The following is a 72,089-nucleotide window of genomic DNA, read 5'->3' as shown; positions in this document are numbered from 1 at the left end:
AATAATAGGTTTGAAAAATATGTATTATTGGGGTTATATCGACTATGGTAATTTAAATATTATAGTAATAGTTATTAAATATTTTATTTTATTTTAGAATATATACAAATTGAGTCCTTTTATACATTTTATAGTGTAACGTAAGATTAACAAGTGCATAATTAACAAAAAAAAAAAAAAAATATGAAGTTATTAAGAAAAAAGTTATAAATACATAAATTAAGAATATTATATAACAACAAAGCAACATATTAATCAAGTTTTAAACTTCAAAGTATGTAATTTACATTTATTTTATATCTTTGTAAAAATATTCTTAAGAATTTTTATCTTTAGTATAAATTATACATTAATAACTCTGAAACTGCTATACTTCAAATTTGATTTAAATAATAATAACATGAAAAATCATTTGTTTAAAAATGTCTAGTAATATAAAAAAATTTGGTTCAACTTAAAAAAAAAAATGAAATTTGCATCACCAATAGCATACTTTTTAAACAACATAAAAATCTGAATATTTTGAAAATATGATTTTTAAATATACTTAAAAATTAAAGGAATCAGGATCTAAATAAATTCATTATTAAAGAATGTGTGATTAAAGGTAGTAAGCATGCTTGATGAATCACCGTGTATTGTATAATGCTATAATATTAAATGCAGTTTGTTTATTAAATCATTTAATGATTTCTGAAATGCTGTTTAAAGGAAATACTTACATTTATATAGGTTATATTGAATTATAAAAACTGGACTGTAATATTGTAATATGAAAAACCACACACTCCATCAATTCATATTATATACCAATAACCAGTCTAAAGTCTATTTTCTATACTTTATATAGTTCAAGTCGTTGAAAATGAGTTATAGTATATATTATTTTTAGTTATATTTATACCACTTAAATAAATATCATAATTTATCGGAGAGTCTTTAAATAACAAACCTAAATAACTATAAATTCATAACTGTAACGGGATAATAAAATTTTCTTCTAGAAATAAAATGGTATGCCTAGGTATTAGTTGTATTTATATTCTAAAACAATATGGGCATATATACATACTTACCTCACGTATACGTGTACTTATATAATATAAGCAGGACTTTAAAAAAATCATATTCCCATTTAAATGTCAAAGCAACGTATACATTAAAATTTTAATTATACACCTTACGTCTTACTATCCAAAACAATTGATCTTATACACATATATTAACAAATAATTTTATAATTAGATGATTGAAATAAAATGTGTAGTCCTTATTTTTAAAATAATTAGCATAGCATACTAAATTGCATCATTTGTATATACCTATATAATAGCCGCTGTATATATGCACCTATACCAAATATGAATTTAAAATGTTTGTAGTTTGTATTTAGATGTGTATATTTAGGATATTTAGGTACATGAGTATTTGGATAAAAATCTAAACAAGTTGTAGTATTATATTTTACCATTAATCGGAGAAGTAAATCGTAAAAAAATAGGAGCTTATACATTTGTATAAGAATTTATTGGGATTTTATGGAAAATTGTATAAAATGATAACTAATCATTTATTTATGTATATTTCTATATCATAAATTCTTATTATTCTGATGGTTAGGAAAGTTGAAATTAATGAAAAATCTGTTGTTAACCTTAATCTAATCCTTTAAATATCTATAATAATAACTATAATATAGTAGAAGACGAAACGTGTAATACTTCGTCGACCTATATCATGTTAATTTATCGAATTCACCAACTTTACGCCTGTATAACTGTAATAAGTAATAACGTATTTATCAATATAAACATACGATGGTTGAGTTAATGCAAAACAAAATCTTTAATATAATCGTTGTCAGTATGTAGGTAAAGTACAGTCAACTGAAAATATCTATTACAATAGCATGTACTTATGTCTATACATATTACATTGAAGGTACTATACGGTGGCGTATGCGTTTCTGGGATGATATAGCGATATAGCAGAGTTGAGTGTGTAAAAAGTATTTTTTGAAAGATTTTGAAATAATAACATTGCTCCCGATAATTCTATCAAGGCATCAACCTCAATATCACCACATATAAAATACTTCATATTTATTACAATATGTTATATAATATAATGTAGCGGTAGTTCCTCTAAAATCGGCCAGAACAATTAAATACGCGGGTGACTGGAAGGGTTTCCGTACAGGAAAGACTGAGCAATTGATTTTTCCACTTTTTGGTGTAATATACATAATATATTGCATGTCTACTGGAGAGGGTTCACCGTTACCGTTGTCCACGACCTAGGGCACGTGACCATTGTTATGTTGTGCAAAAAATCAAAAGATATACGTTTTTATAATATAATTATTATTGTTGTTGTTTTTATTATTAACGCATATACCTACCTATTTTAGCATTATTATACGTTGTGACTCATTAGTGCAAGCAAGCGCCCATATGAACAAAATGGTAAAGGTTTAATTATATTAAATTGCGTTTGTCCTGTGGATTGTGGAGGAATTATACTGAAATAGACACAGGAGCCAACGTACTTAATGAACATCACTACAAAAAAAAAAAAAAATTAAATTTAAATTTTAAAATTGTGTATTATTCTACAAATGGTTAGAGAAAAAAAAATGTTTAATTAATAATATTATCTAGTAAACAATCTAATTAACTAAATTACAAAATTTTAATTCGTTTTTGATACATAATCGTATAGTTTAATTAATTTTCAATAAAATATAACATGTGTGGTTATGGATTACGCAAAAACTATATCGTTTAATTTTAGGAGGACGCTCAGACGCCCATTAATGTATCTACATCTCCTAGTACAGACAGTGTATTTCTTACTATTAATTGTACTGTATTTATAATTTTATATTTCTAAATTCAGTTTTGGCTTTTTATTGCAATACAATTTAATCTTGAAATAGTAGCATATATATTAAGAACAATGTCAAAATTTGTGAAACTTCTTTTTACAAAAAACAAATTTCTTTGAATTATTTCCAAATATTAGATTAAATATAATACCTTTCACAACATCAGTTGATAAAAATTTCAGTGTATAAATATAACCTAACTATACAAATTTGAATTACTTGTAAATTTTAAAACATTAATTCATTACTGACCTGTAATCAACGCTATATACCTATTATTTTTATTGTTCAACAAATAATTGTGAAAAAATGATTTAATTTGCATTCCTCGATGTCTGAATGTTATGATATAATATAATATATCATACATATACTTTATAGGTGACTAATTGTATCAATAATCGGTATATTACATATAAATGCAGACCCATACTATATTATAGTTTATTTTAACAGATGAAAGTTATTGAAACAAATGTTTAATGGTAAGATTAAATTCGATTTCCCGCAGAGTTCTAAAGAATTTTATCAATTATGTGTAGCGATGTATTTCAACTTCATAATATGAAGTATAATTATTTGCTATTATTAATAATAGCTTATTATTAATTTTTGAATTTTATTTTCAAAAACGAAAGAAATAATAATGGGACAGGCACGTGCACTGCAGGATTTCGTAAAGGTGTGGCGTACTGGCGTAGCAGAGGGAGAGGTTCAGGCAGAAAAGGTTATTAACAGTAACATTCCATACTATTCTAAAATATATAAATACATAATATTATATTATTGTGCAGGTGTATACATATGTAGGTAACTATATATATTTTTTTATATACCTATACACAAAAATTTGTATGGTAAAATAATTTATACTCATAAAAAATGAACAATGGTGCCAATGGTGGCGAGAGGGTTTGTACTCCCAAAACTCCATCGCTTCCGGACCCTTAGGGACTAGATACCGCTGGATTCAAACAGTTTATAATTATTGTATTTTTTTATCAAATATATTGTGTACAGAAGTTAAAACTGCAGTAGATCTTACAAAATCCTAATTGGTACACAATTAATTTTGATGCATATCACTTATATATTTATTATAAATTATTATTACTTTTAATATATGTAAAAATGATTGTTCGTTTGTTATAGTGCTTGCTAATGTAATTTTTCACATATTATATTATTGGAGACTCTGAAAGTGTTTACAGTTTTGTTTTTCGACTTAAATTAGTTAAATTTTGTTTTGCGTCACAAAAATCGAATATATTTTTTTTATATATTTACGGTTATCATTGGTTTTTGTTTATTATTATTTTAATAACGAAATTTACAACTATACAATTAAGAACAATAAGTGTATTAGTAATAAAGGTGATGTATACATAATATGAAGTATAGCACGATGTAGGAATGGGCTCCCAATAAAGTTATATCTATACTTCAGTTATTGAAGAGGAATAATTTTAATAGAGTAAATCTCTTCATACTTTCGTTTGAGTCTGTGTGTGGGGTTGTCTGGGATGTGGTGGGAAGTAAACTGACTTATTTTGAATTTTGAGTGAATATGAAAGCTAAATTTTATGAGGAATTTATGGTAAGCAGTTTATGTGACTATTAGTTTACATATTTAATAGATAAGGTTTTATTACTAACATACCTGACAAATTTTGTTACAGTACATATAGGTAGATGGATTGGAACGATTGCATTTTTATTTATGTTACTTGGAGCAGCATTACCCAAAATTTGTATACAATAGTACCATAAAGGGTTATCATTGGTTACAGAAATATTAGATATTTTTAATTTATATGTATTTATAAAATGAATGTTTGTAATTTGTAGCGTATATACTTAAAAACTACTATTGACTGCTTTCGACAAAAATTTCAGAAACTGTTTTTAGAGATATAAGAAAAGTTTTGAGAGTAGGTATGTAGTTTGAACCCTGTTAAAAATACGCATACCAAGTGTTATATCCAATTCGCCATTCGCGATTGTCAATCTCAGTCGAATTATAGTTTATCAAAAAAGCGGAGTATTTCATAGACACTTATTTATTAGTGAACCTCGTTCGTTAAAACTGAGATACATATTTATATCGTTATATTTTATACTGTTCGTTATTTACCGGGCAAAGTTGTGCTATACGAATATTAGATAATATATATTTATATAAGTTATGATAACACATGTCACATGGTACCTAGATACTGAAAAAATGAGAAAAAATATAAAAATAAGTTCAACTGATTTAATCACATCAGAACAATAATATTGTTATTTTTGATCATTTAGAAAATATACGTTTAGGTACGGTATATACCTAATAAAAATAATATACACCAAAAGCTCATTTCAATGAGCGTCGATGCCCCGTGGGTCATGACCTGCACACACACACGTCATATAGTTCCATGTCAACTCGTGCAACATCATATTTTGTCATGCTGCGGATGCGTGTTGATGGAAATGCACTATTTCATGAATCGACTCCAGTAGGTATACACTGCCATACGTGTCCATGTACCCGTAACATCTACGATTTTATTGCAATAAACGTACCGCAAAACGGGTTCGATCATAACTTACAATATACCGTCAGATAGCAGCACCAGTAGACCGCAACAATATAGTGTTATACCGTTTTCCTGCGGTTTGGAAACCTTGAAAAATACACCGTTCACAATGATTTTATACAACGACTTCGAATGTATTAGGTACATTATTATTATATACGCTTATACTATATGCACATACATACCTACATTATTGCGGTTGGTCCGTGTCACCGCCAAATCGTTTCTTTCTCTCTCACTCTCTCTCTCTCTCGTTGGCAAATATATTTTTTTGCATTATATACCAATTAACAGGTATAAAAAAATTATTATATTTCACGTTATTATTACTAACCTACACACTACACTATACATTACCGTTCATTTTAACATCACAATATTCATCCATTAAATCGCGATAATGACAATTGATATATTATCATATCATACCTATATATCTATATTTAAAGATACATACCTATACCCATATTATATTGATCGTCTCGTGATGTGTGTATAATATTTGCAACGATTTCGAAAATATTATTTCGGCGTTTTGTCGTACATATCGATACGTTACCTATAGATCATTGCCAGTGTTTAAATGTATAATAATAATTTGTGCGCAAGCCGCATTTATTTTAAACGCACGCGTGCAAAACAAGAATCGCACTATATACGTTATACTTATATAATAATATGTGCCGTAAATATTTTTTTTTCGGAACACTCGTCGCGTATATAATATTACTATTATATATTTTCGGGGAATTTTTTTTTTTTCCGTTCATTATTGTACTTTTTTTCGCGAACGGCTGGCGCAAGGTTCACGACTCCAGGGGCACGATTTAGGAGTCCGGCGGGCCCGGGGGCTCTGTATAGGTGAACTTATATAGTTTTGCTATGGCGCGGGTCGCCGTCTTTCGAGACGAGTCGCATACCGACCGATAATTTCCGTCCACACGTAATACATATCATATTATTATACACACGTTGCGGCCGTGTACGATGGATTTTATAGTTTATGGCATCGTTTTTGCAACGCCGTGCGGCGGCAGTCCGACGTGTGCGGTGTGTCTGTGTCAGCAGCGGCGACGGTGACGACCAGAACATATATATATACACCTAATAATATCTACTGTAATGCCTCTCCTACACCTACCCATCATGAAATATTTAATATCTAACAATAATTCACCCCTCGGCGCAGCAGCGGGTCCCGTATTTCAGCGTTTTTCACGTTTCTATAGGTATATAGGTAGGTAATTTCTGGTAGGTATACCTCTATGTGTACCTCTATATTATACACGCCAACCTATCCGACGGCTTGCGACCGCGTAAATTTTTCTCCGATTCTACAGTTCGCCAAATATAATTAATACAAAATACCTGTGCAACAATATTGTTTTTTTACATTTTAAATTTTAATACATATATATTATAACATTATATTCGTAATACTCATATTATGATGTGTAGGTATAGTTATTCGTTTTCATCAAAATACATTTTATACGAAAATAATCAAATAATATTTAATATAATATACGTGTATTATATTATGTATCTGCCCGATCCGTTATTGTATTGTTAATTTTTTTTTTATCGTTGATTTTTTTTTTAAACTCGCACACACGCGATAATAACGTGCGAAACGAGGCAGCACTGCTGTCCCATCATATACGTATTATAAAATATAATATATTTAGGTATATATATTATTGTGCGCGCGCGCACACACACACGTGTGTGTACAGTGTACATGCGCGCGCGCGCGCGAGTGTGTGTGTATGTGTGTGCAGCCGTCGCCAAGATAGCGGTGGCGCGGCCAACGTTGGGGCCCTGTGTAGGTTGGTGAATGCGCATCGTGACGTCACCGGCCACGCGCGACTAACAAAATGGACGTCTTTCGCGAAATCCGCACCGCCGCCGACGAAATACATTTTTTTCACGTCCTTTTCGCCGCGATCTCCTCCTGTAGGCAAATTTTTGTTTGTTTTTTTTTTTTCTTCACTCGTCCATTCCACTCATTCACCTATAGTCTGTATATAACGTTATAATATTCTGCATCAGCAATATCATTATTATTATATCAATTAAAATGTCGTCGTCGAACAGTTCGCCGTTTGTTTTTGTGGTATATACAATGTACACCGGGAGGACAATGATATGGTTGTTTATGTTTTAGAAAGATACACGGAAAAGTGTTTGCACCGTCGAAATAACAATGACGTACATAATAAACGCGAATCACGCATGTATTGTTGTCGCCCCGTGCGAAATATTTATGTGCAAACGCGAAGAGAGGTTGCAGGTGACTGATATGGGTATATATACATAAGTACCTTGTGGCTATATGTGTGCGAATTAAATAACTACGAGAACCTTTCGTGTCTCTCAACACCTATCGGTTAACGTATACAAAAAAATGCAACGACGAGAATTTCAAAAAAATAAATAAATATTAAAAAACTCAACCCCCGAGTATAGCGTGTGCAGTATTCGCTGCACCCACGGTGGTGGCTCTCGCAGCAGCACTATAATAGTTCGACTGCGCTACTGCAGTAGAAATATTGCAGTCACCGTTTGACGAGTCCGACATTTATCGTTATCATTTATATACGATAACTATATTATATAGGTACGTCGTATTTTGTGCACACACTATATACGGTATACGTATTGCAGACTATATATTATATATTATATATATAAATTTGAATAAATTCTCAGGTTGAGTATTTGCGAAAAGTTGGGATTACCGCCGTTTATGCATATAACATTTGCCTATACTTATATTATATATGTTGGCATTACACACCTATATGAATTATGTTTTGTTTGATGCCTATATATAACAACAGTAGGTACAGGCTTATTAAATTATATACTACAAATTGTGTAGATGGATGCGACAGGTATAGATAGGAATATAATATACCTAATAGATATTTTAAATTTCATGTAATATAATAAAATGTAATGTTTTGCATATGCAGGACAATGCATGAATATAAATAATATATACACATGGTTGTTGTAATATATGGTATTTCAATATAAGATGAACAATTCAAAAACGTAATTTGCAGTCGAAAAGTGGGCGTGACCGAGTGATATGCGTACGCGTTAAACGTACGGACGCCAGTTTATAAAGTATAGATATATAATGTAACGACGTTAAAATGCAGTCGATGGTAAATGTATATTAAATATTATACATAATATAAAATTACGCGATTGACAACTTTATTGCAAATTGTATATATAGGTGCCTCATCTATACACGTTAAACCTTTAATATATATATATATATATGGATGGGTATATATATTGTCATTATATCACACATGATTTATCAACATAATAAAGTACTGAAACAACGAATATAATTATTATCTTGTAAATTAAATTTTGTTCTGTTTATTGTATTTTTTGTTTTAGCTATGTGTATTCTATAAAATCAATAACATTGCACACTGTCGCACAGGTAAAATATATTACTTATAATTTTTATTAGGTACAATATTAAATGATAATGATAATATAGTGTATTTTAAATAAATACAATATTTGCAAATTTCAGAAAAAAAAAGATATTCGTTGGAAATATATAAATAAATAATTGCTACGTGCTCGTACACTTTTAATTTATTAACAAACTTACAAATACCCAGAATTTTTCATAAAATTAAATACATATTATAAATATTATTACATTATATTTATGACACTTCGTGATGGTGCATTGTTTTTAATAATATAAAACTAAACAACCCCTTGAAAGTGTTAAATAAATTAAGTTTTGTGTATTGTTGTACGATTATAGACAATATATATCGGTATAAATATATACAGTAGAACCTCGATTATCCGGGGTAATGATGGGGAGAGGGTCACACGGATAAATGAAAATCACGGTTAATCGAGACTTTTTATAATAATGAAATTTTAAAAATTTTGATTCAATTGTAATTAGAAATATACATAAGAGGACGTATACATACAATAATGTTATACATACGTCCTACATCCATAATATTGTATACCTACAACAAGTTATTAGGGCTTAAAATATGAAGTTATCGTCAAAAATGTCATTAATACGATTGTCGATATCGAGTATTATGTTTAAAAATGTTCGGAAGAATGGGCACGGTTAATCGCAAACACGGATAATCGAGTCATGGATAATCGAGGTTCTACTGTATACGATTTTTCGTGTGTTATTGCTTTTGTATGCATTTATACAATGTATACAGCTATTTTAAATTTCCCATTACTTGTTCGAAGTTTTTAAATATTGTATTATTAGATTCTGAAAACATCTATTATAAAATAAATAAAGAATGTATATATAAATGAGTAGGTAGGTAAATCCACCATCGCCCATGTATATAATATATATATTATTAGTATTAGATATACCTACGTACTGTAGTACATTAAATATACCAAATGTTGGTGTATATATATATATATGCCAGTTGGATAAGGTCGTGTTACTATTTAAATTTGTATTTATTTATTATTATTATGTATTTGGTAATACATATCGAAACGTCATTATAGTTATTTGTATAATCAGTAAAAAAAATAAATACCTGCAAAATTGATGAAAATCATAAATAATGAAAAAAAAGCTTATGATTGATAATTCTGATAAGTAATCTGTGCATCCAATAGAATGCGATAAAAATCTACAAAAAGTCTATCAAATCGTCGATTAATAACTGGACAATCATAAAGTTTATAGTCGTTTATTTGTTTATTAGTTATGAGTGCATTTTTTTATCGATAATGAAAATGTTTATGATGAATATATTGCAGTGTTTTAGAATTACTATTTATTATTTTATATTTCTCACAAAATACAATAATAGTATAACACCTATTTCTTCTCACTAGGAGGGTATATATCTGCAGACCTTCCTCAATAACCAATCCCTATCCAATGTCTAATGCGTATGCTACTTTGGGATGAATATAGCGATCGACAACTTACTTATATATGACCTCACTTAAAAATTAGAGTACGCTCACTCAATGACTGGCTCCGCCTTTTATCATTCGATCTTAACTTCACAAGTTATATAAAACTACCTTTCAAACTTCACAATGCTGTATAAACTATATATCTTACTTAAGGCCCATTTGATCTTACAACAGTTACAACTGAATCAAAGATTTTAATCCAAAGTCCTTCGCTTTATTTCAAAAGCCTCATTCTATAAATACTTACGTTTCAATTATTAAAATGTACTCTATAGGTATACATTAGAATTTAAAAATTATAAACTATTCTAAATAATCTTAAAAGGTGGTTAAAAATACAGTGTTGAAGTGACTTGCAGTTTATATGTTATATTATAATATAGTATTATAAATTTTATACGTTTAGTATAACTTATATAAGTTATATCTCATGACGAAGTACACCTCTAGTGGATAGGTACCTCTTTATTATATTATTTTGTTTCTATCAATTTAAAGCTACCTTATTAAAAACAACTTCTTAGTTCTTTATAGATGACCTTATAAAAAAATATTAAATTAAAAAAGAAACAAAAAATATATCAAATAAAAATGTTAAGAAAAATATTGTTTGATAAATATTTTAATTTCATCCATTGACATAAATAACATTCATATACGAAATGGCATCGCGTGTATCTATAATGCACGTGTATAATATTATGTATAATTGTGATTGAATATTATATATATATTTTAGTAGAATTTTTATTATTTGTTTTTTATTATTTTATTACATTAATATTTAAGAATTTTGACAAGGTATGCATAATTTATTAATGAAATATATTTATGGGTTTTTTTTTTTTTATTAGAGTACCTACTCATATAAATATATATATTTATTTATTTATATTTTGTATAACATTATTGTTTAATGATATTTTCATTAAATTCTCAGCAAATATCACAGGATTTTGATTAAATTTTAAATGCTATACCTATGTTATTGTTTTTAAATGGTGGGATCTGAAATAATGAAATATCAATATGCCATGAAACGCGTGAATTCTTCTCCGAAGATAATATGTATATTCTAACCTATTCCCTTGTACAGATGCACGATTGTATGAGTTCCCTCCAATAATTTTGGAGGGAACTCGAGGGTATATAATAGTTATGGCGTATATACATTTACTCGAGTTCCCTCCAATAATTTTTGGAGGGAATTCGTCCAAGTAGCGGGAAAAACAGTATTACCTTCGGAGAATAATTCACGTTCCGTATTGGTAGTCATTGATAAACCCATACAGACTGGACTGTATAAAAAAATTGGGACGTATACAGTATTTTGTTAGATCGTTTACAATCGAATTTATAATAACTTCAACTACGGTTATTGTAAAATTATAATTTCGCGTGGAGCATAAATCTCGAAAACGCATATAACAATTTACCGGTTTAGCATACATAACACACATGACGTGATTACCTTTACGTATGTGTGCTGTATTATATTATGTAGCACGTAAGCGATACCTACGTATTTGGAAGTATAAATAAATCAAAAAAAAAATCGAAAAAAATCAAACTCGTGAGAACCAAACTGCAATACAAACAGCGGCGGCGGCGGTCGTCGTTGTATATATATATAAGTGATCGTGCCCATATTGTACTTGACCAAAAACCCGTATTGGGCTTATAATATAAACGTCACGGGGTCGCCTTGGCCGATTCCGTGTATTTCGCGAGGGGGCAACGGCTGCGTTATTTTTAATATGCTGTCGTGGCGGATCGCGAAATGAAAAACTCGCGCGCCCGTTCAATCGAAATTGTGTATACAATAAATAATAATAATAATAATAATAATAATATAGTATAATATAACGATAATTAAACGGCGCCGCCTCCGCGTCGCTTACATTATTATTATTATTATTATTATTGTTAAAGGAATGTCCCTGGAGCCACCACCGCCAGTCGCCGCCGCCGCCACCTGCTGGACAAAAGCTATATATGTACGCGCGCGGATTCCCGTGTGAATCGGGGGCGCCGCCGATGCTCGCGTCGGGATGGGCGGGCGAGTGAAACGGCGGCACTCCGGAGAGTGAGATGGCTGCTGCGATGCAGTCTCCGCCGCTTAAATATATTGTAGCGCCGCGTTCTCACACACACACACACACACACACACACACAAACACAGATACTCGCACGAATACAGATACTCACACACACATACCGACACACAAATAATATGTATATACAGATACTCACACACACAACCCTCATCGTGCGCGGTGTGCGTGTGTATATAGCGTGTTCTCACGGTGGTGGCCCGCCACCGCTGCGTCGCCCCTCTTCTGCCTCGCACACGCGCGCACGCACGCACATACACCCCCTTGTCCCTGGCGCAACCAGTTTTGTCCAAGGTTCGACGGTGGTGGCGGTTGCGGGGTGACTGCACCGAACTCGAAAATAACACCGAACCGGAGCAAGCATGTACGCAGGACGATATAGGGAAAGAATAAAAATGCACGCGCGCACCTTTAGAAAATAATAATAATAATAATAATAATAATGTTTTTTCTCTATAAACAAACGTCGGCGGTGCCCTGCAATATACCACGACCACGACGACAGCGCTATTCTTGTACGCGCGTTTTGCCGTGTGAGACCGATCACAAAAGCGCGCGTTCACGTCGCCGTCGAAGGGTCGGAGCCGCTCTCCGCTCTACCGCCCGCCCGCTCGCCCGTCTGACTGTCACTGTCTCTTTCCCTCCGTAGTTTACACAAGACCCGATACAGCCGTCGTCGTACACAAGAACAACGCGAAAAGAATTTCGGCTGTACCCAACGTACCTACTCCCTTCCGCCGGCGGTGCCTCCACACCATACTCTGGACCTACCCGTTCGACTGATCCCGCCGTCGCCCGATCTATTTACGGTTACTGGTTTTACACACAATCCTATACTCGGCAATGGTATTCGTAAGATCGTCTTTAGCTCAGAAAACTGACATACCATGATCATCGCATCACCTCCAAATAGAATCTATATTCTCTATGCTATTTTTTTCAAAAAATATTTTCAGACTTACAAATAGAGATCCTGCCTCTCCAGCGAACGATTTTGATCGATTTTCACGTGAAATATTTTAAATAATACATTATTTTCGGTGCAACACGTTTACGTTTACTTCCACTGGCTACTGGAAGTATGTATGAAATGTCATACACAAAACTCGCGCGTGTTTTAGTATTAAATGTAACATAATATTTCACGTTTGTATATTTTGTTTATTCTTCTATATATGTATATCGCGTGACTCTCTTTTACTTATAGTAAACACATAGGAGAATTGTTTTGTTTTTTTCTTATTTATTGAGGAATCAGCTTAAAATTATTATATTATCTCGACAATACTCTTACAGATGGGAATTAATAGATTTTAAACTTTTAACTTAGAAGTATATACATGAAATATTATTCTGGTTTATTCAACGTTGTAATATGCATAAAAATGATAGATAATGTCTGCAGGTGATAACTAGATGTCTAGATAATGGTTAAAAGTGTTATTATTGTATGGAATAGGTAGCAATAGTGGTCGGTGGAAGATTGTTTAATAATGTTGTTGATAAATGTAGAAGTGGGCTAATGATGGACTTGATTCCTTCGAAGAATTTAGATATTGTATTTTCTAGTTGAACATTATTGATGCATTAGCTACGATATTTACTTAATGTGTTTGTTTATAATTTTTGATTATAGTTGCAAGTGGAAGTCATTTTCTGGTTTTATTACGAAGGTGCAGGGGATAAAACGATTATTGTATATGACCGCTTTATATTTTATACGTTTTGAGATGAGAGTTTTGTAAAAGATACATCCTTTATGAGACTGTAGAACGTATTTGTGAGCGTAGAACATATTTGTCAGAATCCAGTGGTGGTTTCGTGCAATTGCTTGAAAAATGATTCTTACCACATTTAACGTAATGAAAGATACGAATGAAACGATAACAGTAATTCTTGGTGTGATTATAGTAAAACTGACAATCAATGCATTACAGAGGAAAACGTTTTTTCTTCGGCAGTTTCATTTTTATGTATTTTTATTTTTTCATTTTTATAAATTAAATTAAAATAATAGGGATTAAAATGCTGTAATACGATGAACGACATTGACGCCAAAAATTACTTTATGACCTTTGTAAGTTAAACTAGTATACCTACTAGATTGAACGCCTCAGAGACTTGTGGAAAAGCCTATAATCATATTGTTAAAGATATTTGCATTACGATATTTTTTTCATAATTTTGCAATGGTAGACAATTTTATAACTTAAGAATTCAATAATATATAAGTACTTTTTTCTGATGCATATTTTACGATCGTCAAACGTACCAATGAATAGTAAGTAATAATTACGAGATGTCAAGATTATTGACGGTTTATGCTATATACGACACCTATGTGTAAGTATAGCGTATACAGTTGGACTGTCGTAAAATGTAATCAATATTTATCTATACAGTACAGGTATTATATCGACGACTGGCACGCCACACATGCTACAATACAATGTTAAATGTATACGACCGAATATGCGTATCTATACACAACACTATTGAAAATTAAACGCATAGTTTTTTGACACTTTGTACTTGCTGAAAAACGTTGAAAATAATAAATTTGTACCTAAATGAGTTATACACATTGCAAAAATTGACATAGGTCACGGTTTCCGAAAACATTTTTTATTAAATGGAAGTTCGTGTGGAAGTTTCTCAACATTGATTAATACCTGAATATAGATATATCTATATAGTATATAGGATAAAATGTCACGACGCGTGCATTCTACTGAAGCATGAGTGCATTTTTTTACAATAAGCTGCGAGAATTGTATAACATGCATAATATGCGTACGTATATAAGGTATTATATAGGTATTACACTCGTGATCATGTAACGCCATTTGTTGTACAATGTTTGGATCATGTTTTTATTCCATTATAAGTGGATTTCATACATGCGTGTGGATACAATTTTAAAATGTTCGTAACTTGCTTTAAAATTAAAATATAAGAAAAACACTACACGGGGTTCTAGATAATATTTTTAACTTTAAAGGTTATGGTAGGTCAATTCATTATAATATTAAAAATCCTTATGTAAAATTAATTGTTATGAACAATGAACATAAAATTCACTATGTTGTAATACGTTTGCGAGACTGAGACATACGTGCTGGTATGACATTTTTCTTAACTGATCATGATGTGATCACTCGATATTGTCATAGTTGTTACAGAATTGTAATTATTTTAAAACTCGTGAAATATTATTAGAAAATATGAAGCATTATATTAATATGAATAATATGAAACATGATGAACACATCGTGTTTGATTTAGAGAATGTCATAATCACACATTTTGTCTCGGTTTTACAATGCATAACATAGTAAATTTTACGTTTAGAACAATTCATCCTACTTTAAAATTTTTAATATTAGATTGAATTAACTTATTTTAATATTTAAAGGCAAAAACTAAGAATACATAATATTGAATATTTTCCATCAATATTTTTATGAGTTTTAAAACAATTATTACAATTGTAATTAACATCTTAACATCTGAACGATTGTGACAATATCGAGTGACTATCAAACAACTAGATTAGGTATATACTATTTTTTTTTTTTTTTGAAATAACATAAAATTTGTGTTCTGTATAATATAGAATATAATTTATTCTATTTTAAATCTATAAATGCGCTATGTGGATTAATGAATTTCCAGCGAAATGACGAATAATGGTATTATAAATAATAATTTATTCAGTTTAAACAACTTGTTTAATCTTATCCAAATGCACTATATTAAAAATACCTAAATATATTTCTAAAAACTATTAAATTAGTAAATATAATATAAAAGTGAATGATGAACTTCAGTTTCCACTGTATTATACCGCTATACCTACTAAAAATTAATGGAGATGCGATCGTGCACCTAACAAATTTCAAATATTTAATAATATTTTCACAATATAAAACTATGATTCTATAAAAGCAAAAATATTTTTATTTTTCTTAAGTTCTTAATTAGGCAGTAAAACAATAAACGAGGAAATCGGTAAATCACACATTGGATGGGTACCAAAAATACTTCAATAGAAAAAACCATAAACTTCATTCTTTTCTCGTTAAATTGTGTGTACGCAATGTAGGTATATAATAAATTAAATATGCACGCAATCTATTATTTTATTATTTTACGGTATATTGAGTTCAATAATTAATAATATAGTACGTGTCACGTGTTTCTCATGTAAATATTTTAAGTTATAAATTTTAAATATATTTCGAAAGTATATGTTTCTCGTTCCTCTAGAAAACACAATTCATACAATTTAATATTTATTTAATATAGTAAATAATTCGCAGTTGTTAATCTTTCAAATAATCTTGAGTGAAGATTGTTTTGACCTATCCGTGATAATTTTATGGATCAATATTGTTGTACCATTAGTTGTTTCGTCTTCAACTGTAACATATAACACAATTTTTTATGTCTACAAACTACGTTGTTTCTTGCAGTGTAAATTGTCTTAATTAATATTTCAATTAAATCCGTTACTATTTGTTATTCTAATATAAAGTTGAAATATATTTCTATAGGTGTTATCTTTAATGTGTTATATTTACATTTTCATCGAAATTAATTCAATACCTACTACTTTTGATTATAATTATATTAAACACAATATTGTGTTACTCTTATAAATATATTTCAATTCGTTATTAGTGTTATTACTTATTGCTTACTTTTAACGTTGTTGTAGACTTAGTTAAATGTTCAAATCTCGAGTGTATTAATAATTAATATTTATTTCTCCCATGATCTCTCTTTATATTTTTTGTAATAATCATCAAAAGACTGATTGATATGATTTTGTTAAGTATACTTTAATACTGGTGGTCTATATTATTTTACATAATATGTAATTATAATTTATTAATTTCAATAGGTATTGAGTAATGTTATAATTTTCGCTCATTAAATTTAATATATAAACCACACAGAAATATAGATCCATCAAAAATAAAATTAATCGTAGATAATTCAATTTGAAAAACTCTGGTACCAATATTTTTATGTTTAAGATATTAATTTTTTTTTAAATACTACTTACTTTGCTTATGATGGATTGAAATGTTTTTTAACCATTGAGGACCTGTTTTCATATCTTATTAATTCATAAGGGTTTTTAAAGAGGTTAAAACGATTTAATTTTAATGTTTACGATTAAAATTCTACAGAAAAAAATATTTTAATGATTCAATAAATTCTTAATGAAACGCCAATGAAAATGGTTTAGTAATATTTAAAGAAAGGCTAATCGTTTATCAACTTTATTAGTGATCCCTGATATGATTTCTGTGAAATATAATTTCCGGTTAAACAAAAATAATAGTTATAGTACAATTCATTATTAATGGATTGATTACGAATTTACACCATACAATATTTTAGGATGAGTATAGGATTTAAAATTTAAAATATAATCATAATAATTTAATATATTTTTTATCTTCGGATATAAAATCAAATCATTTTATGCGCGACGCCTTTCAAAGGAAGTTTAACCATGTATAGATGTTACGTATATAACATTATTATTTTAACTTTGTTTTTTCCATCAAAGTTTTGCTAACAATTATATCAACTACGTATCTAAAGAGTATTACATTGTATAATCTTAAAATTTTCAAATTATTACTTTTGTAGCGATAATGGAAAACATAATTCATCGATGAAACTACAGAAATGAGTCTGCAACTTCATTATAAACTTTGAAGCCGTATTATTTAGAATCTAAATATACATAATATATAATGTTATTATGATATCGTTTATTTCTAGTGGGTTATAATATATATATTATACGGTATATTACAAGTATATCTACTTATCCATTTTAAAAGATCGAAAATGTCTCCTCTCCGGAAACTAATCGGACGACGTAATTTACACACACGAGCCGCGCGTTTATATAAATATACATGCATTATTATTTTTTAAATCCTCATTTTTCAAGTCACGTCCCTCCCCAGCTCTGGTCCATGGGAAATTACTAAGTCTATTTTTACGCTGGTTTCACGCCCACACCGCAGCCGGACATTTTTCTATAACCCTTTAAAGGGGCTGGGTGTATTTTTAACGACTGAATGTGTCGGGCGAAAGCTTCAAGTAGTAAAATATTTAATTTAGGTACCTACTTCCTAATATAATAATATTGTACGATACATACATGGGCATGCATCGTTGTTTCCTCTGCGCACATGCGACACCGCCGATAAACACCCAAAATACCCAAATTCAATCTTGCCATATACCGAAATGTGAATCATCGGTAGGATACAAACACATGGTGTATATTTTATAGTATAACATACCTTTGTGACTATATTAAACTGTTTTTACCCTGTATTGTGTACCAGGTCGTGTTCGATTGCAAATGTATTCGCGGAAACACCGTCGCATCGGTATAAAATATTTAGAGGACACAGTTGATCGTTCTCCATGTATACAATATCATATTATATTTGTATGTATATGTGTGTGTGTGTGTCTGAAGTGTACGTGGGAAGTGTGATTATGTCAATTCGGTTATTTGTACAACCGCTAATAATTTTGAACACGATATTAAATGAAATAATTTGTATATATATTTTATATACATGCGCACCAGGATATGTCGCATGCAACGTTGTAAATTTTTTTCGCGACGGATTAATCGAATTGTTCATTTTGTAACAGTGGTATGTACGCTATATATTGTATCCTATATTGGTTATATTGCTATGTATAAAAATAGGTAGATACATTCGCATATATCTGTATGTCGAGTTGTCTGTACTCTGTAAGACACTAAAACGTATACGAGACTTTATCAGCTATATTGAAATATTGTATTCTTCAAATTTTTTTTCTTAACAATTAAAGTTTAAAAATAGTCAATTAATATTATTTCATTTTCAAGTAAATACAATAGACGATGAAAGTTTCATGATAAAAAGTTTTTTTTTTTAATAATCGGACGATAGTAAAACAATCAATAATTTTTAGATTCAAACTTAAAGCGTATTATTATAATTATGTACTATATTATCTAATATCTTAATACATATAAACTCAAGTAATTTTAAAATTGTATATATAATTAAGTATCTACTTATTATTATTTTAAGAAAAAATTTAAACTTTCTTGTCACTTTTAATAATATTCCCGTAGGCGTTAGGTTACTTAGAAAAGAACCACGTTTCGCTTTTAGGAGTACAAACGAGACCTCCCTAGGTGTTTTCCTGTAAATCGGCGGCGGCAAGCGATTGTGTCTGGAATCACCATTTGAAAAAATAAAATTACGACTCGTAAAATACCTAGGTAGACAAAAATCGATCACGTTTACCATACTGATCTTTTTAGTATAACAAATCTCCGGATTCGAGAATTAAGAAACGATAGCATACTGTATGTAAATGCAGCGGTAGACGACAATAATATATATCGAAAGGTCAAATTACGACGCTTTGTAAATTTTTTTCTTGTCGCCTCTATGTGTACGTACCTATGCCACTTCAATACATCTCTATTATGTGTAAAGGTCTCTATACTCTCTTAATTATAACGCACAAAATACTCACACAAACTTATCTTTTTAATTATTACGCATTACTCTAAAGTATTTACAATATTTAAATTTGTATTCACGTAATATACTGTTTAAATTTAATATTTATTACGACGTAGTTATATATATAATATAACATTTGAGTTGACCTACAGATCATATTTTCCGTAACGGCCAACGCGTGAATTCCACCTGTTGTTCGCCTATATTAACATATTATATATATATATGTGTGTGTATATACATATGTGGTATTAAAATATTTGTAAACGACGTTCCGGTCTATATTTTAAAACACGTGGTTCGCGTTCATGTACTATCACTTACAAAATATTAGCTTAATATAAACTCATATGCGTAGGTACCTATAAATACATATAATATTATTATAATTTTTAAAACGCGATTACGACAAATTGCAAGTATACATACTATAATATGTACAATATATATTATTACCTACCTATATAATATATTAGGTATATTTGAATATATGTCGTGTATTATATAGGTACCCTTCTAGAAATTCCAGATTCCCGAGAACGTTATTTTTGAATTTGTCCCACGACCATTGTGAAAATTTCCGGCTTTCATTGCGGGTTTGTTGACCTCGAAGACGGCGGCGTCGGTTAAAGCCATGGGAAAATATTGATATTGCCCCCGTCCCTGTCGTGTTCGGAACGCTTTAATCCATTGCGCAGGTGCGTCTGAAGGGTATAGAAGGTCAGACAGCGGTGCGAAAATACCGGAGGTTGTGCCCCGCTTCATCATCCCCTTTGCTGCTCTATTCACCTATATAGGTATCGTATTATATATTATATCGTAGGTATACATACTAATGTATAAGTGTATATTGCCCGATCTTATATAGGTACGTTGTATTATATTATGTTAAAACCTAAAACATTGTGTATGTACAATAATCATCGTGTACTAATGTATTATTACCTGTAAAATATCATAGTCGCGATTTAGCGATGCAGTTTTTGAACGCCAGTCGACTTCGAATAACGAACGGAAATGTATATATATTACATATAATATTATATATATGGTCAAAACTATATTTGACTCATCATTGCGATGTTTATCGATGTAATTTACAAATTAAAGAAAAAATTATATAACTGTATACAATTATATGTTGGTAACTCTTACACGATTTTTATTAGTGTAGTACCTACACATGTATAATACAGTAATCTAAACGGAAACGTTCACTTAAAACATTTAACGTTTTATTAATTACAAAATTATACACAAATGAAAATTTATAATATATATATATATTAAATATATTTTTTATTGTGAATAACGAAAAAAATTAAAAGTAAAAGAAAACAAGCTAGACGTTTTATTATTTTGTATACCTATGTATTAATATTAAATACTATTTATTTAATTATAAAGATGTATACCTAATAAACATGACTCGTCTTCTACTATAGTCTTCTACTTGGGAAATTTATTAATCATGGTCACTTCTATTATTTCTATAGTATCTTTTGTGATTAAAAGAGTATACTGTGGCGATACAAGCTTATTTTTTTATACAATAATCTCCCTTTTATAATGTTAATTGGCATAGGGATTAATTAATTTGAAAGTGTACAAATAAAAATTCAAACAAATGGTTTATGAGTTTTCAATTTTTAAACACCTAATAACAATATTATCTATGCTATACATTAGTATAATAATAGGTTCAAACATTGTTGTTTGAGGTCTATAATGATTTTAAAATTATTGCACGCAATTGTATAATTCATGAAAATTGCCCAAAAATAATAAGTACCTACTTTAGAATAAATATATTGCATATAATGAGAATTTTGTATTTTATGTAAAACCATTACTCTCAGTACAATTATTAAGTTCAATAACTCAGAAACATCTTGTTATTATTTGTTTGAATTTCGATTTCCGTAGAGGTGTCAAAATTAATAAAAAAAAAAAAAACATCTAAATAACGAAAACCAATCGAAACGCCGATAATTGAAATATCGAAAAGTACGAAACATCGACAGATTAAAATGTTCATTTGTGAAAACATTGAACGAACGAAATATTGACAAACAAAAGTTTGCTAATACCAAAATGAATACTGACAAAATAAATATAATATGGCATTTTAATGTGTAGACGTTTTGTACCACACCCTTGATTGACAACTTAAAATACAATAAAGTTATTCTCCTAATGCAAGAAAATAAGTTTGTATCACCATATTCTCTTTAAACGATTCATAAACAAATCTAAGCGTTGAAAATAATGTGGATTTTAAGTGTACTAAACAATTTAAAAATAAATATTTGAACAAATACATTATTATTAAAGGATAAAAGGCCTATTTTATTATTTAATTCAGTAATTAATAGTTGTTTAGTTTGTTTACTTTTTCATATGTAATTATTAAATTATAGTAGTTTACTATGTACCTACTAAGTAGTTGCTTAATAATAGTGAAAAAAAATGACGAAAGAGAGGAGGGAGAGCCGTGAGAGAGTATGCAATAGTGAATCAATCTGTATAATATTAAGTACGTTTCATAACTGTATAATTTTCGATCATTATCATTGTTTTACTCATTGGAAAATTAATACAAAATAAAATATAGACTGTATACCTATATGTGTTATGTGTATTATAAGTTTTTATTATGTATTTACGAAAATATAATTTTTAGTTAAAGAATTTTACATTAAATTATTTTCTCCATTAAAATTCAGTTTACAACTGATAAACGTTTTTTTCTTTTTTTTTTTAATGAACGGGAGTTTATTTTTTAATCACCACTATCAGTTCTCACAAGTAACATGGTAATTAAATTTGTTATATTTATTTATTAATAAATGTAATGATGAATAATAAATAAAATAAAATGTTCTTAATTTGTGTATATTAATTAACAAAATTTAATTACGATTATATAATAACTTAGATATTAGCTTAAGATTTTATTAGTTATAACTTGTAGCATGTTTAAATATGAAATAATGTTTGTTGAACCAATTATAGCCTATAGGATCAGTTTTTGGCCAGACACAACACAACTTTTGGCAATACACTAAGAAAAGTTTAAGTAATACTAACGAAATTTGGCACATGTATTAAATTTAAAGCGTTTAAATGCTATGAAATAAAATAACAATAACTATATAGTTAAACTAAATCACGGGTTAGGTACTAAATTACTATAAATAGCATAATCTTTTTATTTTAATAATCATAACCTACAAATATAAAAACTTAGGTACATCAATAATTATTTATATGTAATATTATGTGAACTAGTTTTGTAAATATTAATATAATTTTAAATATAACAAGAGTCAAAAAAATAGAGAATATCCATGCATTAAAAAATTAAGTTAATTTTAAAAAATAGTCACTATTCTATATTAATACTGTAATTTAAAGTTTACATTGTAAACATACATTTTAAATGTAAGTATGCGTGATGATGTAGATTTTATGTAAGTATTTGATCAATAAACAAAATGTGCATTTGTTTAAATTATTGAATTTTGAACTTGATAATTATAATTTTTTTATTGTAGGGAATTGATAATATTCTATATTTCAATCTTAATTTTCAATTTCAGTAATTTGTTATATTTCTAAATGATAGATATACTAATCTAATAATTAATATTAATTACCAATTAAATATATCTGTATTCTTCATATGCATTTATACTTTATAGGTTCATTATTAAATATTATTGAGAAAATCGTTTGAGAAAGAAAAAAATTAATTGTCATTTTTATCTAATAGAATTTATAGAAAATTGATAATTAAATTAATAAAATTATATTATAGAAGGTAAATATATTTATATATAATAAATTAACAAAGGTTAATAAATTTATTAAATCTATAATTAGATGACTGAGCAGTCCTATATTTTGTATAATGTTCAGGAATGTATACAGGGAAGTTTATGGGTTCAACCCTCTCCCTCAAAAATAAAAATAATATACGTGTGTGTGTGTAATATTGATTAATGTAAAATGTTGTGAACCTGTCTGAATTTTTTTTACATGACTGTGTACGTGCCTGATATTATGTACCTATTTTATATTTTATATGCATTAATAATTTCTAATATAAAATATAATTAAAAATATGTGATATAGTTTGTTTTATATAAATTATTATTAATTAATCATAAAATTAGTATGTTCTTATAGAAAGCCAATACTGCTTAAATTTCTGAAAGTTAAACGAAATATCGAATGTTGATTAGTGTCAGTGAATAACAACTTGTGAATTTTGATTATTTCTCATGATGATGGTCCTTGAACACAGTAGCGATAAATATTCTGTAGTATCTACTTATTAAATAAATATTTGTACATAAAATACATATTTTTTATCGAACCTTTTATACATTCATATCAATCCTCGATGTTTCTCTGACGATTAGATGTTTTTATGTGTATATATATTTCTTGTCGTTACTACAGATTTTAAATTATAAACATCAAAGAAAAAAAAAATTAAATCAGTTTTTGTTCAGACGTGTATTATGTATTTGTGTACATGTATGGTGAATCAATATCGTCCTTTATGATATTTTATATAACATAATGTGTCGAAAAATTGTAAAGGTTTGCTAATAGATTCGAAATTATACATTTGACATTTCCGCCAATGCAATCATTATACCTATGTCCTATATATTATATATATATATACTTAATGTTTAACTATATTTATGTACACCATTTAAAACACTAGGAAGGTACATAATTATTGATGTACGCGATAACATAAGCACAACACATTAATGTATTATTCTAGCCATGTAAAATTATACATAAACGTGAAAGATATAAGAGTTAAGTTGTTATCTATGTATAGGATCATCCCTTATTACAAAGTTTATATCTATTTGTTTTTTATCGTTAATTCTAGTGAATTTTTTTTTTTTTTATTTCTATTATGTCCGGTGTAATTAAACTACCCCGTATATATATAATATATATATATATAACATAAAGTGTGCTGTCGGTTCCGCCAAACGTTCGTGCCAAAAACGGACCGAAAACGCCGCACACGAGGTTATTGCGGCGGTGTCTGCACAATGTAAATATACGACAACGGCAATGGTGCGGTGCTCGCCAGTTTTTATTTATTATACATACACAAATGTACAATATTGTAGAAATTATTTTTTCTTCATTATGTTGTGGAGTTAATTATCATAAAAATATAAAATCGTATTTATTTTGGAAATATAAATAATTATCGTCAGAATGTGGATTTTAGTTTTTGTACATTATTATTATTTCATACATTTTTAATAAAAATATCAACCCCTTCTCCAACTTATTATTACTGTTATGTCATGGCCCAATGGCATAAACCGATTTTTGACATGCAGCAGCTAGGAATATTGTAGTAGATTAGCCGAAGCCCGAAGGAGTTATAGATAACTTGAAACAACACACCAAGCGTGAAGTGTCCTTGCATGGCGTACCTATAATTGTTTGAGGGGCTGATATACTCGTAATTTGAAATATCTTATATCCAAATCAAAAATCGTCAATAATTATATTAAGGGTATGTTAAGCACCGAGAGAAATGTTCAGGAAACTCCAGACCCGCCCAAGCTTTAAATACTCGTACTTATTGATTAAAACCTACTATATATATATATTATATATTGTACATAGTTCAATATTATTTTATTTTTTCATGTAGGTATACAAAAATATTTAGAATAATATTCTTATTTAGACCTTGTATAAAAATATAATCTATATAGGTTACTAAAAAATCGAAAATTTATGTATGGATAAACTATAACAAACATAATAAGGAAGAAAAAACAAGAACAATAAAAAGTATCAAAACTGCAAGTATCTACATTTAGTACTTATGTAACTTTTATTTTTTAGAAATAAAATATTCAATATTATTTTAATTTATGATATATGATTTAATATAAGATATACTTATATATAAGTGTATCATAGACACAAATCGCAGCGGTGCTAATATTGCTTAATATCCTGAATTCTATAGAGATATCACGCTAAAAATCCCATCTCTGTAGAATTCTATTATCATAATAAACAATAATATAATTATAATAATTTGCTTTTATATATTTAAATTTATATTGAAAAATAATTAAACATTTTATTTATACCTATAGGTACGTATACATAAGTATTAATTATTAAATTAATTATTATAGATTAATATTAAAGAATCTTATAAGTCTGATAGTTACGAGTATATTGAAAACTGTGAAAATCAACTTACTGCAAACTTGCACAAAAAGTCATCAGTAAGAAAGTATATTCAAATTTATAAAATTAATTTAAAGTAGCATTAGTTTAACAAACTTTATCTGTTTCGTGTTATACTTCTACTATTCATATTGAAAAATGTATTGTCAATTGTAAAATTATTTTGTATGAATATTCGGAAAGAAGCGTACATTATCTAATGTAAAGATTTACATTTGAACCCTAAAAATGTACCATAATAAATTTATTAATTTTAAGTAAATGTGAAATTCAAAATGTTATAATTAATCTAAGTTTAAAATTAGGTCGATTTCATTAATGATGATAACAAATTTAACGGAATGTGGTGCGGCGGTGCAGTATATTTGGGGAGTGCGAGGGGCGGAGCCCATGTCGTGTAAAATTTCCTCTACAATATTTTTGGTGCTTCGTCAGTCCAACACCCGTGATACTTTTAGGCGTTCTGCGCTTGTGATGTTAACTTTATGGAACTTCGGAATAAAACAATACGAACTCTGTCCGTGAGTTCGTTTTATGAAGTCACGCGTCGCCAAATCTTTAACGGCCGTCGACCGTGTTTTCAGTGGCCGTCTAAGAGTATAATATCTGCAGACGGACCGGGACCGACCGGCCGTTGGTGCGGGGTCAGTGGCGGCGCGACGCCGAGAGCTTTTAAAAATAAACCTAACATTTACGATTTCGCGCCGGAGCCCCGCGACGACCATTTTGAAATAGACATTCTGGAACCGAGCCCGGGGCGCCGCGACGCTTCGGTCACTGACACCGGCGGCGGCAATTTTTAAGTGCACGCGCGCACTTGCACGATGACGCGTGCGCGCACACGGTCTTCGTCGCCGTTGTCGCAGCCGCTGCCGTCGCCTCAATAAAATCATACTTTGCTACCACTACCAGAGACTTGGGATTTCTATCGATTATTGTTTTACTTGATTTATTTTGCCGGAAATAAACCTTTTCCTTTCACAACTAGGTCCGTTCGTACATTTATTTGATTTTGGAATTTTCTTTCAACAATCGCGGTTGCAGCGTTCTATATGCACTTACTGCTTATACACATTCTTCATTAAAACACTCGAATGATATTTATACGCATTAATCCCTTAGAACGGTTCATATTTAAGTATAATATTATATAATACTAATATATATATATATAGTGTGCGCTTCGATTAGTACAGACTAGAACTGAATGAGCGCGTGAAACTATATTTATGTTTCTTGTTTTAAACAACTACACTGACTTTTTTTTAAGATTTACAAAAAAAATCGTCGTTTTACCCTAAAGTAGACACACTGATTTTTAAAGCAACAGACAAGTGAGAAATTACATCATTTATTTGTTTTATCGCTGATTATCACCGACCACCGTTTAAGATACCCGAGTTCTACCTGCGGACATATATATGTACATAGGTATTTTTAGTACATTAATATTTGATTCATATTGATCACGAAATATTTATTTACAATCAAAAAATTATTCTTGGATTACCTTCTTGATAAATTAATTAGATATTATTTAATGATATTAAAATGCATTTAAGAAAAAAATATATTTTCTGGTTGATTTCTCACAAAATATATTGATGCATTAAATACATTCCTGCATAATATACATATCACTTTTAAATTTATCTAAATAAAGCTTTTTTTTGTATTGTAGGTATGTATCCAGAAACAATTTTGGTTGGGATATCATAAATCACCGTTTAAAGTACGTATTACTGCAAATGAGTTTTTTCTAATGTAACTTAAAGTCAACATTATACACTTAGCTATATGTAATAAAAAAAATCAACATTACATTATACTCTCATTGCAAACTTTATTGTATATATTTTTATATTGTGTATATCTTACAAATGATAGAAAAAAATAAAAAATAACTAATATAAATTAATAATTAAAACTTATAATATATAACTAAAGAATATTTTCGTACACAATTTCGTGGTGGTTTTGTGAGCAAGGTTGAATCCGCCCTATATACGTGCCTGGTTTGTATCACGCTAACTTTTTAATATTTGATTTTCGTGTATGTTTTATTAATATAACTCACAATTTTATAGATCAGTGACTACTTTGTTATGTAATCAAGCTTTTATTTCTCGCATATAAACTTAAGAATGCTTTATACTGCAAAGTTTTGTAATTATACACTATCGTTGAGCTGTACAAAAAGAAAATATATTTAACGAAGAAAAAAATATACAAAAAATATAAATAAATAATAATTCAACATTCTTAACAAAAATTCAATTAAAAAATATGTTGTGAAAAAAATAATAATTCAACTGTTAAACATTGAAAGTACAACAGTAAAAATTTGTAATTAAGGGTGAATACTAACAAGTAAGAATACCAAACAAACTCAATCTGAAAGTTAATTTTTAAAGTATAATATTAACTTTAGATTAAATATGCAGATATAAAAATGTTTATTGAACTGTGTACTTTATTTAAGTTAAAAAAATAATATATTTAAGTCTTATATAGTTGAATTATGTATTTTATTATTAGTTTTAAAGCATATGTATCAGAAGTGTAAGTATATCCTTTGAAATGTACTAACACAATTATATAAATAAAATAACAAATATGTAAATAGTGTAAATTATGTTTAATACTTTAAACTTATAAAATAGAAACGCTTAATACATTATATAATACATATAAAAATACACTTTAATGATCCATGTTAAATAGTTAATAAAATAAAATCCCTTAGAACAATGAGCAAGTTTATTAGAATATTTATTTATTATTTTTATTGAAAAAAATATATAATTTTGTGTTATTCAACCCATATTTATGAATGTACTATTTTAACATCTACAATTATTTCTTGTACATCAAGATATTTAATTTTTTTTCACAATATTATAAAATACATTTTGTGATTGTATCGTTCACTCAAACTGTTTTACAAAAAATTAAATATATGTGTGAAATGTATCGTTAAATTTATTTACCGTTATTATTTTAAAACAGACAAAAACATATGTTTACTATATTAGGTACCCTTAAAATTGATCTATATTTTGGGTATAAAAAAATGTATCTACACAATAAGAATGATACCGGAAACTAATTTTCAATTTGCCTTTTTAAATACAAATAAAAGTACATTTTGACAGTTTTTTGGCGTCATGCGGGGAATTCAATGCACCACACCCTATTTGATTTATACGCCAAAAGATATTTGGGATCAGTGATTTATATATATATACATTATACACATACTGTAGGCTCTTGTAGAAAACATAATATAATAATATCTATCCTGGCTTTTTCATGCGTGCTTGTTTAGCGACCATACTATACTGTATTATGGCAGCTAAAACTACTAAAATTATACGTGACACACTATATAAATATTATATAGCTTCAGTAAACTGTTATATGCGTCGCAAACGTTGAACATGATGCGAGTATTAGACGTATACGTACGGCATATACTTATATAGATAACTAACGATAACAGAAATGCGGGACAGGATACGCACTGCGTACATACAAACATATATATGTATATTGTATATATATATATATATTATGTATTATGTATGGTGAGACCTCGATTGACGATTTGTCTTTGAATAACTGTTGCCTTTTAGATGAATGCGGTTTTGAGGGGTAGTTTTTTTTTGTCACACTTGTACATTATTATATATAGAAAAATAACTGTTAAAAAAAAAAATCGAAATATTAAATCTTTTCGATTTCCGACCGTTTTAATGCGTATTATATAAAAAAAATATGTATATAATATAAAGTAATGATATGGAAAAAAACCGTCATTGTATAAATGACCAATTTAATACACACACACACATATTTCTCGTCTTACTAGGAATATAATCTTCTGAGAATCGTATATCATATATATCGGGGGAATCGATGCGATGCGCCTTGACATAACTTATATACACCCCATCGACTTCACTTGAGACCCTGCAGTCGCCATTACCAAAGGTCGATCATCGCTATGTATGTGTGTGTTTGTGTGTGTGTATACATAATAGAGATTACCATCGACCGTGCGGTCCAACACCTCTTGGGTGGGCAAGCGGGCGCTGCAGGACGCGATTGAATGAACGGCGATTGTATATATACTCGGTCGGACTATAGCGAAGGGGAAGAGGTTTTCATTTAAACATCGATGTTCAATCGGAGTTATGCGTTTTAATATTTTAGTGACGCGCATTACAATGTTATATGTTGGTCAATTATTTATCGACTCGCTGCAGGATCCGTCGACCATATAGGAAAAGAAGAAAACCCATATAATTATACACATATATAGGTATGTGAAATTCTATATTTAATATATATGTATAAATATATATATAAACGTGCGTACGATGGTACTGTACACTTCACTGTTCAATGGTCGCAAGTTATACACATTATGTAAATGTGACTAAGACTATTAGAGTAAAAAATGTAAAATGTCAATGCGTCTATTGAAAAAAACAAAAAATATACCTATACTTATCCTTTGGCGATCGTGTGCGGTCGCAGCTGAGTATCGTATAATATGTATATCGTCAAATATTATTTTGTCATATTATATGCGTAGTCGTTATTACACATAAATGCATACACATTACATGCACACATAATATTTGATTTATACATAAACGTACATACACTTACACACAATCATATATACGTCTATATATGAAACGACAATAGTGTGCTTAGTGCCGGGTGACGGTCGCGTACTCGTGTAATCGATGGTATTTGTAATGTTACAACGACCGTGGTCACCGATCGCGGACTCGAGTCTGTGTACGACATACCAATATAATATGTTTACAGTCAATCGCGAGTATTGAACGGAACGCATGTACGACTTATAAGTCATCAACATCAGTTATATATTTTGATACTTATGTGAAACTATCGCGCAGTATATCGTTTTTTAATTCTACTAATTAAATTTTGTAATAAATTTACATTAATAATTATATTGGTTTATTGTTTATATTCAAAGAAATAATATCTAATAATGGTATTACCGATCGTATTTGCAGTGTGTCGTGTATCGGACTTGTGCATTATATGTAATATAAGCCTAATATTTAAATATCATACTGACATCCGTGAAATTTGCAGCCGTTCGCGACTCAAACGCGCGTGTTACGATCCATGACGTGTCTCGAAACTTATTATAAAGTGTCGACAGTATAGTTTGCAATAATTTATTCACATGTCAAGTGCACCCCGATTTTCGTATCGGTTTGAAAAATTTATTATCTTCTTATTAGAGCGCGCTGTATCAGTAGTGACTTAGTACCTGCAGCGTGCAGCTCGCATCAACTTAGTCGTTTTGTTTTTTAGTTCTATTCAGGATTGGTGCCGAACTGATATATTCTACAATTTACAAGTATGTATATTTAGGTAAATCCTAGACGGGACATCATCGCGCATATAAGTCTATGTTACGTTTATAAATTCGTTTCGGCCCTTTGCAAGACGTACGAGTATATAACGTAATATATTCACCACAATATTGCAAGAATACAATCAGTGGCGTATATAGGGGGGGGTTTTAGGGGTTCAAACCCCCCCCGAAATGTATGGTTGGTATTGGCCTTGATTTTGATTGTTATAATATTATATCATATTATTTAATATTATTATTATTATTATAATATAATGTCAGGATTTCTATGAAATACTACAAGATAACGACGCGTCGTAAGTCGTGACGGACCGCTGCGAGTTGTCGACGGTCTATATACATATAATATATAGTTAGTATAGAAGTCTGTGTTCAATATACGACGATAATCTAAAGACGAAATTATCGATATTATTATTTCTTATTATTTGGTTGTTAATTATTATGAAGAACCAGACAAACAAAATTTAGTTTGTTTTCGGATGTCAGTTGTTTCGTTAAGTGTCGCGTGTGTAACAAAATATTAATTATTAAATATGGCATCACAACCTTCATTATTACATTTTTTTAATAAAAAAGTAGCTGTGACTGAGCCTGAAAAACATGATGATAATCCTTGTTCATCCACTACTATCAATAATAGCAAAATTGATAGTAATACTGATTTAAATGAATTAAATGTCTATAATTATTAAAATAAAGTTAGTTTATAATATTGATTAGGTAAATAAATTTTTTTTAACCCCCCCGGAAATTAATTTCTATATACGCCACTGAATACAATATAGTCGTATTTTATTAAAACACATATTTATAGGTACTATATTGAAAAGTATTGTGTAAAAATCGGAATGCGTCGCGTAATATCTTCATCCTATATAGTATATATATATTATAATATGATCCGCGTATTTCAAAAAGCGTGTTGCCGCGGAGACGTCGGCGACTGTGGTACCAGCGGTGATGGCCGAGATCCAAAACGTTCGGCGTGCGAAATTCCGATCGTTTCCTTTTACGTCACACGTGTGTGCCAAATGCTCTGCGGTGCGTTATATAATAATATATATATATATATAATATGTGACATGCACAGATCGGTATATTATAATTTAAATGTATGTGTGTGTGTATATTAATATTATTACTGAATACAGGGTGATTTACTATACATTATCACCCCTTTTTTATTTTAAATAACTAAATACAATCATTCAAAAATCTGATTATTGAAATTCCATATTATTCCAAATAAGCATTTTAATAACTAAAAATCTATTTGTTCAAATTATGAATTTGGTAAGTACATAAAAATTTTCGAAAATATTTTCCGCTAAACAATTTACAGTAAAAATTATTTTCATAAATTTGAAAATATGTTCTTTAAGTATAGTTAAAAATTTCAAATATTAAATTTTAAACAAATTTATAAATGTATTATTAAATGAAAAATTGGGGGTGAACATGCGCTTATACCGCTTATGGTGAATCATCCTGTACAATGTACATATTGGACACACACGCATCGCACACATCCTGTTCCAGTTATCCGTGTGTGTATGACGTATATACTCAATAATGTTCTGAATTATTTTTTATATGCTCTCTCTTCCTCTTTTACTCACTCCCCCTCACGTGCTGTGTTACGCGACTCCGCGGACCTTTTGTCCGGCGGTCTCTAAAAGGCCAGCCCAACGACATCGAACCCACATCGTGTCACTCACGTGTTTTGATATAATAATAACGACAATAACGATAATAAGAACTATATTATGATGATATGAAAATACGATGAGGCGATCATACCGACAGAGATTATTATACTATAAGTATGAGGTGCATTTCGGCCGCTGCTGACGGTTTGATGTTCGTCGCGCGTAATTGGCGAAAACCGCTAACGTTCTCACGAGCGGCGCCGTTGTCTCGGAATCCCCACGATCCACCGTCGTCACTGCCTCCTAAGCACCCGCAACCGACCGCTTTGTGTAGTCGCTTTCGGACGAGCCCGCAGTTTCGCCGGACAAAACAGCCCCGCCAAAAGCTTTTACTCCCGCAAAAATCGACGGAGGTGCCGGTAGTGTCGACGACGACGATGTCTGTGGAGGTGGTGGCGGCGGCGGCGGGCCACCAACGAGCTGTGGGAACACGGAGGTCAGTGGAATGGCGGGCACATTCCGGCGGCGGCGAAGGACCGGTCTATCGTGTGTTGCGTGCGAGCGAGCCCGCGTGTGCGTGTCAGTGCGTTGCGCGTGCGTGCAAGTGTCGATGCGTTTGTATAATATGCTAAGCCGCCGTGCAAGGGTTATCGACCCGCACTGTGGTATGCGGTTGCAGCGGTATGTCGCATTTCTTCGAAACACCACTTTAGATTTATATGTATATAATAATAATAATAAATATATATATGTGCGCAGTGCGATGCATGTCTGTGCTTGATGTGACGAGGACGACGTGTGTGCAGTCTAATAATTCATACATTCGTTCCGAAGGGTGAAATTACCCATACACGTACGGTTGATGTACGCAAACATCGTTATATTGGCGTGGTACGGTGCCGGATGGTGTTGGGCGGGGGCCCAGGGTAGTAATTAAAAACGTTTCTCAAAACGATTGGCTAGTTGTGTTCGTATATTATAATTATATTTTATTATTATTTTTACACACACATAAATAATATAATATATATATACGTAGTGGTAATTGGAAGCAGAATCGTCTAGACGTATAGTAGTAATAGTAATTGTAGCATAGTAGTAAAATAGCGGTGGAGTAGTAGTTGTAGTAACAGTAGTCTTCTTCGAAGAATTCGCCTTTTTCGTCGTTTATTGACCTTACCTTTCGTTTTTAAAAACTTTCACGAGGACAATTTTGCGATCGTGTGTACCACCACCGTCTGTCGTGGATAAAGCGCACAACAATGAAATCGTACAACCGACGTTTGACACGAAACAGTAGTATATTATACTAAAAACCACTAAACCGAATATTGTATTTGTTATAATATTATATTATAATCGCCGGGGCACCAGCAGACGTTAATTTTAGTCTGTCCGACAACAACCTTCGCCTCTCTAGTCTCTGTCCGAGGGAAACGCGACCCTCTCTCCCCATAGCGAATCGTATCGTCGATTCATTACGCCGTCGCGTACATATTCAATTAAACCTAATTAATACGACCGGGACACACTTTTGGGCCATTCGAATGGCTGAGTTCCAATTCTTAAACTTCTCTCCGGTTCTCACTCTTTACGTATTTTATATTATTATTATTATTATTATTAGGTACTTTATTATATTATTATTATAACGTGTTATCCGCCTCTTTCACTCTCTCTCATTCTTTCTCTGTCCCCCAATAGTCCGGCATGATGTCGGTCCGTTCGCGTTCCGAAACCGGCAAGTCTTGACGACGGATGACGACTATAATACAACACAATAAATAACAATATAATAATATAATATGTTATTATTACCTGTGCGCAACATTCCCGCCGATGGCGTCGCGTGTAATATATTGTGTGCGCGCCGGGCTTGCGGTGGTGAATGCATCGTTCGAGTGGAATGTTTATTGCCTCCGTTTCACCGAACCTCGCCATCATCATCGGTCGATCGGCGACTGTTTTATATAAATTATTGTTATTTTACACATCACTGCGGGCGCGACGCGACGCACCCGTGAGTGTGTGTATGTGCGTGAGTGTGTACAACAATGTATTTCTGCGAATTTTCATCGCCCGTTACTCAGAAATCTCGACCGACCGAATCGATAAATTCTCACAGCAAACCACCCCACAGTGAAACGCCACGCCGGTCCCGAACGAACACGCCGCGGCCGCCACCGCCACCATCACCGCCAGCACATCCAGTCGACACCACCACCACCACCACCTCCACCACCGACGAGTAACATGTCCCATTCTCTTAGTGAGGATAAATTAATTAGCGCCGACGCATTATTTGGGTCTGGGGATGATTCGACGCGCGCGTACGGTATATCGTTGTATAATATTGTATTAAATCGTATGCGGTCCCGAGCACGTGGCAATTCATCAGTAATGCGATTTTGTCGCATTGGACTATTTTTTCCTACGATGACGTCACTCGCGGCCTAGGAACACACACACACACACACACACCAACGCCTTCCAGACGAGCGTATTGCCCAGGACGGGAAACGCATAAAAACGACGCTGTCGGTGGTTGTGTATGTGTGTGTGTGCGTGTATGAATAAAAAGAATGTCGCTTATTAAACGGCGCTGCGACGTGTGCGTGTGTGTGGATTGGTGGGAGGCGCCGCCCGCGTTCGTTCGTTCGTACGTCTGCTGTTCGCCGACCCCTCCGCCGATCGTCGACCACCTTTCCGCGATGCCATACGCCCCCCACCGGGTAAAACACACACACGCATTACACACACCGCCCACCCATCCCGTCGTCGTCGTCGCGCGGTGAAGAGGGAAGTAAATTATTTTCTGAATGAAACCGGCGACGGACGGCGCGGTAGGCGAGCGGGTGAGACGGTTGCGCCGCCGCCGACGGACGACGGTCACCGTGTGTGCGATCGACGGGGTTTGGCGGCGCCCCGCGAACGCTGCTCGCTCGTCTTCCCGTCGGCGGGCCGTGTCCGTCCGTCCGACAGTGCGTGATGGGTGCGAGAGAGAACGAGCAATACGACTTGCGCTTGCGTGCGCGGAGCGAGCCGCCAGCCAGCCAGCCAGCCATCCACCCAGCCAGCCACCCAGCCGGCCGGCCGGCCGGCCGGCTAACGCGCGCGCGTGAACGCTCCGGTGTACGTGATATTTATTCGGTGGTAGGGGGGTGGGAGAATACCGTGGTACCAACCGAACGCGGCCTTCCGCCGCGTACGTGTTCAAACTGTATTCATACGGAGCTGCCAGTCGCGCGGTCGGTAGTGTTGGTATCGGGTTCGCAGTCGCCGTTTTGTTTTATTGCCTGCGAGTCGTGTGTCTGCGGTGTCTGCGTGCGTGTGTCTGCGGTCTCTGACGACGCTTCTGCTCCGCGTCGACGTTATTTCGCTCTCAGCGCCGAACCGTGAGTGTGTCCGCGCGTGTATTAAAAATTGTTTTTTTTTTTTCTAAATTTTATTTCGTCGAAGTTTTTCTCAACCCCTCCTCCCACCACCAGGATACGGTTGCACTATTTTTCGGTTCCCGATGAATTTTCTCTATACGGTTATCATATTTTTTTATTTACCTACGTGCTATATTTTCGGCGTACTTCGAAAAAATTTTTTTTGTAATTAAATAAATCGTTTTTACAAGTCGTAGCTAGTTGTCAATCTGATGTGATGACCGCTGTCGGACGGGCTAAGCACACGACGTCGGATCGCCAGGCGTCTATTGTCTCGCGCATCGACCGGAAACACTGGAAACGGAACACGTGGTTTCATGTCTCATAGGTATGTGTGCGCAACGCAGTACGTATACTATGTATTTCATAACTAGGAAATCCTCCAGTAAGTTCGTAATATTTTATTTTATATTACCGTATTATACCTACCTTATTATTTTTACTATCAATTTTTTTCTTTATATAATGTACATTTTATTTTACTTTTCCAAATTATAATCATTGTATTATTTTCTACTTCCAATACTATTTGATGCGAAGCTGGTTTTCACTTTGATCTGTCAGAGTTATCATTTGTCCATTCTGAGATCATTGTGAAAGCTAATTTCGTAACTCACGGTAATACCATGTTGGGCTGCTATTTTTAAACAATTTAAAGATCACAATAGTTCGATTTATAATTAGTTTATACCTAGTTAAAAGGTTAAAACCAGTTACGATTATGACGGTCTGTTCGTTGTTATTACGGGAAATAACGAATGACGAATACAACACTATTTTTAAAGATTGATTATATTATTTTTTTTTTGTCACGAAAACGAAATTATATAATTTTACATTTAACTTATATTTGTTTTAAATGGAATTTTTCAGTATTTGTTTAATTGATTAATTTAAAAATTGATTTTTGGTCCATATTTTATAAATGGAAGAGTAAAGACACTGTCTGGATTAAGTTTATTTTTAGAATTATTTTCTTATCTTTTAATTGTCTATTTAATATTTCTATTTTAATCCAAGTCATGATCGTTGTTGGTAATACAATTGTATGTTATTAAAATATGTACTGCTGTAGTCTGTTTTTATTTATTTATAAGTCGTTAATTTTTGGCGTAACTAATAATGTAGTAATAAGGTTCATTAACGTGCAACGTCTGGTGATAGAATGTGAGCGCCGCTGACAAACATACAGTAAATAGTGATACCCCTTCACTTCTGAAGTTCTGATGGCCATGTCCAGGAACACATGATGTCTGAATGAAATTATTTTTCAGAAAGGTCTTACGTCTTAAATTAATATTAAAACGCGCAAGTGATAAAATTGTTTTATCCAAAGTTTTTAACACGCAAATCGTTTAAATTTTTATTATTTCATTTTTCATTTACGATATTTTTTTTATTACCCATTTTCAATTCTCATGTCTGATATATATTTTATATTCCTAAAATCAATAATTTTTTTATATTGTGATTTTTTAAATTGTTAAGATTTTTTATAGAAGTGTTCATTGTCAAATGAATTAAAATTTTAATGAATGTGCTCTTTTTTTTAAAATTATTTTTAATCAGAATACACTTGGTTAGCAGTTTAAATGTCTTCACTATGAATATTTTGTTAATGCTCTTCAAAAATAAATTAAGAAGTATACTAAAAATTGCATATTATAATAATGGATAAAGTAATGTATAAATGTATGAATTATAGTGATAAGAAAATTTTACTATGGTTTTAGTACCTAATCAAGACTTAGGGTATAATTAAATTAGTTATTTAGAATTTTTATATTGAATTTAGGTATTTTTATTAAAAATAATTTTTGTTTGTTGTTTGCTATTTCTGTTAATAGATATTTTTAAGTTATTACTACAAAAATGCTTTTTAAAAAAAATGATATTATGTTAAACCTACAACATGAGCAATGTTAATATTATACTGTCTTGTATCTTATAATACTAATACTTGTACAATGGTTATAAAATGTTTGATTAAATTGACTTAATATAAGACGATTTACTATTATAATTTGTATTTCACAAAAAAATTTATCGATATATAGGTTAGTGTATTACTAATATTCTTGTTATTAAGAAAAGCAATTATTTTCCAAAGTAACCCATTAGAATGAATTATAAGGTATTACTTGAAATAATTATTTTTGGATTCTATAATTATTAATAAATAATCGTTAACATAGTTTTGATATTATTTTCAATTCTCATTTTTTGCTGAGCAGTGAATACTTGTATGGTATTGCATATTTTATACCAGTATTGTTTTAACATAATGAATATTAACAAACAATAAGCCATTTTTAACAACTTAATTTGTAAAGTGAATGTTATAAGTCATTTGTTAAATTTAATTTAAATTATGACTGTCATCAAACAACTTGAAGATATTTCAAATAATATATCCAATTCTTGATTCATGAATTGTATTTATATTTTAATATATTTAATTGAAATACTAAAATGTAAAAACTTGTAAGACTTGCTTTGGAATAAGTTATTTTGTAATTGATGGTTGTATATAATTTATAATCAATTAATCTTGTAAATGTATTAAATTGTTTTTTTTTTTTTTGTGTAAAGGTTTCTTTATGAACTAAAGTTGTCCTTAATAATTTGAAATGTTATGTACCTAAACAACTTCACAGTATAAACTATTTATAAATTTAATTTATATTTTATCTTTGTTCATCTTGACTATAGACTATATTATAGACTATATTCTATACTTTTTATCAAAGATGTACATATCATATAAATTATATGAAAGAATATGATAGTATATTATAGGTATAGTAGTCAAATCTATGCATGAATGCTTCTTGAATATTTTTACAACCTATTCTGGTGTTAAAATTTTCGTTATTTTTTTATAGCATATATTTTAATGAATATTATTTTTTATGACTTATCATTATATAATATTATTTTATTTATGAAAAAAATCTATTATTTAGCTCTAATCTTGGCATACTTGAGAATTGCTAGTCATTTTGTAACCATTAATGTATCATAAATCATGATAGTTTATAAGTAGGTATTTAAATTTAAACAGTATTGGCATATATTATTAAATAAAAAGTAAGTACATACATATTTCCATGTTAACAAAATCATCTATTGTAATTATTGCATTAAAATATCATAGATAGTTTTTAGAATACTTTGTAAAATTAATTAATTTGATATTATTATTATTATGTATAGATCGAGGTATAGACCATATTTTATTATTATATATGCACCTCAACTGTAGTAACAGATTGGCAAGGAATGTATGCATTGTGGTCTAACTTTAATGTAGTCACAGCATTTATGTATTTGTATGAACATCATATTTTATTTAAAGTCAATGTGTGTATAACTAATAATTATAAAAAAAAAATAATATACAATTCTTAAATAATTATAAAACTATTGAAAGTGAAATTCATATTTTCTTAGGAATCTATAAAAAAATAAATATGAAAAAAAAAATATTGGTAACTAATTATAGAATCATGAAAGATTTTATGTTGCATGATATAAATTAATAATTAAAATGTATTACCCTTTGTAATGGTATAAAATAATTTAATATTATTCAATGAAATACATAAATTAAATTAAAGTCTATCTAATAATCTTTAATGTACTAAGTAATTAGTATATACTATGTTGTTTAATTATTAGTTATTGGTTATTACTTATATAATCTTATGTCAAAATTAAGTTGTACATACAAGTATAAGTTAATTATGTAGGATTTTTATATTATTCACCAGCTACTTGTCAAAAACAGTTACAAATAACCATTGTCCATAATCATATTCTATTTACATCAATTTTGCTTATGTCATTATTTTATATAATCCATGTTACACTAAACTATTGCTTATTTTATTCTTAATAAATAGGATTTATTAATTATCGAATAATACATTTTGTATGTGTAACAAGATATTAAAATATAAAAAATTAAATTTCATAAGGGTTTAATACTCCAAGTCAGCATTGAAATTTGAAATAATAAAACTAATTAGTTAATTGAAATTTGGATTAAATACTTAAATTAAATTGTGTTTATTTAGACAATGCTTTAATTTTATTCTAAACAAATAGTTATAACAACTTTATTTTTATACTAGTATATTTGAGTCTAAGCAAATTGGTGAATGTAATAATTTTATAATGATGTGTTTTTCTCAAAAGACGTCACATTTAGGAGCAGCTAAAATGATTAAATCTTCTACTTTGAAATTTGACTGTTTGGGAGTGCAGATTTCTGGTTGTAAATTTGATCCATGGTGTACAAGGAGTCAAATGTAGATATTTTCCATTAATTAATAAAACAAAAAGCTTTAAAAATACAAAAAAAACTGACACACTCGTATTAAAAAAAAATTATGATTTTGCTTTTTAATTATAATATAAAATCGTCTTCAATATTTGTCAAGAATTGAAATTTTTAACAAATAATTATTTTAGTTTCTTCTAGATATGATTTAAATATTTCGACAATTTTTGAGCTATTATAAACAATTGAAATTTTCTACTTTTTAGTTTTTATTTGATTTGTGTATGATAAAACTTTTATTGTGAGTAAAAAGTTTGAAAATGTAATTTAATTTACATCATTTGTAACAAGTTTCTTTAGTATAGGCTCACTGAGTCATCATTCATAGAACGTTTAACAGCTCAAAACACAATTAAATGGGTTCGATCAATTGTTACCAGAATTTAGTGTGGCTTATTGAATTAAACTTGATAACTTTCTGGTTATATCTAGGCCTGCTTATATCTTATATTATATATAAGTGTGCACATACCTTAGTGGTTTAATGGTTGTTATATTAATATATAATTTATAAGATTTTAAGAAGACGTCATATCGCGTTTACTGTTTCTGTCTTATTAACACATAGGTACTGGTATATTACATCAAAATTACGTTCAGCTATTCCAATTTTGTGTGCTAACTTAAAATATTAAAGTGAAAGGACTTAAAATCAAACTTAAAGGTCAGAACATTATCTATATTCTATTGTAAGTTTTTTACGGCATTTCAATATTTAAGCGAATTATGAGTGTAAAATATTATTTAAAAAACCTCATTATTCATTTAAAAATTAAAATATTGTTAAAACCCGTTGATAGAACATAGTTAATGTTCATACCTTTAAGTTTAATAATAGGTTATTTCACTCTAATATTTAACTCGTATTTAAGCTAAATACACTCAATTGGAACTGCTGAACGTATATTTTGGTGTGATATTCGTTAGTAAGACGGAGCAACACATAATACGAGTACAACGTCCTTTTAAACTTAGCAATTAAATTAATAAATCCTACTTTCATAGTATTTTAACTTTAATCTAGTAAATTAATATATTATTATGTTTTTTCAACAATATTAGATTTTTGTACGAGATATTCAATAATTTTAAAACACATCATTTAAGTACAATTGTCAATTTTTGAATATTAAATAAAACAAATGGATTTAATAAATGTGATTTACAAAATTAAAGTTGAGTGATGTTATAAATTAGTTATATATTTATATATAAATATATACTTGATTATACATGAGGACTCATTATTAAAGAATTTTCGCTTGAAGGACAAATAGCCAATGTTATACCAAGAAGTAATGAATGACTGTTAGGACTAATTTAAAGCGGTGGGGACCAAGTTTTTTATGTTACTGCAACTAAATTAGTATTTGTTGCACAAAATTGCTAAATTGCAAAATCCTACGTATAGTTTATGATAGGTATATCGTATATAATAGTTAATAACTATATGTGTATATTTAAATTATAAGAATAAAGCTAAAGGGGTGCGGGTATTTGATAACATAACATATGAGAATTGATTAATCATCATATACTTATATATTTAATCTTTATTTCAAATTATGGTTAAATATTTATGTAAGTATATTTTTCTAGGGAGAGAATTTCTAATACAAAATTTGAATATATATAGGTAATATTATACTTATAGACGTATTTTTAATGCTCAGTTGGAATTAAGAGACATCCTACAACGAGTTGGGTGTTATTTTTGTTTTCATTTAATCATAAGTTCCCATTCATAAGGTTTTAAGCCTATTTTATTAACTAATTTTCTGACCCGGACAACAGAAATATTTTTTATAATAAAGACTGTACTTTAAATATTTCTTACGTCTACTTTAATTTGTAATTTAATATATAGTTTTACATAACGTCTATGTACCTAAACCCTGAGTTCCTGAACCCCATTCTGAAAATCGATGTGTGTAAAGTGTGTAAAGGAATAATCATTAAAATCAATTTGTCTTTATCTTAAAGTTATAAATAGTGTAGTTTCATGAAGTGATAAATAAATTAAAAGTGAATTGTAAAACTACTTATAAAAGCTATTTTTTAGATTCTGAGTGGAATTTTTTCTCTAGTGTTTTTATTCTTGTGTTTGTCCATCACCTTTTTTTCCGGAGGAAGGGAAGAAAGGGAGTAAAATGTTTCGATTTTTATTTTAAATGTGGTTTTTAATATTAAATTGGATCTAGTTAATACTTTGAATTATGGTCTGTGAAACTCAAAATTAAAAATTTCCGAGTACTTTTCAAATAATCAGGAAAAAAAAATTTGGAAAATCGGAAATTTTTATTCAAAACTAGTATTTGACCAAATCGATTATACGTTTTTGATAAAATTAAAAAATAAATAACTTTAAAGATTTATAATTTTCAATTTTATATTATTCTCACGTATATGTATATTATTTTAAAATGTTCAAAATATTTTAATTTTTTCTTTTTTTTAAGACGTTTGAAATACCTATGTAATTTGTTATTATTATTTTCAATAAATGTGGATCAAAAGTTTTTCGCTTCATCTAAAAGCTTGAAAATCGAAAAAAAAGATTTTTTATAAGTTGAATGTAGGTATTATAATTTAAAACTATTTAAAAATATTTAAGATGCGTATAGACATAATTTTATCTGTAAACATTTGAAGTTTAAATGTTGACAAAATTCGTATAATTCGATATTGAAAATTTATAAATAATTTTGTAGTTTAAATTATTAGTTCCTTTAAAGTAAAAGATTGAAAACTTAATACAAAGTTTCTCATTAATAGTAGGTAACATGTTTTTATTTTATAGATATCATAAATTCAAATTTGAAACAAAGAATAATGATTTTAGTTACTTTGTTGTAATTTAAAAATGTATTCTTGAGCGTTTATAATTTAACATATAGATACCTATATCAATTAATACAAGTTATACTTCTAATGACATTTCAATTGCAATTTAATCGGTAAAAGTAAAATCAACTTACTGTATTACTAATAATAAAATTAATTTAGTAGCAATAAATTATAACATAAGATATAATTAGTAATATAGGTTGATAAGGGTAACTGTCTTCGTTCTCAGTCGTTTTTTTGCATGCAATTGAACTATTATTGATAAAGATAATAAATTGATTTTTATCAAGTATCATTGAATTAAAACATAACAAATATATTACAGTGACTTACTTCTCGATGACAAGGTTTACTCGACACCTATACAGTACAACTGAGCGGTTTACCTACTTTCCCCTTTTTTTTCTATTAATAATATCGATAAAAAAAATTTCGCTCAGTCGTAAAACTTGAAAATTTAATACAATATTTATCATATTAAGTTTTTATAATGACTATTTAAATATATTAAAGATACGCATTCATTTTTTTACAGGTAACTGCTTGAAGATAAAATTTTGATGAAATTATATGATAATTATAATTTTAATTGTTTTGTTTTAACTCAAAACTATTTTTGTGAGAATTAGAAACTATGAAGCTTTAATGTTTGTGTTGTTTTATTTTTTCTCTTCTCTAATTCACTATGTATTTTTTTATTTCACACACACAACTATATTTCTATATTTTTAATATACCTTATATTATAATCTATACACATAAATTTTCAATTTAAATATATATATATATATGTTAGAAGGAACCTACTACCATTTTGGTTTTATTAATTTTGATTAAATCGTCAAAACTATATCAAAAATAAATAAAATATTTAACAAAGTAATATTATTAATAAATTTAAATGTTTTCTTTGTCAATATTCGCCATCTTTCGAGGGAAAATAGTGTAAATATATTCTTAAAACAGGAAATAGTCAAAAGCATTGTCTGGTAACAACGCAGTAACTATATTTACTGAAGTAGCGAGGATTTGAACATATCATTTCAAGTTGCACCATGACAAATTTTTTCTTATTTTACCTATTTATTCCCTACTCATCTACGAAAATCGAAACAATAGCGCTTTTAACGAGTTGTATCCCGATAAAATTACTGATACAGGAATTGCATCCTAACAAAAAAAGAGGGATAGACGAGTTGAATTCAGATAGAAAAAAATACTCAGGTACACTTTCTGTATCCTTAAAAATTATAATGAAATGTAGATATAGATTTTACTATCTTAATAATATTTTATTTTTCGTTTGGAGATATTAAAGTGTATGTAGTAGAGTTACAACGATTGTAGTGAATGTACCAATCTTCATCATTGAACATAAAGATAACAAATTATGTATACTAATATAAATTACATAAATTTCCCATGAGAATACAAGTTAATGGCCGTCTTTTACATCTCGGTCAAAGTTGGTGGTGAAAAGTTCAAGAAATTAATTTATTCGCAGAAAATAAGGATCAATCTTTCGAAATAGGCAAATTTTTAAAATACATTTGTGTTTGACCTGATGTGTCTTGTGATATTTCAAATAATTCAAAAATTCTTAAATTTGCAATTTATATAATGGATAATATATAATGGCATAGTTATTCCATACCTTATTTTTCTTTGTGTATAGGCAGAATAGTTTAGTTCAACGTTACACTTAACTAACAGTTCTAATGCATTTAACTCTCCAAATTTAATTCAATATGTTCTATTCAAATCGTCTCAATATTTTTTCAATTTGAAAAGAATCAAAGACGACACATTAATGACATTTATTTCTAAATATAAATTTATATGCTCATAAGAACGGAGCAGTTTCTAGATTTGAATTAATAAAAATAGTTTCATTTAAATTTTTTCTCGATCATTTATATTTTTAATTATTATTAATTTTAAATATGACAATATGGCCGTTTATTTCAAATTTTTTATTTCATATTTATTTTTGTATAATATATCCGTAACATATTACTATTGATTATTATTATTAGTATTATTAATAATTAATATATGATTAAACAAAATGTATTATGTTATTAAATGTGTAATTATAATATATTTGTGTACCTAATATTGTAATGGAGAATTGAAAAATTTCTAGATTTGTATACATCTATATTTTTTTGTCAGCGGAACAAAACTCGTGTATCCAAAAAACATTAACCGGACACAACTCGTGTAACCCCGAAAAATCCACTAGAACAACTCGTTTGCAACTGCTACTGAACGGTACTGATGCCTAATAAATACCTGGTGTTCATTAAGTTTGAAAATTCTTAGTTACTGTATGCATATTTTAATACTTACATGGAGCAATAACATATAATACTGTTGTACATTTATAATATAAAATATTTAATAACCTCATTAATTATATCATATAACTATCAGTTCCACTTAGTTCAATAACTGTTTCCAAACTTATTGATCACTGTAGTATATTATTTTTTGTTAATACATAAATTTGTCTTAAAACTTAATATTTTTTAATGATTAAAAAGTATAAATGTCCCTGGAATAATTGTTTAAGCTGTCAACAGCTTCACATTCGTAGATCCGCGGACGTGGTATCGCCCATCTTAATCTTGACCAGTTTAATCATCTATATAAAATTATAACTACTTTCCATATAGCAGGAGTTTTCAACCCTTTAAGGCAAAGTCCACTTATTTCGGATAAAAAAGAACCGTAGACCATCTCTAATAAAAATGTATGTATAAAATGATTAAAATTAATTTAAGATTACTAGCTGTGCTTAAAATATATTTTCAGGATTTACATAAACACAGGTTGAGCTATGGATTGAAGATTCCTGTTCTAGAAGACTCAACCAAATTTATTAAAAACATTAATCTTATAATATTATATACGTAAAGCGATGAAATAATAAAAACATATTTAACCACAACCATAAATGATAATATCCATAAGATGGAATGAAGAGGGGTCGAACCTATAAAACTCCTTTGACTATGCCAATAAATCTATAGGTATATTGATATTCGTCATAATTTCATAAGTCTTCAATTCATAAAACATAATATAAATACACTGCAAGCTTCGAATAATTGCTGGGTAATAGGTAACATTATTTAAATTTGTCTATCATTATATATTAAATTATAATTTATAATATAATATGACGTATATATATATAGATTAGTTTTATACACTGAACTACACTACAAAAATGTAGCGTAACATACCTTTGACTATCCACTTAGAATATTGTATTAAACTCGTTGAATAATGTAGGCCACAGAAGTCCGTAGTCTATATATAGCCAGACTACAGCAGCTTAATTAAACCTAAATCGTAGGTACATCCATGTATAATTAACTATTTTTTTCGAACAAAGTGACCATCTCCTCCCACCTGTAAATTGTATATAAGCTTACATATATGATAAAAGATACATATCATGATTTTTTACTACATTTATCGTTAAAATTTATCAAGTATTTTTTTTATTTTTTTTTTTTTTGAACATACTATATTTAATTTCCTATTTTGTAGCATATATTTTTTTTTTTTGTGAATATTAGTGATCTGCTTATATTATAAATTTTGAATACTATAACGTCATATTTATATTATAACTTATTAACTTTCAGATTGATATAGGAAATTCTATTCACCAATAAATTCTTACAATATTAAATTTAAAATATATGTTTCTGTCATTCAAAAAATTCTAAAAAACATTTTTCCATCAATTTTGATGTATATACTATATATATTATATATTTTTGTATATATTTGTGACATAGATAACATTAAAAATGCGAGGAAGTGGCGAAAGCGTCATCTGTTATGGATGTTTTAAATAGCAATTTAATGATGAATAATTGCATACGTAAAACTTTAATCAAAGTAAAGACGATCAGTAAGTTTAAATTTTTAAAGATATTTTATTATAATACACTTACTACCCGAATAACCTGACTTCGCCTGGGAAAAAATGAACAAGTTTAAAATGCAGTATCTACTTTATCAGTGTATTTGGGCTGTATTGTTACTGTAAATGACATTATATCGAAAAATAACGTTATTTTCCGGTTATTAACATTAATAACCTTATAGAATGGGAAATGTCGATTGTAAAATAGATGTCTAACAAGCAATGATAAAGTGACCGCTAAACTAATTGTCGAAAATGTGTAATTCGTGGGTAAACTAATAAAACTTTATCTGGCACAGATAAGGTATCTTTTATGGTGATGGCTCAACATTGGTTATATTACATTTGAAAATAAATTTAATGAAGAATGATTAAGCTGATTATACTTCAGTATGTGCACAACTAATGCAGTATGTCCCGTTTAAAATGGCTATTGACGTATACACTTTTCGTATAACTTTAAATGAAAAAAAAAAAAATAAACTAACGGGATGATAATAACTTTTTTTGTCTACTAAAGATTATAGTAATCTTAATTAAAAAGTTTAAAAATCAAAAATGTGTCAAGAGATTATTGTTAATTTCAACAATCTGTAATTTCACAAATTGTAGACAGTTGACACAAAGGAAAATAGATGGTAATAATTCTGTCGCAAGCCCTCAAAATTATTAGCGCTGTCACTATAAGACAGGTTTCAAAAATAAACGTGTCTGTCGCGGGACTGAAAAGTTGTATAACAGTAAACGTCTCGGAAGTACAACTTATTAAAATAAATAAATAATAATACATTGTTGCTCTTTTTAAAAATATCTTCATCATTTTTCAATTAATATTATTAGATTCACATGTACAATATCTGTTCTAAAAAAATTACCCGTGTATTCGGTTAGAAAATAATGATAATTTCGACATTTATTGGTAAATAATGTTAATCACCGGCGAATAACGTTATTTTCCGTTTAATATAATTTTCCATAACATATACATCGCAGTGAATAGAAAAAATAAATATCTGCGTGAAAATTTCAAGTATCTACTGTTATTTATTTTTAAGTTAAAAAAATAATAAAAAATTAAAAAAATAAAATCTAAAAACAAATAATTCAAATATTGGGGTTTGCGTAAATATTCGTGTTTCTTCATTTATTTTGAAAAATATTATAAAATAAAATTTAAAAATACTTTAGGTATACTAAAGAACCGATTTTGTTTCTAATTTTATACTTCCTTTTAGAACCCACTCTCTCAAAGTTCAATTTATGTATTTTTTACTAATAAGTATTTTCACATTTTCGCTATGAAAAATTCAATAGATAGTTTTTTTTTAAAACTACGTACAATAACATTGTAAAACCGATACATTTATCTTTCTCTGCTCAAAAAATGAATTATTTTCAAGATAATTAGTGTTTACTGTTAAAAGAATCGCCCAATTTATTATAATATGTTATATAAGTATATTATTTCTAAACTTAGGAATTGCATCACAAGAAATAATTATGATTATTGAAGTATAATCAACCAATGATAAATTAAAAATTAAATCCGACGGATTTTTTTTACTGTTTTTTTTTTTGTTTATATTGTCAACTAAAAATTAATGATTGATCAACAATGATTTGATCTACAAATGACCGAGTCATTCATAATCAGTCAATACGTGTGTATGTGTTGTAATTTATACTACACATTGACTGTAAATTGTAAATATATATATAAACAATAATCATACATCAAATTGTATGACATATCTTACATGGGTCTATCTAAATTACATACCGGGTATAATTTTATTTATTAAAATTAAATTTTTTATAGTATTTATACTATATATACTCAATGCTATTACTTAAAATCATTAAATAAAAATTAAAGTGAAATTTCCTTTCCCACTTTGGCAGTCTTATACAACTAAGTATCATCTTAATACATCTTATACCTACGCTTTATTTAAGATTATTTTTGAAAGACAAATCAGATTACAAAAAATATATCTCAAACTGCGATAGAATAACATCTTTCAAGAGGATAGTTATTAATTTGATAATAATAATGTAACATAGGACTTTTACTGCGTGAAAAAATTGTAATTTTACATTTATTATAGTTCAACCATAGTTAGTTTTTTTTACTCCATATTATAAGATTATATTTTATACTTATAAAAATTGTAATAAGTGGATATTTTTTAAAAATTAGAAAATTTCAAAAAAAAAATTTAAGTTGTGTTCATAATTGTATAAGTTACATTAAACATATAGTATATATAATTTGGACGTATATGAATTGTGTCGAAATGACCTTTTTACCTTTTTAACTCCACCAAATATTTTTACATATTGATTCCGCTGGCTATTAATCCACTAAATATTTGTAAATTATTTACTTACTGTCTAACTGTACCTAACATATGATATACATAGCTATTGCTTATTATCGCATCGGTTTTTACAAATCTTAATCATTATATAATCTATAAAAGTTTTATCGAAAAGAGTCATATTTTATTACCTACAGGTACATTGGTAATATTAGTAATAAAAGTAAGTAAAAGTCATATTATTTTTGTTGACTTGTATATTAAATTTAAAGACACTAACTGATTCTTGTATAATAATAAGACTAATAAGAGGGCTAAACATTAATAAATTAAGCAAAAATAAAAATTATGAAATTAAAAAAAAATATGCGACAAACATTTTTAAAGATTATTTAAGTAAAAAAAAAATGATAGATTAACTTATGTAAAACTGACATAAAATCATTATTTAAAAAAATAAATCAACTTACATTGTATTTAATTGGTTTTTTTTGTATTTTATAATATGTATACACGTATTATATTTTTCGTTGTTTACAACAATAAATTATTTTTTGAAATGTTTTTATTTAAAAAAAAAATTCTGGTAAACTGGGCGTGCCAATATCGTTTATTAAAAAAATATATTTTTATATAACTAACATAAACAAATATTCGGCGAAATTAATATGGACAAATATCGCATGGAATCGATAAAACCCCTGTAATTTAGACAATTCTGAATTTTGATCGTGGTTGTATTTTAGCTCATTCGTCGAAGAATTAGTGTGTTACACAAAAATAGAGGTTCGACAAGTATTACAAGTATTTAGAGAACCTTTATCCTTAATGATAAGAAGTTATGAGTGAACCAAGAAAGTGTGTCTAGTTTTTGTCCAGTTTTGCAAATGTCAGTTAAATTAGTTTACTTATATATTCGATGTGTTTTGAAGACGATTTTACATTAATTATCAAACACAATGTCATAAGAATTTGAAGGTATTACATTTATATAATATATGGGTATTATATCGGTATAACTTGATATGTACATTGTTATTCAATTAGCGCGCCCTTTGAAAATCAAAATGAGTAATAAATATATTATATGCTAATTTCTCGTGTATCGACTATACGCTTATACCGCAAATATTTCTTTGTTTATTCAAGACATCGCATCATTCAAAAGTCTGTATGCGCTAAGGTGCAAAGTATACATACATAATAGAGGGTTTCAACTAGACAAGTAAGTCAATAAATGTTAAATATTATTAAATATAAAGTGATGTATACATTATACTTAATGATAGATAAGTATATGAACTTAAAAACACAAATATATACCAAAAAAATGATTTATTACGTATTTAAACAAAAAAATGTGACTGAATTATTAAAATCTTTATTTTAGTGTGAAGTATTATTTTTTAGTTTAGCCACGTGTAACATATGTTGCATATTATACCTAAAACATTTATTACATTTTATTTGAGTTTTAATATTCAAAAAAAAATTATATTTTAGTACTTGGATTTTATTTTTTGACCGTTTAAATATTTTGCAAGCCTAAACAATAATTATAAAAATTAATATATATGTATTCTTAAAGTGTATATCCAAATAATAATGAAATAAAAATGTCAAGGTTTGAATGGTTTTTCTCTCATCTGTGGTTCAGAGTTAAAAGTTAAAAAAATATATTTATACTTATTAAAAAATAAAAAAATAATAAAATTTGTATGGGCTTCAGCATTCATAGGTATTTCAAATAATTTTCATTTACTTATTTATTATGATAGGCAAACAAAGTCTATACGTGAATGCGTGATAACAATTTTAATTGTGTCTTTTGCTAACATATAACTGCAAAACAATTAAAAAATGTTTAACAATCACGTTCTATTATTGTGTTTATTATAGAATTTTTAAATTTTGATTTATTATAGACAGTTGTGTGTAATATTCCCTCTTGATCTTTTTTCATGAAATGTTTTTTAGAAAAAACTTAAAAATATATTCAATAATGTTTTGCAATACCATAAAAAAATAAATACATTTAGTAAGACAGTATATAAAAATTGTATACATTAAGTGCAAACCATGTTGTCCACACTCCACACGATTATAGTAATACGCGATGGTGTTACGTCATAATGATGGCTAATATGATAGTATGATAGTTTTAAGATATCGTCACCATATTAGGTCGATATAATAGTATTGCTGCCACAATGACATATGTGATGTATGCATTTATTAAATAAGTATACGTTATGTTACAGTGTATAGATTGTAAGTATAGGTTTTACTTGTTATATAAGCTCTACAATCCATAGATCATTTATAAAAGTACTTATTAAATAGTAGCGTATATATAGACTTAGATTAGGGCTCGAAATTTGTCTATAATAATTTTTTTCATACACTAATTACTTTTTTTTAAAGCATAACAAATATTTTAAAACGGGTAGTACCTACACCAACAAATAGCTACATTAGAATTTAAAAATACATTATCATTTAAATTTTGAGAAAATTGTTTTCCGTATTAAATCTCCGAAATATTTACTGTCGCTTTACTACATTACAGCGATAAGACATTATGATTTACGATAAATAATTACAATGTAGTTATTGGTTTTATAGTTTTACCTCTAACCTCTAACTCCTTACCCTCTAATATCAGGCCAATTCATTCATTCAAATTATCTATTGCATGAGGATACTAAATTAATGTAAACTAGAGAGCCTAGATAACTAGGCTCTCTACTGTAAACTACATAACGTATGTGTATTATCATATGCTTCTATGGTTCGTTATATACGTATCATAGCTTGCTTTACATCATGACTTATGATAGAATTGCCATTTATTAAAAATTACAAACCAAGACACTAAAATACTTCCTTCTTATTTTTAAGAATATTTGATAATGCTTTTTTTGTAAGACTTAATATTTTTAATATATTAGTATTATAAATGTTTATAACAATTAGAAATTAAAAAATACGACAAATGTTGATAATATAATAAATAATAATTATAATTTATAATTAATGATGTATAAAATGTATTATTGCAAAATAATTGATAGTAATATTTTTAGATATCTTATCTATTTAGTAAAGTTCTTTAATTTTGAATCTAAAACGTATATAAATATATATTTAATTATGTGAACCATTTAACATTTTAATTTAAAATATTTTTATTACTAATATTTGTACTTATCCATTTCTGATGTTTGTTTCAGGATGAATATTTTCTAGTTTTTATGTGCACATACCAATGAGCAGATCTTTGTTTTTTGATAATACTTCATACATTTCTTGGCAGGGTAAATTTTCAAAATTGGTCTTTATAACTAATATATCTTCTACTGTATTGATGCATAAATGACTTCATGACGTTATCCAATAATTATTTATTAATGAAAACGCTCTTTTCACTGCAATGTTAGATCCGGGCAGTGCAAATGAAAATTCTACAATTTTTGATAACATATAGAACAATCAATATTATTTTCGATGAGTAATTTAAAAACCGACTGCCATTTTTCTTCAGATGTTTTTTAAAGCCATTCATCGGGTTTTTCTCTAATAAGTTTTTCAAACATTTTAAATTATTCAAACAGTTCAGCGGTAACAATATGACATCGCAACGTACTTATAAATACGTATCGTATGACGTATCACGTTTGACATAAGAGATAAGTCTAAAGACTGATAATCGCCCGCATACGTTATTGTCTCAGTCTTATAAACGTAGGCACAACAAAGTAAAAAACCGTTTCACGCGGGTAAGGACCACTCGGGCTATAGTCTAAGTTAAGCAACCAAATTTTTATTCTAGAAATATAGACTATTTTGGACTCTGCAACATGGCTTATAATTTTTCGATATCAGAACTACGAAAAAAGTTATTCTACGAGTAGTTTGAATAACATAAAAATAATGGATTTTCAATGATTTTGAAAAATTTAAAAGGATGTTGCATTGCTAACTTTTCCTTTTTATAGTGGGAAAATTGGGTTGTTCAATTGGGACTACAGCCCTAGTGGTTTCTTGCCCGCGTGTTATGGTTTTTACTGTGTTATACGCCTGTAAGACGGAGACAATACACATGCGGATGAAGCGTCCTCTTATAATAATTTAATATGTAGCCATGTAGGTAAACATAAATTGTAAATATAATGTAGATATGATAAATCCTAAAAAGTTACGACTAATGGCCCCCGGCTGAATAATTGTATTAAAAATCACAAACATATTTGTTTCAGTCAACTATTTATTTTTAGTTAATCACACGTCAGACTAATTCTTAGAAATCTGTACTTTTTCACATTCCTACTGGGAATTAAAAGATATCGAGGCTGTGTAATGAAATTCGGAAGTGTCACAATGAAATCAGTACGAATGACAATTCTAACTTTCGAGGATGTCAGCACACTATTTGTTTTCTCTAATTCTATGTTTGACTTACGTGCAATATCATAGCAAATTAACGTTCAACAGAATCAACCTTTAAAGCTTTAAATGCTTTAATAGTAAATACAGTGAATTTATCAATCACAGAACTTTAAGTTTTGAAAATTCTCTATGCTTGTTTCGTTGATTATTGGGCCTTTTTAATGATATTTCAATTAATATTTTAATAAGCGAGATAAGAGTATTTTAAAATTTTAATATTTTTACATACCTACTCATAACTTGCATAAAAATTGTAATATCCTAAAAAAACCAACGTATACGAATTTATAGACAATGTTCTTGGTTATTATCATTGAACGTGTTGAGACTACCAAGTGTATCGTGTACATCGTCAATTAATAAGTCGCTATGTTAAATTTTAATTCAATGATATACCAATGCGCACACGTACACAAAAAACGTTTCTGAGCAAAGTGAACTACAGTCTCTTATTCTAAAGATTTAAATTATTAGTTATATTATAATTATTATTATTTTATATTACTATTTATTCTTTAAAGTTTAAAAGTACGAATTCGGAGGTATGTTAAACTAATTGCTGTAAATAAAATATTATTGTGTTATTAATTACTATAATACTATCAATCATGATGTACATAGATTAATAAAAAAAAATATGACAATATATTATATTATATTTATGTTTTAAAATAAATATAATCCTAATTCTCCAGAAAACTTAAGGGAAGTTTAAGGGGTCTTATATTATTATTATTATTATTTTATTTTTTTGACAGAGTTTAATATTATTTTATCAATATTTAAAAAAATAAATTAAAAAATATGCTTATAAATATCTTAGAAATAGTTTAAAATTTTAAATCTTTAGAAAATGTGTTACTGACTACCATAAAATAATTATATAATTTAAATTAGGTGTTCATTTGTTCGCCTACACAGAATCAAAATAACTATATTGTCGTTGTTTAGAACATGCTTATTATAAATTACAATGTAGTACAAATTCAATAAAACTATTTGATTTTCATAGAGTGTTCGAGATAATATCAGTCTTGTAATTTGTAAGTGATGGTTGGTGATGATTAGAGGAGTATAAATATAAGACAAATAATAATAATGTGATGAGAATGTGAGTTGTTATGTATGCATATTGTACGCATAACATAATCATATAATGTAGTTGCGTATATATGTATATTATGTGTGTGCGTACGAGATTACAAGAAAGACAAATAAATTAGAGGAGAGCAATAGCTCTTATTATGTTATAATTTATAACAAAACATAATAATATTGTACCGTGATTTTTATAAACTTCTAACGAAATTTAATACGATACCCATAATCGTATTTGTCGATTCGGTTATAAGTGCATGTTTTAGAATCTGTTCGGAGCAATAAATGTATTGATTTTACAATTATGTAGGTATGTGTTTTTTTTTCTTATCTGTCATCACCTTTTGGGGCGGTAAATATAGTTTGCATTTAAACTTAGGGAGTTATTTCTGATAGAAAATTGGATATAATTAGTACTCTAGTAAATCAAAAGTAAAAAATTTCAGTACTTATTTTAAAAATCAGAAAAAAAAAACTAAAGAAAAGGGGTATTTTTAATTGTATATTCTAAACAAGTTTTTGACAAAATGCACTTCTTTATTTTGTTATAATTCAAAAATTAATAATTGTAGATACTTAACATTTTTACCAATTGTCATATTATCATTTTGTACTCATAGTATGATTTTTGACTTTTTTCGAGCTATTTAAAGTCGTAAGAAATTTTCTGTTTAGTTTAAAATATTTTTTCAATAAAAGTCGATAAAAAATTATTTACTGGGTTAAAATTCTTGAAATTTCAATACTACGTCCTACATACTTTGTTCTTATATCTAGTTAAAAATATATTAAATACTCGTAAATAGGCAAACATTTTTTTATGCATATTTTAGTTTAAATGTTTACAAAATCCGAAAATTCATAAACTACAAGTATTTTGTATAGTAAAATGTTCAATATTATTATAGTTGAGGTTTAAAAATTATATACAATATCCCTCAGAAGTACCTTATAGTAAATAAAAAAACTAAAAATATACATCATTATTTTTTATAAACATTTGAAATTTGCATATGAAAATACATATTTTAAGGGTGAGTAACGGGGTTAGATATTTTAATATTATTCAAAAATATTTTATTAATACTGTAAACGTTATATCTTATAATTCCTGGAGCTATTCTTAACAATTTATTTTGAAGAATATTGCATTTTATTGATATTTGTTAAGACGCTGTGGCCCTATGGCAATCTCCTACACCAGGGGACACCAATTAATATTTTTAAAGAGCCACATTAGAAACCTGAAATTTTTTCGTGAGCTATCAAAATTCTAAGTACGTATTTTTAACATATAATAGGTATTACTTGAAAATTGGATGCAATGAGAATATACATATTAAATATATGTTTTTTATTCTTTGTCTGCGGGCCGGATAAAATTTGTTCGCGGGCCGCTATTTGGTTACCCCTGCCCTACACAACCATTTTGCTTGTAATATGCTAGTATAACGTAGATATAAGTACTGAAATATGCAATACATACCATGATATATCGTAACAGCCCGCCAAAATTTAAAAGTTATTAAAAAAAAAAAAGATTGTAGTTTGCGACACCATATTCAATTTCAAGTATAAATTGTAAAATACTACAGTAATACGCTTTGCCGAAAATTTATTAGTGCGCCGATTTCGTAAATATCTTTTGAAAAATATAGCATAATTTATAAATATTAAAATATACTTTATGTATTCGTAGCTGAGCCTGCGTAAACTTGATTTTTTTTTTTCATTTTATTATTTATCTAATTTATTTATTTACGAGTATATGCATTTAAAATTTTTATATACTTCAGATACTATAGTATACTTTTAAATTAATTAGTTCATGGTTTTTTTTTTATTATCTCTTTGCACTTATGCATTGTTTATTCTATACATATTGTATATTATTTTCCTTAACAATAAAAAAAATAAAAAGGTACTCATTATATGATATAATTTTATTTTATTTTATAAAGTTTATGTATACGGGATATTAAAAATAATATTATATTGAAATAGTTGTGTTGTTATGTTGTAACTTGTAACAATTCTAGTGTACATATATTTAAAAATATTATACAAGTTAAGCTGTGTCCGAGGATTAATCAAAGTACTTCAAAGTTCCTCTGAAACATCGTTATTAAATGTACATGTACATACATCGTTTACACAATTTAAAGTTATAAAATAGTTTCCGTGTGTACAAAACACGATATTTATGCGTTATTTTAGTAAAACATCAAGCAGCTGTAGATAAAGTAGCTGATGTTACGTCCACTGATATCGTTTGATATTTCATAACTTTTCTATATTATATATTATTAATTCATTCAAAATTGGTATTGAATTTTTGTTTATAATTTGGAAATTACATCACGTGAGTCTTTTTTTCAGCTTAAAGTATTGTCAAAACCGTGGAGAGTAATCAAGGCCCCCTGGGACAAACTAATCCGGACTGCTTCCCAATTTCAAATATTGAACTTACCATTAACACCTATCGTTATCCTTCAAAATGTGTTAAATAAAATAAAGGTTCAAGTTAAAAGGATCATTATTTAATTTTTAACATAATATATATACATTTTAAATTAAAATTAAAAATTTGAACTACAAATAATTTTTATATTTAAGTAAGAATAAAATAAAATATAGAGGCTAGTTGCTTTGTCCGAACCCGAGCCCTCTTTGATGTCCGGGCTCAAGAGGTACAGCCCAGAGCCCTGGCTGTTGTTTTTATACAACTTAAAAGGTCAACTATTGAAATTAGTATTAAACACTATTTATAGTAGGTACCACTGTATATACCCTGTAAATCTATAATGCTCAGCAATCTTAATATATAATATAAAATAAAAGCTAATAAATTATTTAAGAAAAACAGTTTTCAAAATAAACAAAATTATTATTTTAATGACATATTTTGTGTTGTCTTAAGATACTAATACTTTTATAACTAGCTAGTATGGCTCATAAGTCATAACTAAAGCTAAGAAAATGATGTATTGAAAACCTACAGCAGTAAAGGCATTTCAAATTCACCAATAATGCTTTGAAAAATGCATTTTAGCCATGAAAATGCTACAAAAAAATCATCTGAAAGTGTAAAAGTCAACTAGAAATAATTTTTAATATTGAAAAATAACTTATTAATGAACACATTTTTATATAAGTTTAAATGAATTAATTCTTAAAATATCTTTAAACATAATACATAATATGTAAAACAAATAACATATTATGTATCGTTTGCTTTTCTTTTACTTTTTAAAAATACCGATAAGACGATAACATTTCATTAGGTATGAAAATGCGAAATATATCCATAGCAATTATACTTTAAATTGAAAAATACGTTCATAAATGTTCTAAAAATGTGGAATATGAATAAAATCAACAAACATCAAATATAAAAGCTAAAAAACTAACACAAAAGTACATTCTTGGGTATTTATTTACGAGTATTATAAGAAAATGCAAAAAAAAATTGTATATTTGAATTCAGTGATGTATGAATCGAATTTTGTTTTTGATAAGCTTTGTTCTGGAGTATTATGAAAAAAAATGCAAATGCTACAAATTCCTAGCCATACTCGTAACGATCTCGGACAGTATTATCCTTTTCTGGCTCTCTTTCTATGCATACATAATATATTATGTTATAAAAGTGATATTTTTTAAAACATTTTTTTTTTTGAAAACAAGTTATTTTATAGAATAAGCGAAGAAAAAATTATTGAACTATTCATTAAAATATAAGAAAGTGGTGAGATGAAAAGAAAAAAAATAGTTGGATTATGAAACTGCCAGGGTTGAATTAATGACGGAATGAACTGATTATGACTATGATTGATATGATGATGAAGACGAAGAGTTTTAACCATTACCATATAATGGAAATTCAACTTACTGTATCTTTTAATCAAATTTATCAATTGGTAAGAAATCATAGTACTTAGAAATATATCCAAGCTTAAACTTTTTTCGATAATAATATAAACAAATGACGATTATAAAGATTTTATAACCATTTTATTTCTTCTGCAGAATTCATATATCGTACAGATATTATTGTACTACCGCATATCATATGAAGTATATGTTTTTAAATTCGCAATCTCGTAATGTCGTACCGAGGACCGAGGTAACTGGTAACTAATTTGTTTATAATTATTATTAATTACGAATGGAAGCAATATGAATCATCATATCGCGTTGTCGGTTATGTCATTGTCATGTAAATTATTTATATTGTATTCAACAAAAAAGTATTTCTGATACTTTATCTGTATCGTGTACAGTAATATTGTTATCCACTATATAGTATGTTAGTTTATAAGTGTGTATGAGCATTGGACAGGATACAGAGAGTTGAATTTTTGGGCTTTGTCTCGCCGCTCTTCATTCAACCCACGTCATCGGCGTAACACCGACTATCGCGTTGTATCATTATTATATAAATTCGACAACAATGATAAAATGATTGTATTCGAAAAACGATTATAAACCAAGCCCGGTTAAATATATAGTGTTACAAGAATTGAAAGATTTTAAGTGTCCGCATGTCTGATTACGGCGTCCAAATACACTAAATTGGTACCTAGTTAAGTGTGAATGTAATAAAAAATTATTATAATTTCAACTTTCAGTTGTTTTAAGTAATTGCGTTTTTGAAGTAATATATTATTTCATTATTCGCAAGGAAATTATAAACCTAACTAAATGGCTGTAGGTGCCTACCTATTAATGGTATTAATAATTGTAATATGGATTACAAAATATGTCGTCAAAGTACCTTAGGTATTTCGGTACCTGCCTAATTCAGAGCTCAAAAAATAATCTTAAATTCTTTTTGACATCAATTTTTCCTAGCAATTTCGAATCTCCAAAATTATAATGAATCATAAACTTTAATTTGTTGGAATCGATAAAAAGTTAAAAAAGCATAATTACGTGTGATTATTTGTAGAGGTAAAACTCAATAATTGAAATTGTTTAATACAGCGATAATTAGCCACAAGAGGACACTAGACGATGCGTTAGTTAATTGTTAAGTGCTAAAATTTATTATAAAGTAATTACTACATATATGACTGTGTAGCAATGTTTAATCGATGGTGCTAAGTTGGGTGGGTTCAGTAGGTAAGTAAAAGTGATCAAAAACGATTACAGTGGAGTAATGGGATATGTGTAAATTACGTATATCGTGATGAACGGACATCAAAAGTTCGAAACCTCAACATGTACCTTGATTATGTGTCTGAAGTAAATACTGAATTGATGAAGTCACAGTCCCCACACTTCATTTAGACGTGTAGGTAATTTAATAATTAATTGTATTAAATCTATAGATTATGGCGAAGTTACGTAAAAATAATAGTGATAACACAGATATTTAGACTTGGTTAAATGGCTGCACTGATTTAATATGATAATGATTATCAATAATTAAAATCATATGTTTGTAATCATTAGTCTGTTTTCATTGTATTTTCTGTTTTTATAGTTCTACAGTCTATACTAAATCCCAACTCAAGAAATTGTCTTAGGCGTTTCAATTTCTATTTTCCATTCTGTAAACAAATAATTTTATTTTATTATCTTTGAATAAACTAACCGTCATGGCTAACTTGGGTTTTGCTGAAATGTCTATTATACGTTTGCTAAAACAACCCTTTACACAGGTCAGTACAACTTTTCATGATATTGTGTAATATTGTGTAATTTCACCTTGCAAGTATTTTATTTGCAGCAAATCAAGCAGATACATGTATCATCTGCTTTAGCAGCTAGCGACGGGGCTGCTGTAGATAAAACGCCGAGAATCAAAACCGTTCAAGTATATAGATGGAATCCAGAAACACCCGAAGTCAAGCCAAAAATGCAAGACTACAAGGTTGACCTGAATACGTAAGTATTACAGCATATAAATAATGAGAAATAAGGTATATTGTGTTTATACTTGCAGTTGTGGACCTATGGTTTTGGATGTATTGATCAAAATTAAAAACTCCGAGGATTCAACATTGACATTTAGACGTTCTTGCCGTGAAGGTATTTGTGGTTCTTGTGCTATGAACATTGGAGGAGTCAATACATTAGCTTGTATTAGGTTTGTATTCAATATTTTTCAAGTAATTGAATTGTCTTATTTAATAGTGTAATGTAATGTATGTATGCTTATCGTGTTGCCCAGTGGTGTCAATTCTGATCTGTCAAAACCATTGAAAATATATCCATTACCTCATATGTATGTTGTCAAGGACTTGGTCCCAGATATGAAATTGTTTTACAAACAGTACGCTTCTATTGAACCGTGGCTACATACTGATGTAGTACCAGCTAACAACAAAGAACATTTGCAACATACATACGACAGAGAAAAACTTGTAAGCCGTTAATTACTGCTATATTTAAATATGTTTTTAATTGATTGCATATTATATATTTTAGGATGGTTTGTATGAATGTATTTTGTGCGCGTGTTGTTCCACGTCATGTCCTTCATACTGGTGGAACTCTGAGAAATATCTCGGACCGGCTGTTCTCATGCAGGTATAATTATTGTATTGAAATTGAATATAGAGTATTTGTGAATTGTTGCAATTATAATTAATACATCTATTTATTTTTAAATGTATGTACTGTTATATTATAGAACTGTCTTTGAATTAATAATACTTGTCTATCTGACGTAATTATTCATAGTTAATTGAGGGATATTTTGAATTTGCATTGGAAGTCCTCTGACAGCAAACATTCATTGACCATATTTCAATAAAAAATTATCATTAATGTAAATTAATAATTACATTTTTTAATTAAAGGCGTATCGTTGGATTATTGACTCCAGAGATAAAGCTACAGCAGAACGTTTAGATAAAATGAGAGATCCTTTCTCAGTGTTTCGCTGTCACACAATTATGAATTGTACTAAAACATGCCCAAAGGTTTGTGTAACCATATTTGAATTTATGTACTTATTTTTAATTTTTAATTTAAATTTTAAGGGTTTGAATCCTGGTAGAGCTATTGCACGCATCAAAAGTTTACTTTCCGGAGTCACCAACAAGGAAGAACCTAAAGCCATCAAACAATAAAAAAATGCTCCATAGTAATATAATTTTTAGTAGTATTTTTCAAACTGAAAATTAATTATAAACCAAAATTCTGGTTACAAAGTATTCTAATTTAATATTTTATGGTTTATAGATTTCGAAATTAATGTCTGCTAATTTATTGTTATAAATAAAATACTATTATTATTACTCAATGCTGTTTATTAAATTTAATTTCAGCATTCTTAACTACATCAATATCCTCTGACGAAACACATTTACAACTTTTCATTAAATCTATTAATTTCTCTTTGAATTCATCGTGTTGTTTTTTCTTATAGTTCACAATAAATTTTCGAGTTTCCATTAAAACTATGCCTCCGTCTTTAACCATAGACGTTATATTAGAGTTCATTTTTTCGAAATACATATGCCCACAATACATTACATCAAAAAAATTCTTATATCTATCAAACGTAGGGTAATCTGTCATAGCTGTGCGAGGCATAAGGTGGATCTCTACATCACTAACACTAATACTAGAGTAATGTTCAGACGTAACTTTAACTCTAGTTGATGTAGTTTCTACTTCTTGGATTTTCACGTTTGGCAGTTCAGTGATAATAACCCCGAGATCGTCAGTTTTACCTTTGTGCTTGTATGGCTTTTGGTTTTCTATTTCATAGAACATTCTTGTTAAATTTCTCTCAGTCAAATCCACAGAACGTTTAAGTGGTTGCATGTTACCCATCTTCAACATATCGTCGTCTTCACAGTCTAAGCCAAAACACGGAAAAGGACCATTTATAATGTCTCCAAAATAGTCCATTGCAGTTATTTTGTCTCCATCTTTCAGTAGGGCTAAAGCAAACGTGTAATTTGGTTCGGTGCAATCCGTCTCCAAGAACGTGTAAGCTACACCAGTGTCCCGCCAATATATGTACTCTTGATTAGTGATTCTTTTACCTCCGTCGATGTAATGAAGAGTCATGTGTAAATCCCAGTCAAATGCATTGTTTCGGTGATCGTACCTTGCACCCAAATAGTTTCGTACTCTCTTATCCCACATCATTGTTATGTTGAAACCATTGTTATTTTTCCAATATTTAAATATGGTTTCAATAGTGTCCCTCTCTTTGTATTTAAGTGCATCCAGTTGAACAACAGGCAAACAGTGTTGTCTAGCTGTTTCGTCGGTAATGATATCTATAAGTTGAGCTGATTTTTTGATTAGATAACTGTTTGTATTGGGCTTTACAAGGGTATTTCCATAAAGTTCCATCCAAGTACGTACCTGAAAATTGTTTTTAGAAATAATTGAAAATCGTGTAAATTTGTTGAATTATATTATTATTTTGTATTTTTATAAATTTATTAGAAATTATAGATTATTAAAAATATATTTTTTATTTTGATTTGTAGACCACAAACTTTGGTGTAAGTACCAAGTATGTAACTAATTTTTGTACGGCGCTAATCGATTGGTAGCTGTTTCATTTATTACAATATTATGTTCCATGACGGATATCATAATCATTTATTAATTAATAAAAAAATTAAATTTTTTATTAATTGGCGCCTGGCGATGAAATTTCAAGTGAGGCGTCTCGTCCATATTTATGGAGTAAATAATGCTTTATTTTAAAAGTTCTTAGCTCAATGATAGGTTCCAAATTATCTGTTATTTCTATTTTGCTCAACGCTCACGTCTATGGTCTAGTATTACCTATGCAAAACCGACAGCAGCCTATGGAATATTTCCATAATATTATGATTGTGAAACTTTAAGAACTGCACATGTGCAATCGTATCATGTACACTTAAAACGGTAACAATAAAATTACTATAAATAATTAATTTAGTTTACCTATTGAAATATATTTATCCGCTTAAAAAAAAAACAAAATAAAATATAAAAATAATCAATTTACAATTTTATTATTAAATTAAATAGTTGCAATAACATATTAAATTAATTTATTGTTTTCTGTGCATTTTTTCCGAAACACTCTTAATCAGTAAAAGAAGGTTTAATTTTAATTATAAGTTACTAGTAAGTGTTACTGTTATGTTTACATTTTATACGTAAAACGGTTCGCATTAGAATTATTCACTTTGGATCAATTATTTTTAGATTTTTATTTATTTTTAGACAGTTAGGATTCAAATTTTAAGATCTTCTCCTTAATCCTTATATTACTACACGATATCGTATTATTATATTTTACTATTCCAACACAAAATAAATTAATTGCCATATAGTTGTTTTTAAGTGGTAAAGCACCTTTTAAGTATCTCTAATAATATATTTATTTTGATAATTTGTGTTCATCTCGATCTCATTAAAATCTCTCGCTTTCGAGGGAAAGTGAACGCTGAACGCGGTCGAAGAATTATAATACCTTGTACGATAAGCTCATCCGATCGACCGGCTCAAGAGCCAGCGCTATTTGCTGTATGTGCCTGGCGTACATGTCGACAACCGGTTCGTAAACATAGAAGTGAATTTTCGCGTACGAATGTTCGTACCGTTTGGCCAGCGTTCGTAGCAAGTGGCGCGTATCGCCCGCGCCCACGATCAATACGTTCAAGACGCGTCCGTCGCCGCCGACCTGGCTGTACGCGGCCAGATCGAGACAAGGGCTCGAACCCCATAACATGATGATGAATGCAATTTATTTCTGCTGCGAAATAAAACGAATTTTCGACTTTTTCGAATGTACCGCTAGTCCTGTATACCTCCTCCTATACCTGTCCAGCAACTGCAGACGAACGTCTCGGAAATCGGAATCTCGCGTCTGAAATACAAATTCAGTAGAATAGGTATTACGATTAATATTAATAGTTATGTCGTCACGGTTTGCGCCTGTATTTCCGATTTCGTAAGTCGTAACCATCGATCAAACGCGTTTCGATCGCGATTTGTGGCGTGTTTGCCATGGCAACCAACGGCACGGACGATCGTCGAAGTCTGTTGCGAAAACGGTGTTCGGTTTTGAAGACGGGGGAATACCGCGGGAAAGTGTCCAGCCAATTATCGATGACGCGCGGTGTTTTTTTTTTATCACACACACTCGCACACACGGGCCGTGATGTCATGAATGTCGATTGCTAAGAGAAAGCTCCCGCTCCGATTCGTGATAACGCGTTGGCGAGCGCAACAAGTAGCAGGCAACGGCGTATTATTACTACTACATAAACTTATAACTACTAATATTTACTATTTAGTGTTTACATATTCTGTCAAATTCACTTCAACAGTGAAGTTATTATTTTTGTTTCGATAACATGTGATGTTAGGATTGATCGACAATCGTTATTGCGGACCATCGATCGATGCGAAACGATAGTTTATTATTTTTCTCTAGCTCTCGTCGTCGGATTTACGTTTAGACGTCTCGGACGGACGACAATCTTTTCGCATGTTATTATGGATTCCATGTCGTGTTCGACCCTATCGGACGAACACTTGCAAGACTTCACCGATTTAACGATATCCATTCTCCGGCTGCCGACCAGGGAACGGTTGTCGTGCATGTTGAACGCCAAGAAAGTGATTCCGTCACCCGAAAACATACCCAGGTAGTGTTAGTATAGTGCATTTTATTTTTATGTCCATCGTCATGGTTTAGTGAATTTCTATATTTTTATACACTCGAGTCTTGCCAATTTCCTGTGAAAATTAAAGACGCCTATTGAATTATCTATTAGCGATAAATTGTTTTAATGAATAATACCATATTGCAGTTTTAGTAACATCACAAATTTTTTTTTTTTTTGGCTCCAACCAAATTTTATTTTCATTTGGTTATTTTGTATTTCATTTATGAATTGATAAATAAGTATTGAAATGTTATAATTAAAGTTCAGTTTTGAAAATAATATTTTTAATGTTTTGTTGGTACCTGCTTGACGTTGACAATAAGATTTTGATAGAAGTATAAAATACTTGAGCCTAATAGTTGTGAAATTTTATTCTTGATCAAATATTTAATTTAAAATGTTTATAGAGATTGGAGAGGACTGTGCACACTTTTGAACTATACAATACCATCGGGATGTGATCCAACTGACCCGATTGGCAAGATATTCAAGTTTTGTGAAGCAAAAACAACTATAGCACATTTTATACAATGTCTAAAACGAATAGATAGATATGACGTTGTGGAAGAGACAGAAGAATTAATTAGTAAGTACTGACTTTAAATATATTAAATTCATATAATATCTTATGTGTTGTATAATTTAATTAGCTAAACATTAATATTATGTTTCTAATATTGTTTCAAGTTTCTGATATTAAATATTTTAAAGAACGAAGTTCATTAGCAAATCCAACTCCAGCAGTACCTAATGATTTTGACATCAATGTTATTACTTTAGGTGAGTTTTATTTAAAATTTGCTTGTATACAAATATTAAATCATGAATAATTTAAATGATTTTTAGATGATATAAACGCTTCCAATTATGGTCTTCCTTTTTCGAGATATGATGCATTTTTACTGTATGATAAGGCAGATATACAATCAGCTGCTGCTGTTGTAGAAAAATTAGAAACTGATTATAAGCTTAAGGTAATATTATATTTAAAAGTATATTTTTTTTCTTAAAATAAAAATCATAAAGGTAATACAAAACATAGTACTATCACTAGGTGACTTCTATTCTCATGTTTTCATGTAAATAATTTAGTAAATATCACATTCTAATTGTATCTCAAGGAACAGATGGCTTAATAAGAAAATTTTTTAATAATTACTTCAATACAAATTACCTACATAATTTTCTGAAAAAGAACTTTTTGGAGTGTTTAATGCATTGTATATTTTTTTAATAATTTATACTAATATACTAATAAAAATATAATTACTCAAAATAATCAAATTAAAATAAAAACATTGGAGTTTTAATCACTGTGATTGGTTATTATGTTAAAAAATATAAATTTTGTATTTAGAAATTTGTTTAAATTGTACATTTATTTCTAAACGGATATATTATTTATATGTCATCAAGACATTAATTTTAATTTACTTAATTATTTTCATTTGATGCAAAATAAATTTTCATAATTACATAATAAATTCAAATATTTTTATGTAATGTAAATCAATTATAAGAAGCAACAACTTTTTTGCGATCTTAAATCTAAATTATTTAAATTATTTTTTTATAAATAAATAGTATACTAAATACTTTTAATACCCTAAAATCAACATTAATTTATTTCAAGTTTAATAAGTTCACCAATTATATTTTATATTTTTCAGCTATGCTTAAAAGATCGAGATTTAAGACCAGGCGTTATGTTTGAGTATCAGTCTATAATAAAATTGATATCTGACCGCTGTAATTGGTTGATCATTATAGTATCAAATGATTTTTCAAACAGCCCTTGGAATAGATTTATTATGAACTATATACAATCATTAGCAATTGGTAAGGAATATTTTTTTTATAATTGTATGATTTATACCTAACAAGCCATTTAATTTATTTTAGAGCAACGGTTACCTAAAATTATTCCATGTGTATTTGGTGATTGTGTATTACCTCAAGAACTTAAATGTTATGTTCATTTATTTTTTAATAAACATAATCCTTTTTGTGACCCATGGAATAAGCTGAGAATTACTTTGTCACCTAATAAGAATCTAGCATTGACCAACAGGTTAGACATTAATTAATCATTTAATTCATTTTTTATGTAAATATTTATAATTATTCATTTATTAGTATGGAAGCAAATATCAGTTACCAGAAACCAAAAATTGAAGAACACACAAATACCATTACTAAAACTGTTGATATAAATGAAGTGGTAAAGATTTCTAACGAAGAACACAATTTGGTGCCCAAAACTAAAAATGTTTTTGACAGATTAGTAAAGACTGTTGGAAATATTTCTATCAAAGTTGTTCCTCAAAAATGGAGTAATAAAAATAAAAAAAAAGTAAAATGTTCTAGTCTTTAACTCAGTTTTCTTGTTTATACATAATATCAGAAAGTCTAAATATCAAAGATGTTGTTATTTTTTTATAGAATTTTACCATCTAACCTTTGTTATGTTTTTATGTTTTAATATTTTATATGAATGATTAATCAATTGTAATCAAATATTTAATTTTTATATTTTTTTTACTATTAAAGTATTTTTTTATATCTTAGTTTGTGCTTTTTAGTTTTTTAAATATATTATCAAACAAAAATAGAAAAATAATTATCTTGGTGTCTGATAAATTAAATAGTCAAGAATTTCTGATATATTTAACAGACAGATAACATTTATGTATATAAAAAAAAATAGATTATCATTGCAGTTATTATTATTATTTTAATTTTACAAGAGCTAATACTGAAATATTGTTAGGTTATATAATGTTATATTAATGGTCAAAATTGTTTAAAAATGGTTAGACATTACTACTTAGTAAAATAACTGACATTTTAGATAAATTATTTTTAATAATTTTATTATAATCTATTAACTATGGTAATTAGTTCTTATGATTATACTCACAAAATATGTCTTAATTGCATTAATATTCTAAAAAAATGTACATTTATTTCTGTTTTTTATATTATATGTTATTAGAATATTTATTGAAAATCATTTTAAGTATGATACATCGCATTTCAGATATTAGAAATATTTGCTGATTTATTTAAAAAAGTACATGAAATATTGACTTTTAAAAGAATTTATATTTTATAATACATAATATTTAACAATTACAAAAGTTGAAAATATATATAACTATATAAGCATATAAAAATTATTATTAAAACTTTCAGCACGTAAAATAGTTGATTTTCTTAAATTACTTATTATGCGGTGAATATCGACATAGTTATCCGTAAAAGAAAGTACATTTGTATCTTGTGTTCTATTAAGGTCTCTTGGCTCTAGGACGAACTTTAATGGGTCTTAAATGAATCTCATTTATAAAAATGATGCGAAGAAGTTTCCAAAATATATTTGGTCTGATTTGAAAAATAATTTCAAACAATGCATACGAGTGTAGCACTAGGGCAGAATATTCGATATTTGATGTACTAAAATTATGTAAGTCATGGATTTTTCAAAACATATATTTATATATTTTTAATTTTCAGTATTAACAATCCTAACTCAAAATCTGAATCTAAGGGAATTGACAAAAATTATGAACTGTGATTATAGACTTAATTCTACGTCAAGTATCTGTGACATAATTTATCAATGTTTTTTACCTTTATTAAATTTGTATTTACATTTTTAGATAGTGGAGTTTTCCATTTATCTCTTTATCAATAAGCATTAAGCAATAAAATGCTGGGATATTCGGTATCGACCATAAATTTTAGTCGTATCTCCTCCTCCCCGACACCTAGAATAAATCCTAAATACGTCACTGATAATACTTAAAGTAGAGTAGGTACCTATTGAATTATTTTCATATATTTATTTACCTTATACTAGTTATACTATTAGTAAAAGTAATCGTGTCATATTTATAACACAACTTATTTCTTTTTAAAAATAATAGTTTTACGAAAGTAATATATAATTGATCTTGTAAATTACATAATATTTGGGATTTCGATCATTATATAATTCTGTATAAATATGTCTATATATGCACACACTTGATTCTTGATTAACCATTTACTTTCACATCAACAGTAATTTTTAAAATTGAGCCTATACATATTATAAGTTAATAATTATTAATTAATAAATGTACTGATAGATATGATGGTATAACGGTTTACCTACGCAAAATATCGTTCGATTAAAAGCATCTTTTCATATTAAATTAAGTATTTTTTTTTATACAAAATATTCGATACACGTACCAAAAATGTGTTGCATTACAAAACAATTGGTACTTCCAATGACTGTACCTACACAAGGCACAAATTTTACCCGAGATACGTAACGATGATACTGCAAAAACCCAGTCAAGATTAGGTTGAGTCTTTTTGAAACACTTCGTAAATATAAAATTGTATTTATCAAAAAGATTATTTTAAGAAATTTAATATTTACTTGTTTGTACTAGGTCTGGGCTCTTCAGTCTCTCTTTTTTTTTTTGTCATACCATTCATATTTACTGAAAAATTTAACCAATAAAAGTAGAGATGGACGAGTCTTAACATAATCATAAAATTCAGAACAAGTTTTTTTGTAATTGTACTTGCACATTAAAAATTGCTTGCTAATTGTGTTTCCATTGGAGAAAATACACGTTCAACATTAGCAATAAGTGCTGGTAAAGATATTGCAAAAACATTGGGCTAGCTTTAAAAGTTCAGTGTTTTTTATGACGTATTGACAAATTAAAAAAAAAAATAATTGCCATTTTTCACTAGCAATTTCAACCAATAATAAGTTAAACTATTTTAATTTTATTCCAAAACCGGGTCATAAAGGCGTCCCGAAAATATTTTTCAGGATACTAAGTCGAAAACTGGCGACAGTCCCGAGTTTATGACACGTATGACAAACCTAATGTAATATTGTCATGAGAATTCCATGTCGAGTATTCATATATTTTTTTTAAGTTATCATAAAAATACCACGATTTACTTTTCAATATTTAGCCGTCATGGAAGAATAAAGGTCTTATACAGTTGATCTATACTTAAAATCAACCTTTTTTTAAAACTGTAAATTTTAATATAGTTAGTCGTTTCACTTTTGTTTGGAATCAGTAAGCCGATTTTTTTTTTTTATTCATATCGTTATGAATAGTGAAAATATCAAAATCAGTATTAACCTTATCAAAATCGCGCACGACACACAGATTGTTTTGTTATATCCATTTTATATTTAAAAATATATGTAAATTTTTTAATCAATTTAACGAGTTCTATTTGGGTCATATAAAAACCATTAGTGAGCCGTAAGTTGAGCGTTGCTCAACTAGACGAACAATAATAATTTATTTGGAAATCAATTGATGTGAAATATATGTACTTAACTTTTAAATTTTATAAAAAAAAAAAAAAAAATGGTATGTTTTTACCGACAGCCCATTTGCGTTAAGTTTACCTGGTATAATTATAATTTATAGTACGATTTTTTTTAAAAATTATAAGCTATCGATAATCATAGTCAATTGCACAATTTTAAATAATCAACTCCTCAA

General features: G+C 28.7%; 4 protein-coding genes and 1 long non-coding RNA gene across 6 annotated transcripts in view; 3 read left to right on the top strand and 2 right to left on the bottom strand.

The window, feature by feature from the left end:
* The window catches only part of LOC112597918 (zinc transporter ZIP11), an 88,953-nt gene extending 60,747 nt beyond the window's left edge, over positions 1–28,206 (top strand). Inside the window, exon 9 of one of the 2 annotated variants that reach the window (XR_003114868.1) lies at positions 28,074–28,206. The gene's annotated coding sequence lies outside the window, so the exon portion shown is untranslated. The remainder of the gene's footprint in view (positions 1–28,073) is intronic. The other variant, XM_025344155.1, reaches the window with a different exon arrangement.
* A 33,180-nt stretch (positions 28,207–61,386) lies between these two features.
* On the top strand, positions 61,387–63,167 carry LOC112597922 (succinate dehydrogenase [ubiquinone] iron-sulfur subunit, mitochondrial-like). Its single transcript, XM_025344164.1, has 7 exons — positions 61,387–61,578; positions 61,647–61,804; positions 61,863–62,006; positions 62,091–62,283; positions 62,348–62,449; positions 62,722–62,844; positions 62,905–63,167. The coding sequence occupies exons 1-7, from the start codon at positions 61,516–61,518 to the stop codon at positions 62,992–62,994; spliced, it is 873 nt and encodes a 290-aa protein (XP_025199949.1). The 5' UTR covers positions 61,387–61,515; the 3' UTR covers positions 62,995–63,167.
* Positions 63,156–65,961, bottom strand: LOC112597920 (dynein assembly factor 3, axonemal homolog). Its single transcript, XM_025344162.1, has 2 exons — positions 65,355–65,961; positions 63,156–64,246 (listed from the first exon to the last, which is right to left on the bottom strand). Exons 1-2 carry the CDS (start codon positions 65,610–65,612, stop codon positions 63,164–63,166), a joined length of 1,341 nt encoding a protein of 446 aa, XP_025199947.1. The 5' UTR covers positions 65,613–65,961; the 3' UTR covers positions 63,156–63,163.
* Positions 65,962–66,105: 144 nt separating this feature from the next.
* Positions 66,106–69,024, top strand: LOC112597921 (myeloid differentiation primary response protein MyD88). The gene is made up of 7 exons (XM_025344163.1): positions 66,106–66,534; positions 66,963–67,141; positions 67,243–67,335; positions 67,402–67,529; positions 68,226–68,394; positions 68,458–68,626; positions 68,692–69,024. The coding sequence occupies exons 1-7, from the start codon at positions 66,383–66,385 to the stop codon at positions 68,927–68,929; spliced, it is 1,128 nt and encodes a 375-aa protein (XP_025199948.1). The 5' UTR covers positions 66,106–66,382; the 3' UTR covers positions 68,930–69,024.
* On the bottom strand, positions 66,551–71,488 carry LOC112597923. Its single transcript, XR_003114869.1, has 3 exons — positions 70,988–71,488; positions 70,795–70,885; positions 66,551–66,625 (listed from the first exon to the last, which is right to left on the bottom strand). It is a non-coding gene; the product is annotated as an uncharacterized LOC112597923 (long non-coding RNA).
* Positions 71,489–72,089: the final 601 nt, after the last annotated feature.

This window comes from Melanaphis sacchari, unplaced genomic scaffold (genome assembly GCF_002803265.2).
Source record: "Melanaphis sacchari strain LSU unplaced genomic scaffold, SCAv2.0 Contig44_pilon_pilon, whole genome shotgun sequence".
Classification (NCBI taxonomy): domain Eukaryota; kingdom Metazoa; phylum Arthropoda; class Insecta; order Hemiptera; family Aphididae; genus Melanaphis; species Melanaphis sacchari.
The sequence above is the reverse complement of the archived record's forward strand: the minus strand, read 5'-3'. Positions and strand labels throughout refer to the sequence as shown.

What these genes read in the sequence shown, in the direction of transcription:
- LOC112597922 (XM_025344164.1), top strand. Translation starts at nt 61,516, where the DNA reads ATGGCTAACTTGGGTTTTGCTGAAATGTCTATTATACGTTTGCTAAAA. An exon ending in TAAAACAACCCTTTACACAG is followed by an intron (nt 61,579 to 61,646) that starts GTCAGTACAACT and finishes TTTTATTTGCAG; the next exon opens with CAAATCAAGCAGATACATGT. An exon ending in CATACGACAGAGAAAAACTT is followed by an intron (nt 62,284 to 62,347) that starts GTAAGCCGTTAA and finishes TATATATTTTAG; the next exon opens with GATGGTTTGTATGAATGTAT.
- LOC112597920 (XM_025344162.1), bottom strand. Translation starts at nt 65,612, where the DNA reads ATGTTATGGGGTTCGAGCCCTTGTCTCGATCTGGCCGCGTACAGCCAG. An exon ending in GGATGAGCTTATCGTACAAG is followed by an intron (nt 64,247 to 65,354) that starts GTATTATAATTC and finishes AACAATTTTCAG; the next exon opens with GTACGTACTTGGATGGAACT.
- LOC112597921 (XM_025344163.1), top strand. Translation starts at nt 66,383, where the DNA reads ATGGATTCCATGTCGTGTTCGACCCTATCGGACGAACACTTGCAAGAC. An exon ending in TCACCCGAAAACATACCCAG is followed by an intron (nt 66,535 to 66,962) that starts GTAGTGTTAGTA and finishes AAATGTTTATAG; the next exon opens with AGATTGGAGAGGACTGTGCA. An exon ending in AATCTAGCATTGACCAACAG is followed by an intron (nt 68,627 to 68,691) that starts GTTAGACATTAA and finishes TTCATTTATTAG; the next exon opens with TATGGAAGCAAATATCAGTT.